The 70,619-nt window shown below is 51.5% G+C and overlaps 1 protein-coding gene and 1 pseudogene across 41 annotated transcripts; both read left to right on the top strand.

Annotated features, from left to right (window-relative positions):
- LOC103632077 (uncharacterized) overlaps positions 1-6,153 on the top strand; it is a 9,083-nt pseudogene extending 2,930 nt beyond the window's left edge.
- Positions 6,154-18,563: 12,410 nt separating this feature from the next.
- On the top strand, positions 18,564-33,450 carry LOC100279210 (Forkhead-associated (FHA) domain-containing protein). 41 transcript variants are annotated; one of them, XM_023300524.2, is made up of 17 exons: positions 18,564-18,671; positions 25,192-25,394; positions 25,492-25,578; positions 25,687-25,926; positions 26,247-26,337; positions 26,426-26,550; positions 26,734-26,815; positions 26,994-27,113; positions 27,501-27,626; positions 28,145-28,228; positions 28,877-29,020; positions 30,058-30,618; positions 30,706-30,763; positions 30,906-31,054; positions 31,349-31,435; positions 31,896-32,024; positions 33,187-33,433. In XM_023300524.2, the coding sequence occupies exons 12-17, from the start codon at positions 30,139-30,141 to the stop codon at positions 33,307-33,309; spliced, it is 1,026 nt and encodes a 341-aa protein (XP_023156292.1). In that variant the 5' UTR covers positions 18,564-18,671; positions 25,192-25,394; positions 25,492-25,578; positions 25,687-25,926; positions 26,247-26,337; positions 26,426-26,550; positions 26,734-26,815; positions 26,994-27,113; positions 27,501-27,626; positions 28,145-28,228; positions 28,877-29,020; positions 30,058-30,138; the 3' UTR covers positions 33,310-33,433. The 41 variants fall into 41 exon arrangements, with proteins under 41 accessions (XP_023156292.1, XP_023156291.1, XP_035816407.1 ...); XM_023300523.2 differs by having other exon boundaries at positions 18,577-18,671; positions 26,426-26,554; positions 26,994-27,131; XM_035960514.1 differs by having other exon boundaries at positions 18,577-18,671; positions 26,084-26,337; positions 26,426-26,554.
- Positions 33,451-70,619: the final 37,169 nt, after the last annotated feature.

Below are 70,619 nucleotides of genomic sequence, written 5' to 3'. Positions count from 1 at the left end.
TTGTTTATCTCATTACCTTGTTTACCCCTGAATCACTTAGGTAGTTTGCTATTGCTTTACATGGATTTGGGATAATTATTTATCATATCTATGTTCCAGTTATTTTGTTATTCTATTTATGTTCATGTCAAGATCATTAATGTTAATTGGAACATAGAGCTTAACTTGAGAAACACGTGCCACCACAAGGGTTTATGGACGCCCTTGGCTGATTAATTAGGAAAGCTAGTGGAGGACTACCTTACCCGAAAGGGGCAAGGGCAGTAGGGGAGTGGTCAGTGTAGGGAGGTCCTTGGTTGATTTTGCTGCAATGGCGGTCAGACAAGAACCCTGCATTGGAGATTCCTATAAACTGTAGCGGGTTTTCTGAAGCTAGTGAAACTTTGTAAAGGCCTCATAGTGTTACCCTGCCTCGCCTCCTCGGTAGAGGTGTATGGGAAGTCGCGATCCCTTGGCAGATGGGTAACATGACTTGTGGGTAAAGGGTACAACCTCTGCAGAGTGTAAAAAAACTGGTATACTAGCCGAGCTCACGGTCATGAGCAGCTCAGGACTCTCTGATGATTAATTTATGGAACCTAAATTCAATTTTGTCATTTGCATATGCATGGGTTTATTATTAATTTTGTTCTATTATTTATTAAGTTTTGGTATTTACTTACATCTAGTAATTGCTAATAAAAGTTTGACCAACATTAAAAGCAATGCTCAGCTTTAACCATTCTCTTTGATAAGCCTTACACTCCATGAGCTCCCACCTTTGATGAGTTCATGTCACATTATTCCCCACGACTTGTTGAGCGATGAACGTATGTGAGCTCACTCTTGCTGTCTCACACCCCCCCACAGGAGAAGAACAGGTGGTTCAGGAGGAGCCACAAGGCGAGGAGTATGATCTGATCTAGGTGGCGTTTATCAGTTGACATTGGCGCCGACGATCCTTAGTTCGTTTTATCTTTATTATTTTATTTTGTAATAAGTCTTCCGCTATGTAATAAATACTCTGATGTTTTGTGACATTTATCTCTATACACTCTGTTATTATATATGTTGTCTTCTTGGCGCATGTATGAGATGCACCTGGCTTTGTTCCTTAAAGCCGGGTGTGACAGAAGTGGTATCAGAGGAAATGTTGACTGTAGGACGAAACCTAGATAGAAATGGACTAAACCCTTCAATACTTACCTTACTCTGATTCATTCTATACTTACCTCATCTTGAATTGATCTCATCTTTTACTTCTCCACTCTGATTACTCTTATCCTTTCTACTCTAAGACAAGATGGATTTCACACCTTGGAATCCTATGACTATGATCTTCTTAAGAGATAGGGAACCTAAGACAAAATTAAAACTATTTTCTTTGTTTAAAAATGTTGTTCGATTGTTCTGATGATAAATGTCTGATTTGCTTCTTTGATTGATTGAAGTATTATATATGGACATCCTAGCATGTACCACCATATGGTAATGTATTAGCTTTAGTAGATAACACACTAATCTACTTAGCTAATAAATCCCCCGCAGTAACATTTCTCGTAATTACTCGCCTTGTCTACAAATCTTCCTTTCTTACCCTATGTTTCTAACCTAGATGAGCTACCCCTATAGTGTTAGAAGAGAGCACTATAGACGTGATCCTTGGTATGTCATGTTAAGAAAGGCAAAGGCAGTATATACACTGTGCTAATGGAACCGTAGAACTCACCAGTTCCAAAGGACAAAGATTTGAAGTTGAAGTTGCATATCAATTAGAGATGCCTAATCATCTTGCGGATGTACATGCTGTATTCCATGTATCTCAGCTGAAGAAGTGCCTCAGGGTACCTGAGGGACAGCTACCAATGGAGGACCTTAGTTTTCAAGGTGATTTGACTTACACGGAGTATCCGATCAAAATTCTTGACACTTTGACTCGAGTTACAAGAATTAAGGTGATAAAGATGTGCAAATTGCAATGGAGTCACCATGGAGAAGATGAAGCAACATGAGAAACAAAAGAAGAGCTTCGCATAGATTTTCCACATCTTTTCCCTAGTCCTTCCGAAATCTCGAGGACGAGATTCCTGTTAAGGGGGGTAGGATTTGTAATATCCAAATTGTTAGGGAGAACAAAAGGAGAAATTGTTTCTTTTATATATGTGTGTGTATCTCCATTTATCATCACATGTGACTGATCATGTTTAAAAATGAGTAAAACTTCACTAAGACACAACTAAACCATTGCATCATATTGGACTTTTGGTTATGCATTTAATTATAAAATTTAGAACCTGAAGTTTGAAAATAGTTTAATTCAAATTTGAAATTTGAACTCAAACTATGCATAAAAAAATAGAGAAAAAATGTTAATAAAGTCATTTTTCCTTCTATAAATAAATAAACGGGAAGGGAATAAATAATAATAACAAATAAATAATATCATACCAAGTAAAAGAAGCATTAGAACTCTATTTGATATTTGAAAGTCTGAGATTCAAACCAACAATTTAAATCCATTTGAACTTTGAAATGGAAAACATAAAAGAAAAAAAAAGAAAAGAGGAAGAAACCTAAATGGGCATGGCTCCTCAATTTAGCCCACTAGCTCTTGCACGCCAAAACCCTAGCCGCCTTACCTCCTCTCTGCCTCAGCCGCTTCTTTGGCCGTCTCCGCGTGTGCCAGCCCCTGGTAGACTGACGTGTGGGCCCGAGTACCCAGTACTCGTCTTCAACCGTCAAGCACGTATGGTGGAGCTTCGTCGTGAGTTTCGGAGCTGCTTGCAGCGCTGACCTGCGGCCGGATGCCAGCAACGAATCCTCGCGCCGCTATCCGTTTACCCAGTCGCTCGGGCGCTCAGGCTCTCTGCCCGCGCGGCATCGCTTTGACCAGGCGCCACGCCGAACTCCATGGAAGCCGCACCTACCGCCGAAGTCGCCGCGGACTGTTAACAACCGAATCCGCGGAATCCTCGCCCCCGCCCGGGATTCATCTTCGTCTGGCGCATGACCTGCTCCTCCTCTGTTTCTCTTGGTGAAATACTATAAAACGGACTCTCGGGGGCACTTCCTGCCCTCCTGGCTACCTACCCAACTCGTGCCATCCCCAAACACCGACGAAATCCGTCCGCCGCAATGGAGCTCGGCCTACGTTAACAATCTGGCGACCGCACGGGGCGTAGAAGCTTCGCCAAACCTCTAGGAATGAGCTCGCAGCATCACCGCGCAGAGATGAGGTTGGGGACTCCAGGAATTTGTCGCCGGAGCTCGTGCGCCGCTGCGTGGCCTCCATGCACCGTGGACCGAGGTCACTGCTACACGTCCCATGGTAACTCGCCCTTCCCTTTGCTCGCCACGATACCCGCGTCATTTAGCGCCTCGCCACGCTAGGATTTGCGTTCAAAATTGTCAGATGCCCTTGCTCCGGCAACCACGCCACCACACGCACTGGGCGGCGCCGCCTCTGTGCGGATCCTGGGGGGAAGGCTTGGCACCGTTGGATCTAAGTGGGCGAGCAGGATTAGAAGTAGCCATACCCCTTGGAAGCTTTAAATCGGAACCGTTGGTTTGGGAATAGACAGATAGATTTGGCTCTGCGTTCCAACCCACGGATTGGCTATGGGCCGTAGGATCCCGATCCAAGGGCTCGCGTTGCAGACTGATCACTTAAGTGCACGTACCTAATCTGGGCCGTTCGGGTCTGATCCGATGGCCCATCATGGCCGATACCCCTTCACTTTGCCAGTTCGCAGAAGAGACCCGAGAAAACTTAAGAATCAACCCGCGGTCCAGTATCACTATTGTCTGAGTCTCAGGCTACTTACCAGGAAGCCCCTGTGTTTTACAGAAAATGACGCCCAATCCAGAGAGAGCTGAAAATAGGAAATTAATATTAGAAATCGATTTTTAATACAAAAATAAATCTAGAAACTTGTTTAATTCATAGAAAATGCATATGAACTCCAAATTGACCAATTCGAATTCCTATAATTCTATAATATTATTGTTTATCACATAGTGTCTCTGTTTTGACATGAAAGTCACATTAAAATTTATTTCTTAATTAATCTGATGCCAAGCACATAAAACCTTAGGAAATTCGTATCTCCTCCGTTTTAACTCCGATTTGATCCATTCAAGTTGCGTTAGTCTCGTAGCTTCACGTAGATTATTTTTACGCAGTGTATTCTTATGTTTGGTGTGATGTTAATTTTATCTATACCATGTTTGTTTGTATTGCTACGACTAGCGCGAGGACACGTGTCATATGAAAAGCAAGTTGGTACCTGGAATCTCAAGTGCCAGGCAAGTTGTGCTCTTGACCACTTTTTACCCAATAATGTTCGTTAATATCATTTATTCATGCATAGGTTAATTTTGATGGGACCCAATAGGTTACCCTAGATTGTTTATCTCATTACCTTGTTTACCCTTGAATCACTTGGGTAGTTTGCTATTGCTTTACATGAATTTGGGATAATTATTTATCATATCTATGTTCCAGTTATTTTGTTATTCTATTTATGTTCATGTCAAGATCATTAATGTTAATTGGAACATAAAGCTTAACTTGAGAAACACGTGCCACCACAAGGGTTTATGGACGCCCTTGGCTGATTAATTAGGAAAACTAGTGGAGGACTACCTTACCCGAAAGGGGCAAGGGCAGTAGGGGAGTGGTCAGTGTAGGGAGGTCCTTGGTTGATTTTGCTGCGATGGCGGTCAGGCAAGAACCCTGCATTGGAGCTTCCTATAAACTGTAGCGGGTTTTCTGAAGCTAGTGGAACTTTGTAAAGGCCTTGTAGTGTTACCCTGCCTCGCCTCCTCGGTAGAGGTGTATGAGAAGTCACGATCCCTTGGCAGATGGGTAACATGACTTGTGGGTAAAGGGTACAACCTCTGTAGAGTGTAAAAAAACTGGTATACTAGCCGAGCTCACGGTCATGAGCAGCTCAGGACTCTCTGATGATTAATTTATGGAACCTAAATTCAATTTTGTCATTTGCATATGCATGGGTTTATTATTAATTTTGTTCTATCATTTATTAAGTTTTGGTATTTACTTACATCTAGTAATTGCTAATAAAAGTTTGACCAACATTAAAAGCAATGCTCAGCTTTAACCATTCTCTTTGATAAGCCTTACACTCCATGAGCTCCCACCTTTGATGAGTTCATGTCACATTATTCCCCACGACTTGTTGAGCGATGAACGTATGTGAGCTCACTCTTGCTGTCTCACACCCCCCCACAGGAGAAGAACAGGTGGTTCAGGAGGAGACACAAGGCGAGGAGTATGATCTGATCTAGGTGGCGTTTATCAGTTGACATTGGCGCCGACGATTCTTAGTTCGTTTTATCTTTATTATTTTATTTTGTAATAAGTCTTCCGCTATGTAATAAATACTCTGATGTTTTGTGACATTTATCTCTATACACTCTGTTATTATATATGTTGTCTTCTTGGCGCATGTATGAGATGCACCTGGCTTTGTTCCTTAAAGCCGGGTGTGACAGTTGACCAGGGTGAACTGCCGTTCTGATTTCATCATCTGGAGGAGTCTGTTCGACGCGTGCTGCAGGCTGTGCAAGTTGTTTAACTGCCAGGAGCTCAAGCTCACAGATAGCCAGTCTGCATTGACCTTGATTGATGCTCAAGTGGTGTTTGAGAAAATGCAGCAAAGTGCTACCTCAGTTAGTGTCCCGCAGGATGCCTTCAACATGTTCTGTAGCAAGACTAGTTCTAGCAAGCAGGTGGCCAGAGCCATCTTCATCAACCCTGAGCATGATCTGTACTCCGAGATCTTCCACCTAGAGCATCTCATCTCAGGGAAGGATGACACAACTAACAACTTGTCTCGTGGCTACTACACTATTGGAAAGGGAATGATGCTGGTAGCTAACAACTTGGGTGACGACCTTCTTGCTCGCCGCAGTGAGATCAAGCAACCATGGCCTCCACCTCAGGAGTTTGCGTGCTTGGGTTTGAACATCATGGTTGTCTCTGTGTTCCTTGCTACCAGTGACCTACATGCAGTGACCTACATATATGCTCAGTCTTTGTTTGGGATCTTGGTGTTGTTGCGAACATCAGCTTGGGGGCAAGCTGCATCTCAAGGAGAGGGAAATGTCAGGTACCCAGCCCATATGGTATTTGCCGGCCCAGTTAGCTAACAATATATAAGGAGCAGCAACAATTGAAGATGGGTATGCAGAAACAATAGAATCGTTCTTCTTCTTCGTCAAGTATCGTAGTTCTCTACTGATGTCTTCGTCTTAGTTCTTGTCGGCGTTTCGAGACCGGGGGTTCCCTTGGGCCGACGAGTGAGTGTCGCCGCGTGCCCCAGCCCAGATGGGTCGAACGCGAGGGCGAGCGCGAAGGGGGGAGAAGCGAGGCGGCCGGAGACCGGCGTGAGAGAGGTGGGAATCCCGCGACCTTCGTGTTCGTCCCGCGCCCAGGTCGGGTGCGCTTGCAATAGGGGGTTACAAGCGTCCACGCGGGTGAGGGAAGCGAGCGGCTCCGAGCGAGCGCCTGTCTCGTCCTCGTCCCCGCGCGACCAACCTCCTCTAAGAGGGCCCTGGTCCTTCCTTTTATAGGCGTAAGGAGAGGATCCAGGTGTACAACGGGGGGTGTAGCAGAGTGCTATGTGTCTAGCGGGGGAGAGCTAGCGCCCTAAGTACATGCCGATGTGGCAGCCGGAGAGATTTTGGCACCCAGCTGGTGTGATGTCGTGGCCGTCGGAGGAGCGATGGAGCCTGGCGGAGGGACAGCTGTCGGAGCGGTTGAGTCCTTGCTGACGTCCTCTTGCTTCCGTAAGGGGGGCTGAGAGCCGCCGTCGTCACAGAGCATGCGGGGCGCCATCATTGCCTATCTGGCGGAGCTAGCCAGATGGGACACCGGTCTTGTTCCCTGTGGCCCGAGTCAGCTCGGGGTAGGGTGATGATGGCGCTTCCTGTTGACGTGGCTGGCCTGCGCCCTAGGTTGGGCGATGTGGAGGCTCCTCCGAAGCCGAGGTCAAGTCTGTCTTCCATGGCCGAGGCCGAGTCCGAGCCCCTGGGTCGGGCGAGGCGGAGGTCGTCGGCAGAGGCCAGGGCGGAGTCCGAGCCCTGGGGTCGGGCGAAGCGGAGTTCGTCGTCTTCTGGGGCTGAGCCCGAGTCCGAGCCCAGGGTCGGGCGGAGCGGAGTTCGCCGTCTTCCGGGACTTAACCCGAGTCCGAGCCCTGGGTCGGGCGGAGCGGAGTTCGCCGTCTTCTGGGACTTAGCCCGAGTCCGAGCCCTGGGTCGGGCGGAGCGGAGTTCGCCGTCTTCCGGGACTTAGCCCGAGTCCGAGCCCTGGGTCGGGCGGAGCGGAGTTCGCCGTCTTCCGGGACTTAGCCCGAGTCCGAGCCCTGGGTCGGGCGGAGCAGAGTTCGCCGTCTTCCGGGACTTAGCCCGAGTCCGAGCCCTGGGTCGAGCGGAGCGGAGCTTCCTATGGTGCCTTTGGCAGGGCCTGACTGCCTGTCAGTCTCACTCTGTCAATTGGTACTGCAGTCGGAGTGGCGCAGGCGGCGCTGTCCTTCTGTCAGGCCGGTCAGTGGAGCGGCGAAGTGACGGCGGTCACTTCGGCTCTGCCGGGGGGCGCGCGTTAGGATAAAGGTGTCAGGCTACCTTTGCATTAAATGCTCCTGCAACTTGGTCAGTCGGTACGACGATTTAGTCAGGGTTGCTTCTTAGCGAAGGAAGGGCCTCGGGCGAGCCGGAAATATGTTCGCCGTTGGAGGGGGGCCTCGGGCGAGACGGAAATCCTCCGGGGTCGGCTGCCCTTGTCCGAGGCTAGGCTCGGGCGAGGCGTGATCGAGTCGCTCGAATGGACTGATCCCTGACTTAATCGCACCCATCAGGCCTTTGTAGCTTTATGCTGATGGGGGTTACCAGCTGAGAATTAGGAGTCTTGAGGGTACCCCTAATTATGGTCCCCGACAGTAGCCCCCGAGCCTCGAAGGGAGTGTTAGCACTCGCTTGGAGGCTTTCGTCGCACTTTTTTGCAAGGGGACCAGCCTTTCTCGGTTGCATTTTGTTCCGGTGGGTGCGCGCGAGCGCACCCGCCGGGTGTAGCCCCCGAGGCCTCGGAGGAGTGGTTTCACTCCTTCGAGGTCTTAATGCCTCGCGTAATGCTTTGGCTGGTCTGGTTGTTCCCTCATGCGAGCTGGCCGTAGCCCGGGTGTACGGTCGGGTCCCAAGTTCTCTGGCTAGTATGTTGACGCTGTCAACGGTTTCGGCCGGGTTTGCGAGAGCAGCCCCCGAGCCTCTGCACAGGGCGAGAGGGCGATCAGGGACAGACTCGGCTTTTTTACATACGCCCCTGCGTCACCATTCCGCAAGGAGGAGGGGGGGGGAAGCGCCATGTTGCCCTCGATGGGCGCCGAACATGGTGTCTCCGGTGAGCTGCAAGCGGGTAATCCGAGTGGACGTCCGTGCCCCGTTCGTTAGGGGTCGGCTAGGGGCCCAGAGGCACGCCCAAAAGTACCTGCGGGTGATCTGCCGGACCCGGTCCCCTGGCGACGGGGTCTGAGGGCTCGATGCCTCCCTCTGATGGGATTCCGTTACAAGATCGCTCCCGCTGGTCTCGAAAATGTCCTAGGGTACCTCGGGAGCGCAGCCCGAGCCTTGGTTATGTATCGAACGTACCCATGGTCATCCCTCGCTCGGCGTCTGAGGCGGCTGTGAACCCTTCGGGGGCCAGCCTTCGAACCCCTGATCAGTAATGGGCGCGGAGCCCGAGTAGCCTGAGGCGGCCGTGGAACCCTTCAGGGGGCTGGCCTTCGAACCTCTGACCAGTAGTGGGTGTAGGGCCCACGCGATCTGAGGCGGCTGTCGAACCCTTCGGGGGGCCAGCCTTCGAACCTCTGATCAGTAGGGAGGCTCGGAGCCTGGTTCCTTCACGGGGAAGGATCCTTTTCGGGGTATCCCCCTTTCCCGGTCCCTGTTGCAAGAGAGAGAGAAAGAGGAAAAAAGGAAAAGGATACGAAATCGAACGACGCGGCGTACCTTTTTTGGCGCGGTTATTACGGCGAAGGCGAAGCGTCGCCCGCTTCTCCTGCCAGAAGCGCCGCCTGTCCCACCGCGGAGTTAATGCGACGGGGCGAGTTGTTGGCGGGGAGGCCGTTGCGCGTGCGCGAGACGTTCGAGGAACGGCTGTTTCGCTTCGCGTTTTTGAATCCCACGTCCGGTCCGGGCGGAACGTTGGAACCGGTCTCGCCTTGGTCTTTATATACCCGGGAGAGGGTCTGGTGACGGTTCTTTGCTCCGCTTCCTGCCTCCCTCTTAGGTTTTCGCAACCCGAGAGACTTAGCCAGAGAAGAGGAAACCGCCCTTCCTGCCCCTTGCGCCGCCATCCCTTCCGCTCGGTGATGGCTGACCGGGTGACCATCATCTCGCCGCGCGATCCATGGCCCTTTTCCACGGTGACGACGAGTGATCTGGAGGATCTGGTCGGCGAGGGTTTGCTTCGCCCTCTCACCGATGAGCAGCGACCGGAATGGATTCCTCCCGTGGGCGGAGCCGCTCCGTCCCCACCGCCGGGGTACATCGTGAGCTTCGTCTCCTTCCACGAGCGGGGATTCGGTGTGCCGGCGGGCCGCTTTATGCGGGCGATCCTGTACCACTATGGGGTGGAGTTGCACAACCTCACCCCAACTCCATCTCGCAGGCCGCCATCTTCGTAGCGGTGTGCGAGGGGTACTTGGGGATCGCCCCCCATTGGGATTTGTGGACCCATCTCTTTTTCGCCGAGCTTTTTGCCTCGCCGACGGGGGAGAGGAAAGTCCGCGCAGCGTTGCGGGCCGGCGGCTGCACCCTCCTGCTGAGGCAGTCGTGGGCGTCGCTGTATATTCCTGCCATCCTCGCGTCCTCGAACAAGGGGTGGCAGCGCCGGTGGTTCTACCTCCAGAATGACGGCGAGTTGCTCCCGCCGTTCTCCCAGCGAGTAGTCACTACTGCCACCGACGCTTGGCGCCACGGGACCCCGCACGAAAGACAGAAGAACCTCGAACCCCTTCTCTAGGCCTTGGAGGCGTTGCGAAAGGGGGGACTCACCGCTGCGGGAGTGATTGCCGCCATCCACCATCGGAGGGTGCTTCCCTTGGCGGAGCGACGGCTGTCGTTTTGGGAGATGACCCCGGAGGCTGACTGGGAGGGCTCGCGGATGTCCCCTGATCCTCTTCCCTTCGACGCCCTCCAATGGCGAGTGTCCGTCGCGTTGGGGAAGCCGGACCCCCACGCCTTCTCCCAGCTTTTGATGCGCCCCGACCGAGGGTGCGTGACTCTGGTGAGTGTCCGCTTCTTCCTTCTTCATACATCGGGTTGCTCCTGGTTCTTACGATCGGGGTTTTTCCCCCCTTCTTCAGGAGGTGGGGTGGCACAAGCCTTCCCTGCCACGGGTCCCGCAGGATGCGGTGGACCGAGCAGCGCGGCGGGTCGCCGCGGAGGAGAAGAAGAAGAAGAAGGACGCGGAGAAGGCCCGGGCCCGCGAGCGGAGGCGGGCTCGAGACGCCTTAGAAAAGCTCCATCGCCGGCAGGAGAGGGAGGGGCTCCCGAGGGAGCCGTCGCCGGAAACGCCCGACGACGACGACGATGATGAAGATGATGACGAGGAGGACGACATGGCCGCCCGCCTTGGCCTCAGCCCCGGCTTGGGGTTTGGCCAGGAGCCGTCAAGCCAGCTCCCGAGCGGGCTGACGCCGTCAGTCCCCGGAGTCGGGGCATCGGGGTCCCGGCCCGAGGGGCGAGGGCAACCCGAGAGGGCACCTGACCCCTCGGCTGGAGGAGCTGAGGTGACCCCGGGGGGCCAGGCCAGGGCGTCTGCTCCCCGAGAGCCGCCGCTCGCGCCGGCAGCGCAGGGAGGCGACCCTCAGGTCACCGTGACAGTGCCTTGGCAATCTGCCCCCCGGGCGTCCAAAGCAAGGGTGGTGCCGAAGTTGCCGGCGAAGCGGACCTCGGCGGCGGTTCCGGGGGCCGGAATCCAAGAGACTTCCCCCCAGGCACGGTGGATCATGGTCCGGAGCGGGTAAGTATCTCGGAATGTCTTCGTCCTGGCTTTCCATTCATATGTCCCGGCCATGATTTTTCTTTTTTCCTCAGCAAGCGAAGCCATGGCCTGACCGACCTGGCACCCCGGAAGGCCCTTAAGACGACGTCGGCCTGTGCGGCCAGCGCTGCTCCGGGCCTTGCCGTTCAGCCGACCCTCTCGCAAGGCGTTCCACCTCAGGGGGCTCGGGCGGCCCCGATCGCCGTGGAGCAGGTTCCCGAGGCTGGCTCTTCTGCCGAGGCGGCCATTGTGATAGGGGAGGCGGCTGACGCTGACGTGGTCCCGAGCCCGCCGGACGTGCCGGCCATGCCGGCGCCTGCCGCTACCGAAGTCGCCGCCGTCCCAGTCGGAGAGCGACCGGTTGCTGCCGACGTCGAGACGGCTGATGCGTCGGCGCTTGGTGCCTCGGAAGAGGGGGCGTGGAGGCGCGATCCGTCCCACCGGGCGGCAGCCTCGTCGCTGTGCGGCAGAGCTCCGAGGGCCGACGCCAGTTGCTCCGGTTCCGGACCGGTGAGGCCTCGGACCCCGTCTTCGTTCTCGACGATGAACGGGAGGACCAGTCCTGGGATGAGCTCCGCGAGTGTGCTGAAGCAACGGTGGGGTCGCTCCGGTCGTCGCTGGAGGTTTTCTGCAGGGACGTCCCCAAAATCCTCTAGGTAACGGTTTCAGGCATACCTTTTCTCTTCTGTGACCAAGGCGTTCTTCGTGACGCCCCGCTTCCTTCCCTCAGGATCTGACGGATCGGAGCGCCGCCAAGTCGTCGTTCATCCGCCGCGAGGTCGACGTCTGGGGCTCGTTGCGATCCCTGAGGACCTCGCTCGCCGGGGCTACTGCGTGCCTTTCTCAGCAGGGTGCCGAGGTAGCGGACCTCCAGTTGCTCTGCACTGACCTGAGAGCCGAGGCGGCAGCGGCGCGCGCGGAGGCGGCCGCGGCGCGCGCAGAAGCGCAACGGCAGCGGTCGGAGTTCGACCGGGTCGTCGAGGAGCGGGACCAATCTCGGGGCCGGGCTGCCGAGGCCGAAAGCCGGGCCGAAACCCTTGCAGCCGACTTAGCCGTAGCCCAGGTCGCGGCCTCGAAGCAGCGTGCCCGAGCCGGAGGTACGCCTTGGCCATCCTTGGTTCTCGTTCCTGTTTGTTCCCTCTGCTTGTGTTTGAGATCTTTCTTCTGGCTGTTCGCAGAGCTCGAGTCCGCCCTTGATGAGTCCGCCAAGGCGCTTGCCGAGGCGCTTGCCGGGGCGGCCGAGCAGAGGGAGGACGACCACGCGGCCATGTCCGAAGCCGTCTCGGACGTTCATCGGATCCTTGGCTTCGGCGACGTCCCCTCAGGAAGCTCCCCTCAAAGTCGCCTTCAAGCCTTGGGTGATCACGTGCGCAGCAGACTCCGCGAGGCGCTACACCATGGCGTCAGGCGGGCCTTCGCCGTGCTCGCTTCCCACTACGTTGTGGACCTGGAGCGGGTTAGTGAGGGGTATTGTCTTCCTGACGAAGACGAAGCTGCCCTGGCAGAAGTCCAGCGGCTCGACGCGGTCGCCGCGGGTCCGAGCGCAGTGCTGGCGACCACCTTTGAGGCGAAGATCCTCCCCCCTGCGCCGTCGCCGGAAGCCGAGATGGACTTTACCGAAGGCGGGGACGGAGCTGAAGGCGCGGCTCCTTCCCGAGGCGACGCCTAACTCCGTTGGAACAGTTTCTGTTGGATGCACGTGTGTCTTTCTGCGGCCGCTGAGGCCCGAACACTTTGTTTCCATTGCATGAAGTCGTACTCCTCTTCCTTTTATTTTGCGTGTCCGGCTTTGCCTGTCAATAACAGGGTGGCTTCCCGAGTAGGGGTCATTTTTCGTGGCGGGTGATGAGTGAGGTGTCCCTAACCCGGAGGCATAGGAATTCCTCGGCTCAGTCGGCCTTGCCACTTACATGCACCCACGTTCGCTCCTTGGGGCCCTGCTTCTGACATAGCCGGGAGAACGCAAAAGCCTTTTTGACCAAAAATTTTGGATGCGGAGAGGTACGCCCAATCTTGAGGGGTTCCCCCCTTTTTAGCCCCCGAGGGAGGGTCGGGCTCTGCCGAGGCGAGTCTGACCCTTCCTTGACGACTGAGACTTTTGTGGGAGCGAGGTATACGAACAGCTTGAAAACATCTTAAGGGTAGAAGCGACGTAGCTGTCGGATGTTTTAAGCGTTGCCGTAGACTTCGCCTTGACCGCCGGCCAGCTTGTACGTTCCGGGCTCCAGAACTTTGGTGATGACAAGCGACCTTTCCTGGGGGTGCGTGTAGCCCCCGGGTGCCCCCAGCAAGGGCTCGGGGTGCTGTGCGATGGTCGCGATCTTCTCCGGGTTGGCTTCGATGCCCCGCTTGGAGATGATGAACCCCAAGACCATGCCCTGGGGCACCCCGAGGACCCACCTTTCGGGGTTGAGCTTGACGCTTTTCGCCTCTTTTATGGACTTCGCCGCCATTAGCTTGTGGATCTCCTCGCCTATCGCTCTGCGCTTCTCCTCGTTGAATCGGCGCAGAGACTATTTGATGGGTCGGGCTCCAGCCCGAATATCCAGCGAGTGCTCCGCGACATCCCTCGGTATGCCGGGCGTGTCCGAGGGACTCCACGCGAAGACGTCGGCGTTTGCGCGGAGAAAGTCGACGAGCACTGCTTCCTATTTGGGGTCGAGCCCGGAGCCGATCCGGATCTGCTTGGAGGCGTTGCCGCTGGGGTTGAGGGGGACGGCCTTAACCGTCTCCACTGGCTCGAAGTTGCCGGCATGACGCTTCACGTTTGGCACCTCTTTGGAGAGGCTTTCCAGGTCAGCGATGAGGGCCTCGGACTCGGCGAGGGCCTCGGCGTACTCCACGCACTCCACGTCGCATTCGAACGCGTGCTTGTACGTGGGGCCGACGGTGATGACCCCGTTGGGGCCCGACATCTTGAGCTTCAGGTAGGTGTAGTTGGGGACGGCCATGAACTTCGCGTAGCATGGCCTTCCCAGTACCGCGTGGTAGGTTCCTCGGAACCCGACCACCTCGAACGTCAGAGTCTCCCTTCGGAAGTTGGAGGGCGTTCCGAAGCAGACGGGAAGGTCGAGTCGTCCGAGGGGCTGGACGCGCTTCCCGGGAATGATCCTGTGGAAGGGCGCAGCGCCTGCTCGGACGGAGGACAGATCGACGCGCAGGAGCCCGAGGGTCTCGGCGTAGATGATGTTGAGGCTGCTGCCTCCGTCCATAAGGACCTTGGTGAGCCTGACGTCGCCGATGACGGGGTCGACGACGAGCGGGTATTTCCCCGGGCTCGACACGTGGTCGGGGTGGTCGGCTTGGTCGAAGGTGATGGGCTTGTCGGACCAGTCTAGGTAGACTGGCGCCGCCACCTTCACCGAGCAGACCTCCCGCCGCTCTTGCTTGCGGTGCCGAGCCGAGGCATTCGCCGCTTGTCCACCGTAGATCATGAAGCAGTCGCGGACCTCGGGGAACTCTCCTGCTTGGTGATCTTCCTTCTTGTCGTCGTCGCGGGCCCTGCCACCCTCTGCGGGTGGCCCGGCCCTGTGGAAGTGGCGCCGAAGCATGACGCACTCCTCAAGGGTGTGCTTGACGGGCCCCTGGTGATAGGGGCACAGCTCCTTGAGCATCTTGTCGAAGAGGTTGGCACCTCTGGGGGGTTTCCGAGGGTTCTTGTACTCGGCGGCGGCGACAAGGTCCGCGTCGGCGGCGTCGCGTTTCGCTTGCGACTTCTTCTTGCCTTTCTTCTTGGCGCCGCGCTGAGTAGACGCCTCGGGAGCATCTTCCGATGGGCGGCCCTGGGGCTGCTCGTCCTTTCGGAAGATAGCCTCGACCGCCTCCTGGCCGGAGGCGAACTTGGTGGCGATGTCCATCAGCTCGCTCGCCCTGGTGGGGGTCTTGCGACCCAACTTGCTCACCAGGTCACGGCAGGTGGTGCCGGCGAGGAACGCGCCAATGACATCCGAGTCGGTGATGTTGGGCAGCTCGGTGCGCTGCTTCGAAAATCGCTGGATGTAGTCCCGGAGAGACTCTCCCGGCTGCTGCCGGCAGCTTCGGAGGTCCCAGGAATTCCCGAGGCGCACGTACGTGCCCTGGAAATTGCCGGCGAAGGCTTGGACCAGGTCGTCCCAGTTGGAGATCTGCCCCGGAGGCAGGTGCTCCAACCAGGCGCGAGCGGTGTCGGAGAGGAACAGGGGGAGGTTGCGGATAATGAGGTTGTCGTCGTCCGTTCCACCCAGTTGGCAGGCCAGACGGTAGTCCGCGAGCCACAGTTCCGGTCTCGTCTCCCCTGAGTACTTTGTGATAGTAGTCGGGGGTCGGAACCGGGTCGGGAACGGTGCCCGTCGGATGGCCCGACTGAAGGCCTGCGGACCGGGTGGCTCGGGCGAGGGACTCCGATCCTCCCCGCTGTCGTAGCGTCCCCCACGCCTGGGGTGATAGCCTCGGCGCACCCTCTCATCGAGGTGGGCCCGACGGTCGCGATGATGGTGCTCGTTGCCGAGGCGGCCCGGGGCCGCAGGCGCGGTGTTGCGCGTGCGCCCGGTGTAGACCGAGGCTTCCCGCATGAATCGGGAAGTCGCGGCATGAGGTTCCGAGGGGTATCCCTGCCTTCGGGAGGCAGAGCTCTCGGCCCGTCGGACCGCAGCGCCTTCCAGGAGATTCTTGAGCTCCCCCTGGATTCGCCGACCCTCGGTGGTTGATGGCTCCGGCATCGCGCGGAGAAGCATCGCTGCTGCAGCCAGGTTCTGACCGACCCCACTGGATGCGGGTGGTGGCCTGACCCCGACGTCATCGGCGACGCGGTGCTGGAAGCCCTGGGGCAGGTGACGTATTTCTCCGGCCGGGGGTTGGCCCGCCCATGCCTGCCCGACGTCCCTGCGGATCGGCTCAAGCGCTCCTGCTCCCTCGTCGAGCCTGGCCTGCACCCCGCGGATTTGCTCGAGCTGTGGGTCATGGCCCCCCACCTGAACGGGGACCACAGCTAGCTCCCGTGGGATGTCAACGCGGGGCACCGGCCTAGGGAGATCACCATCCTCCGGCATGCCGAGATGATTGCCTTCGGAGGGACCCCCTAGATCGACGTGGAAACATTCGCGGCTTGGGCCGCAGTCCTCGTCATCGAGGCTGCGGCTACCGTCGGAACAGTCGGAGAGGCAGTAGTCACATGCGGTCATGAAGTCCCGCATGGCACTAGGGTTGCCAAGTCCAGAGAAATCCCAACAGATGCTGGGGTCGTCGTCTTCCTCGGACCCAGAGGGCCCGTAGGTCGAGACGTCCGTCAACCGGTCCCAAGGCGACCGCATGCGAAACCCCAGAGGGTTTGGACTCGCCTCTACGAGAGCGTCCGCCAAAGCGAGGTCGCTAGGCGGGTTGAGGCTGAATCCAAATGACGTAGGATGGGAATCGGTCGGTACCTTTTGGTCGACGAGCGGCGATGAAGTCACGTCGGGGACTGACTGCACCGTCGTCTCAGGTACGAGGGCGACGTCCTGCAAGCTTTTCGCAAGCGCGCTGGCGTCGTCCACTTGCTCGGGATTGGCGTGTCGCGGGGAGACGGCGCTCGTCTTCGTCTCAGGCGCGAAGTCGATACCCGGTGCGCCCCTCGTTGGGGTGTCGGCGCTGTCGACTCGCTCGACAGCCGACGAGGCGTTGCCTCCTGCTTGGCCTTGGTTGCCCTGCCTTCCCCTCCGTCGACGGGGAAGAAGGCGGGACGAGCTCGAAGATTGTTCTTCCGCCACGCGGGGAAGACGTCGTCGATTCCGCCGCTGGCGGGCGGGCTGTCGGCCGCCATTGTCGTTGTCGCACGGCGGTGGAAGGAGTATCATGTCGTAGCTGCCGTCGAAGGACATGAACTCAAGACTCCCGAAACGGAGCACCGTCCCGGGTTGGAGAGGTTGATGGAGACTGCCCATCTGGAGCTTGACGGGAAGCTGTTCGTCAACACGCAGCAGGCCCCTACCTGGCGCGCCAACTGTCGGCGTTTCGAGACTGGGGGGGTCCCTTGGGCCGACGAGTGAGTGTCGCCGCGTGCCCGAGCCCAGATGGGTCGAGCGCGAGGGCGAGCGCGAAGGGGGGAGAAGCGAGGCAGCCGGAGACCGACGTGAGAGAGGTGAGAATCCTGCGGCCTTCGTGTTTGTCCCGCGCCCAGGTCGGGTGCGCTTGCAGTAGGGGGTTACAAGCGTCCACGCGGGTGAGGGAAGCGAGCGGCTCCGAGCGAGCGCCTGTCTCGTCCTCGTCCCCGCGCGGTCAACCTCCTCTAAGAGGGCCCTGGTCCTTCCTTTTATAGGCGTAAGGAGAGGATCCAGGTGTACAACGGGGGGTGTAGCAGAGTGCTACGTGTCTAGCGGGGGAGAGCTAGCGCCCTAAGTACATGCCGATGTGGCAGCTGGAGAGATTTTGACACCCAGCTGGTGTGATGTCGTGGCCGTCGTAGGAGCGATGGAGCCTGGCGGAGGGACAGCTGTCGGAGCGGTTGAGTCCTTGCTGACGTCCTCTTGCTTCCGTAAGGGGGCTGAGAGCCGCCGTCGTCACAGAGCATGCGGGGCGCCATCATTGCCTATCTGGCGGAGCTAGCCAGATGGGACACCGGTCTTGTTCCCTGCGGCCCGAGTCAGCTCGGGGTAGGGTGATGATGGCGCTTCCTGTTGACGTGGCTGGCCTGCGCCCTAGGTTAGGCGATGTGGAGGCTCCTCCGAAGCCGAGGTCGAGTCTGTCTTCCATGGCCGAGGCCGAGTCCGAGCCCCTGGGTCGGGCGAGGCGGAGGTCGTCGGCAGAGGCTAGGGCGGAGTCCGAGCCCTGGGGTCGGGCGAAGCGGAGTTCGTCGTCTTCTGGGGCTGAGCCCGAGTCCGAGCCCTGGGTCGGGCGGAGCGGAGTTCGCCGTCTTCCGGGACTTAGCCCGAGTCCGAGCCCTGGGTCGGGCGGAGCGGAGTTCGCCGTCTTCCGGGACTTAGCCCGAGTCCGAGCCCTGGGTCGGGCGGAGCGGAGCTTCCTATGGTGCCTTTGGCAGGGCCTGACTGCCTGTCAGTCTCACTCTGTCAAGTGGTACTGCAGTCGGAGTGGCGCAGGCGGCGCTGTCCTTCTGTCAGGCCGGTCAATGGAGCGGCGAAGTGACGGCGGTCACTTCGGCTCTGCCGGGGGGCGCGCGTCAGGATAAAGGTGTCAGGCTACCTTTGCATTAAATGCTTCTGCGACTTGGTCGGTCGGTGCGGTGATTTAGTCAAGGTTGCTTCTTAGCGAAGGCAGGGCCTCGGGCGAGCCGGAAATATGTTCGCCGTTGGAGGGGGGCCTCGGGCGAGACGGAAATCCTCCGGAGTCGGCTGCCCTTGTCCGAGGCTAGGCTCGAGCGAGGCGTGATCGAGTCGCTCGAATGGACTGATCCCTGACTTAATCGCACCCATCAGGCCTTTGCAGCTTTATGCTGATGGGGGTTACCAGCTGAGAATTAGTAGTCTTGAGGGTACCCCTAATTATGGTCCCCGACAGTTCTATACTGCTGTCTTCCTCATCCATTTCTGCTTCCTCTGCTGTAACTACTACTAGTTCTTAGTTGAATCAATACCTATTGTGAGTAGGTCGCTGACTGGTAGCCGCCTCGGGCGTGGCGGGATGGACCGTGGAGGACGACGTCCTCCTCGCCATCGAGGTAATCTAACCCGCCCTGCCTAGACCCGATCATCATCCCTCCCCCCCCTCTCGAAAACCCCGCGAACTACGCAGGAACGCTACGCCCTCACGCGCTGCTCCTGCCGGCGCAGAATTTTGGTCCTGTGTTCCACTAACTTCCCGCCCCGCTCCGGCCGGCGGCCGCCTTCCCTGGGCCGAGCGCCACCGTCCCAGGATAGTCCGCTATCGTCGTCTCCATCGCGTTCGATTCGTGGTTCGTCTGATTTCAGTATTGCTGAATTTTGGGTTCGCATTGCCGCCCCGTCGCTTGTGTGGCTTTGGATTTGATTGCTCGGCGAAAATTTGAGAATACGATCGTCCCCTCCGCCCGCAACACTCATCTAAGTGAAGATTTCCTGTAGATTATTTGGGCTTCTGTTTTACGCGGGGGCACCTGGGTTGCTGAACCGCTGCCTTATACGAGTGTCCTGTTGGTTCGCGTTATTCGCGCTCTGTAATTGATAAATTTGCGTCGTTGCTTGCTGCAGTGCTGCTAAATCCCGGGTCTGATTTATGTTACTCAGTAGCCTAGCTACTGGATTTAGTGTCTTGAGCTTCCGTACAGAGGATTTAAGATCCTTGTTCAACAATGTGGCAAGTTGGCAACATACCTGAATTCATGTTTGTAGAAGTGAACAACGTAGGAACACAACTTTAACACCTGAGGTCGATTCAGTTCACTGAAATGATCAACTTATCCTGTCTGTCCCATTCCTACCACATTTCATGCTATTTTTCCAGCTTGTAACTTTCAGGAACGGGTTAGGCCATTCTCAATGGGAGTTTCATACTCATTAAATACGGTGACACATCATCATACTTGGTGACATGACAATTCATTTAAGAGGGGAGATATAGAGAGTTTTATGGGAGATGGTAGAGTTTCACGAGGATGAAACTCTGCATACACGGTTACCTAGTTTAAATCTGATGTGGCAGCATTGAAAACAGTGCATTGAAACTCATTATTAAGAATGACATGGTTACTTCTGAAACAATTATTCTCCTGTAGTTGCATTTAATAATTAGATACATCAAAAGGTTGAGCAGTTATTGATGTCCCTATTTGATACATTAGAGAAGTGTTTTGGTACTGACATGTTTGATTTAGGGTCTGTTTAGGTCGCATGTGCTAAACTGCTATTGGATGTTAAAGTTTAGCACTTCAGTTTGGGTCTCCAAGTGCTAAAGTTTAGCTAAAAGTGTAGTGCTAAACTTTAGCTAATATGCCTGGGCCTTCGAGGAGTGCGTAAGGGCGAATAGAGGAGCAGCGCAGCCTGGGACAGGGACCTGAGCGCGTATGGTGGAGAAGAGCGAGAGTGAGAAACATGAGCAAGATCACCGTCGACCAGGGTGACCGAGGTAATCGCCGCACAGGGAGATTGTATTTCCTTCGATGTCTAATTACACGCTACTGCTTCCCCTTTATAGATCAGGGTCGGCACCAACTGATAAGAGATAAACATGCTTAACAACTCCCTGGTATTATCTAGCTAACAACTCCCTGCTATTATATAGCAAACAACCCAACTATTATTTAGCTAATCCTTATCTGCTGGAACTTAAGAGTTATCTGCTGGAGCCGAGCTGCTGGCTTCACCGCCCCTGGTCTGGGTCCGGTACTCCCTCTGCTGCCTCCTAGTGTAGGTCTTCCCCACAAATGCATCTGCAACATTTCTCCCCTCCCGGAGAAACAAGTCGTCCGTGACCTGTATAGCTGGATACCGTAGTTGGAAATCCTCTAGCTGAACCTAGGATGCTTCTGCTGCTGGACGACCCACCCAGTGAACTAACACTTCCCACACGCCTCTGTTAAGCCTTGCCTTGGATACCTTCTCAGGTGTAGGTACCTCCCTGCCATGTAACAGATCTGGAAGAGGCACCACCTCATCTGGCAACTGCCCAATAATTTTTTATAGTGACACATGAAAAACATCATGATTTTTGCCTTCGGAGGGAGTTGCAATTTATAAGATACGTCCCCCACTAGCTGTGTAGCCTTGTAGGGCCCAAAGAAACGAGGTCCCAACTTGGATGTAGATGCTGGTGTCACGCCCACGGCTGACCTTTGCTGTAACCGGAGCCACACCCAATCCCCAACCTGGAATTTCACCTCCCGCTGAGTCTGGTCTTGGTACTGCTTCATTGTGACTTGGGCTTGGACCAGTCTCTCCTTGATTTCTGCTAAGAACTCATCCCGATCGTGAAGCTAGTCATCCACCGTAGCTACTCGCGCTTTCCCCGGCTGGTAAGGTAGTAATGGCGGGGGGTCACGCCCATAGACTACCCGGAAGGGTGAACACTTGATGCCAGTTTGATATGAAGAATTATAGCTGTACTCCGCCCATGGCAGCCACTGGAGCCAAGTCTTCGGCCTGTCACCTGCTAAGTAGCGCAGGTACATCAATATCACTCTGTTTGTGACCTCCGATTGACCATCTGTTTGTGGGTGAAATGCGGAACTCATCTGCAGCTTTACTCCTGCCATCCGAAACAGTTCTGTCCAAAAGTTGCTGGTAAATACCACATCTCGGTCACTCACTATCGAACAGGGCATGCCATGTAATCTGACAATATTGTCAAAAAATGCCATGCTACTGAAGCTGCTGAATAAGGGTGACCCAGGGGAATGAAGTGAGCAAATTTGGAGAAACGATCAACCACCGTGAGGATAACCGATTTACCCCCCACCTTTGGAAACCCTTCCCCGAAGTCCATGGAGATATCACTCCATACTTCAGAGGGAACTGGCGGTGGCTGTAATAGCCCAGCAGGGTGAAGATGTTTGGACTTATTTCTTTGGCAGACTGCACAGCCCCGAACAAATTTTTGTACCCGTCTCCTGATATGGGTATTGTGGAATGAGCTCCTCCATCTATGCAAGGTCTTCTCTACTCCCTCATGACTTGCTGCATGGGCAGCTATCAGCAACTGATCCCACACACTTGAATTATCTGTAACGAAGACTCTGCCCCGGCATACCAACAATCCATCTCTTTCAGCCCATCCTTCTCCTGCAGTTCCTGCCGCCAAATGTGTCTTTAGTTCCTGGACTTGTGGATCTATCAATGCTTCCTTCCTGAGTGTATCAAAGACTTCTAGAGTTGGGGTGGACAACAGATTCACTGCTGCTGCTGGTTCTTCATCCCTTCTTGATAAGGCGTCAGCCGTTCCGTTCATCTTCCCTGGCCTATATCCACCTCCATGTCATACCCAAATAGTTTGCTGACCCATGTGTGCTGTGGTATTGTGGATAAGCGCTGGTCCAGTATGTATTGCAAACTGAAGTGATCAGTCCTCACTGTGAACGCTCACCCCCACAAATATGGCCGCCAATTGCGGACTGCTTTGACAAGTCCAATCAGTTCTCTCTCATATGCCGAAAGTTTCTGGTGATGTGGTGCCACAGCTCTACTGAAATATGCCACTGCCCTTGCACCTTGGTGGAGAACTGCCCCAAACCCTGAACCTGACGTGTCGCAGTAAACCACAAATCTTTTGCTGAAATCCGTAATCTGCAGCAAGGGATCAGTCATGAGTGTCTGTTTGAGTGCGAGGAATGCCTCTGTTGATGCTTCAGACCACTGGAATGCTTCCTTCTTCAATAGGGCAGTTAGTGGTGCAACGATGTTGCCACAACTTGCAATGAATTTCCGGTAATATCCTGTGAGCCCTAGTTAGTACTAAGGAGGATATGGCCATCGATAGTACTGGTGTAGGGGTGGTGTATTCTTTCTGTTAGTATGGATCAGTCTGTATATGTGCGGGTTTGGCCGCCATAAGGCCTTGTTCGATTATTTACATTCCATTTGTATTGGAGGGGATTGAGATGTATTGATGTGGATTTTGACTTACTATGGGTTTAAACCGACTCAATCCCACCCAATCCACATGAATTAGTGTTAGAGTGTGTGTTCCTATATCTCTACTACTATTAAGCGTGTAGTGTAGGCGTCCACCACACAGAGTGGTGCACGTTCTGCCGGTCGTATCTGCCATCTACGAGCGGTCGCCCCGCTCACCTTCCATCGACGGGGCCGCCCCACCCACCGCCATCCCTGCTCCCCGCCATCAACGCTCGCCCGGATGTTGCTCGCCCGGATGGTGTGGCACGCCCCTACACCATGCCCCCACCCATCTCTCCCACGCATGCCCGCGCCCGCGAATCTCGCTCGTGCCCCCCTCGCACCCAGCCCTCCGAGATCCTCTCTGGTGCCCCGACCGCTCCGTCCTCGCCAAGGTCGTCACCTACCAGGTCCGCAAGATCTCCTCAGGCATGCCCCAGGGAGTCCTCAACCTATCGTACAAGCTCAGCGAGGTCACCCAGACGGCGGGTGCCAACGGCTACACCCCCACCTAGATCGCCGCGTACCCACCGCCCTCCGGTAAGGCCGGCACATACGCTCCTCTTGTCGCCTACCTGCCTCCAGCAGCCGACCAAGAAGAAGAAGAACTTTGGAATGGGGCTAGGGGCCAGGCTGTTGGGAGGCGCCGTCGGGGGCCTCCTGATCGGGGGAACGACATCAGGAGAAGCCCTCCGAACACGATGGCCAATGCCGCCCGCCTCACGGCCACGGCCGACCTTGCCATGACACCCGCCGGTCGCCGCCGCGCTGCGTCGTCTTCCGCCGTCGTGGCTTCCTCCTCCTCTCTCTCTCTCTCTCCTGGAGACAGCGCTGGCCTTCTAAGAGCTTCCTCTCACGGGCATGGGGACTAGGGTGGCGCTAATGCGATGCAGCGCTGCTGCGGCCGCGCAACGTGACTGCATATTATAATGTGTGTGTGTGTGGGGGGGGGGGAAGTAGCACTGTAGCAGCAGGATTTGTGTCAGTCAGTCGCTGCTGCGGTATTCAGTATTCTTGCTTCTTGTTCTGTTCCTGGCCGCCTCTGGGGGCATTCTTTTGCTTTGGCCGATTCTGCTGTGCTTTTGAAGGACCTGTAATGGAGGGGCCGAGGGGGCAGAGTAGAACCAAAGCAAGCTGCTGAGCCATGCTTGCTTTTTATTGCACTTTGCTTTTTTTGGGTTATGCCATGTTGTTTTCCTGCCTTTCCCTTTCAATCCCTCGCTTCTTCTTGTGAAGAGAACTAGAGAAGGGTAAAATGACAGTGGATTAAAAAAGAGTTTTGGGAGGCATTGTTATCTGATCGCCCTTGTTCTCCCTCAAGTACACTCCTATTGGAATGCGCCGGCCTTCGATTTGTAGAGCAGCGCTCTGTGATGAGTGGTGATGTGATACCGCGCATCCGAGAGACAAGTTCTTTGGTCTTGAATCTGACTTTGTGATTTCTTTTGCTTTATACGCAATCTGATTGTTAGGACGAAATCAAATTATGCATTTTATATCTGAAATGTTGCATGTTATTGTAAATACTCCTATGATATGATACTGGAAGCGTGACATTATATGAATGGCACACAGTTTCCTTTTGTTCAGATTTGCGCCTGCTTTCAAAGTTTCTGAATGCCACAATTTATTTGCGATTGTGCTTCTATTGGTAAGCCATATCCGTTTTGGATGTTATAGAGGCTTCTATATGTTCTCTGCAGGTTCAGTTAGAACTTAGAACCCACAATACACTAGGCTTTTGCAAGCAACCAAAGATATTCTCAGAAAGGAAGGTTTACCAGGATCCGCCTTGCCTTGAATACTTCTTGGCTTATGTCATATTGACCATTTGGGCGATTGAGAAACAGACTAATACAGCCACTGTTGCTCTTGCACTTGCATGCCTCTATATAATAGGCTAAACTAAACAACATTGTACATGATATGGTACTTTTGCACTTGCACTGTGTCTTCTTGATGGGTAGAACCGTAGAATCCTGCCCTATAGTCCAGAACTAGAAGAATTCTAATTTTTCCTTTTAGTAATCCATGTAGATTTGAGCTTTGTTTGGTAAGAAATGCATTTGGATTTTCCACAAATTCCAGTCTTTCACATACCCATCTACTTGCTATCCTGCTACTGGACGAGGTGGCATCGCACGGGCACGAATAGTTTCATATATGCCTATGCATTTTTTACAGACTTTGTGTGAGAATATTATTCTCACTTTCTTTGCTTTCTGTTTTTACTCATATATAGGCAAACTGAAGTGGAATATTTGATGCACACCTCTTTTGCCTCAGATTTAAAAATCCCTATTTTTAATCATTTTGCGAGGAAAACTCTAGATTTAAAATGCTCCAATTCTTGAGAGTTTGCTATGTGGTTAACATAGATACTCGCATATATTTTATAGCTTGAAAGAATTGTGCTCTAGATTTCATGGCTCTTCTTCATAACTGTTACCTGATTTTTATGATTCCTGGCAAATCTATGTATGATTGCTGACTCTACCTCACGATGGGCTGAGGCATTGTGTGAGATTTCATGGAGTTTGGTACGCTACTCATCTTCTGTCCTCAAATCGGTGTCTTTTAAAATAAGTAAATAACAGATAGCATATTATTTATAATGTGTTTTAAAATGTCCCAGCTTATTTCAATGATGCTCAGCGCCAGGCTACCAATGATGCTGGTAGGATTGAAGGGCTTGTGGTTATGAGGATTATCAATGAGCCCACTGCTGCGGCCTTGTCATATGGAATGAACAGCAAGGAGGGCCTTGTCGGTGAAGTGTGTTCGTGCCGGAGAGCGTGGAGTGCGAGGCCTCATGACGCGAAGCAAGTTCGGTCTGCTCGTGCATGTCACCCGTCGCGGTAAGTCCTCACTGATCCTCTCCCACCAGTCCACCAGCATGCTTCTCCTACTCACTGCTCCTCCCTTGCAACCTTGCCGACGACCCTGTTGGCGAAGTGCGCGTGTGCCGGAGAGCGAGGAGGAGTGCAAGGCCTCACGACGCGCTGCCAGGTCCGTGCTGCTCGTGCGCGTCACCCATTGCTGGTAAGTCCTCACTGCTCCTCCCTTCCCAAGTCTTTGCTGCGCGTGTGCATTAGTTGTTTTCGAGTGCATGCTCAACTGGAATGCCTCTGCTCTACTTTGGTTCAACAGTTGAAATCCATCCCACCCCAATGTTTCCAAGTAGAGTAACAGATATCCGATCTCGGAATGAGGATAGTGACTGGGCCATGGGAATTTGATCGAGAAAGAAAGGGAAAGGTAGAGATAGTGGGGACAATCGATTTAATTGTAGCTGGAACATTTCTAAAGGTATTAGTAGGTGACTTGCTGCAGCAAACTTGAACACACAAGCAACAAACATATGCTTCAGGTCCTTGATGCTACCAACAGGTTTGCAATCCTATGTTTACAAATTTCACCTATGCATCTACTCGTCTGACTGTATAATTTTTGTTTTTAGAATTTGTAGCAGCTAAAAATATCATCACTTTGTGCATGGACTGGGCCCATTTTTATATATTTTCAATTCTTTGTTTAATTATTGCAGGTAAACTCTTTTAATACTTTTGTTCACCTAATGGTAGGAACAGATGATATACCACAAATGTTTTCGACCTAACAAAGAGGGCATAGAAAGTAGAAGTTGGTTGCTCCTTTAAAGCATCAGTTTCAAGTAGCCATCAGCTGAAATCTACCATTGCTGAAACAAGGTGAAAAAAATGCAGAATGGACTACTTAGAGATAGCTACACTATCGATGCATCTACATCATTTTGGACTATATGGGACACCATCAGTAATGGTTGATCTTGTCTACTGTGCTTTGGAGTTCCTTTCAACTTTGCTTGGAGCCTTTCATGCCACTGATGGAGTCATATGCCTCTGCCCAGAAATTCAGTTTCTGACTGAACTAAACGGTGGTGGTTTGAATCATCGTGGTTCACTGGTTTTCACAATATTGGGATTCTTGGCAACCATGAGGACATTATGAGATTCTTGGCTACCATGAGGACAAGTTGGTATCCATCTTTTGCATAATCTTTTACTATCTGACGTGCCATTTGGAAAGTGGGGGAAATCTGTGCATCTAAAAATTCAAACATATTTAGCAAATGCATTCTCAAAATATTCACCCAGATGACAATCGCATGCTTTGTACATGGCTAAATTAGCCACTAACTCAGGGTCTTGGTTGCAGATTGTTCAATTACATTTTCTACGTCTATTTCGAAGCGTCGATGGCGGATGTCCGCACACAAAATGCCTTGAAGGGTCTGGAGGTTAGTGCTGTGCCATCTACATACTCTATAGTCTAGGGATGACTCGATATATTTACAATCCTTCTTCTGAAACATAATCAGTATCAAACATCTATTTTAAATAAGTGTTAAGCATGTGTCGAGAGTGTTTGCATCCTTCTCCTAAGTTATTAACCCATGGGTTTATGTGTTTTTACAGGAAGTTGCAAGTTTCCTGCGTGTCCTTGGCTACTATCCGTGCAACACAATAACGATATGAGCTGTTGCGTCACACTGTCTATCTTGGTTGCTCCGCCTTGGAAGACCAGAGTGGGAGATGGTTGCTATTTCTGCTCAAGTTAGCGAGAATAAATACTTTGTTTCGATGGCATATCGGTTGTGGTTCTATTATGACATATATAACATACTGATGTTATTATTACTCACATTATCTATGCTATGTTGAATAATCATGTTTTTAGTTATATTTCTCCTTCAATTCTATTCTTTCGTACTAATTATGTCTTGTAGCGTTAAGCAAGGGCAATATACAAATTGGTTTCAATGATTCATTGCATCATATTACTCCTGTCTTTAAGCAATATAGTTTGGATTCACATTAGCCTTGTAACAAAAGTAATTTCTAAACGTTATTATGATACTCCTAATTGGATTGTTACGCTAGACAATGTGACATACAACTAAGTCATTTGAATTTTGCATGCAGTTGAATAAAAGGTTCCTCTTCCCTTGTTTGGAAGAGATTATGGTCATTATACACTCCCGACTGAATATGAACACTCTTGAAATACATTGCGAAGCTGCAGAGGATCGTCATTAGAATTGCATGAAGGTGCTGATGAGTTCTCTGATGATATATGTAATTTCAAATACATGAACTACAAGAAAGTGTGAATTTAATAAGTGGAGATGCTATAATAATATTACATATTTATAACGTAAATATAATATTAGTATTTTGGTGATATTTTGTCATACGAATTTTACATATTATAGTTATGTATCTATGTTTTATATTAATATTTAATTCCGTCACAATGCACGGGCACTAACTATGGGCACGTATATTTGAGTGCTAGATCATTTCCTATCCAGTTCTGTATCTATGTTTTATATTTCTCGCTCAAAATTGAACCAGTAGTCTTTGCAATTGAGATTTGACCATCGGATTTGGTTTCAGCATGGATGCACTGCCCCACATCATGTGGTTCTAGAGCATATACTGGTCTTGTAGCGCCTAAAAGTTTTAGTAGCATCAAATGTCAAAAATATATCTTCATCTCCAGAAAATATTAGTACATAGGATGAAAATTGTTCAACCTGAAATAATTTATTTCTTCCATCCTTTAGGTTGTATGCGAAACCACTGGATTGAACAATTCGAGAAATCTACAGAGGAAGTCGTGAACAGCTATGCACAAGATTGAGTCTAAGGTCTGTAGACCCTTTACTTCATACAAGGCATGTCATTTCCCCGTAACTTCGATGTAGCTCCTTTAGCCATATAACAATGAAAACCAGCGATCCTGCAATCCTGAAAGGGTGAATTTATGGGAGAAGCATACAACTCCTTTAGCCAATGATTCCAATGAAGCACCACCCTACAAGAATAAGATAGATAAATTAACAGGGTATAAAAATGATACTAATCACATGTAGTAAAAGAAACTTAGCCCCTGTTTGTTTCGGCTTTTCGCAGCTTCTGGCCACCAAAAGCTGCTACGGACTGTCAAACACTCAGCTTTTCAGCCAGCTTCTATAAAATTTGTTTGGGTAAAACCATTCAAAATCAACATAAACATATAATCGGTTGAGTCGTCGCAATAGTAGTAATCCGTCACTTTATAGATCCTGAGCCCCATGGACAACTTTATCTTCCTCCGCACGTAATCCTAATGATACTCAGATTCTCTACACAGCCAGATTCTCCCCACAGCTAGATTCTCGGAAAAGCTGGTCAGAAAAAGCTGAACCAAACAGGCCCTTAATCTTTCCACCGCATCACATATATTTGAGTGCTCCCTCTTTTTTTTATTACAGTCTTTTGATTTCCATTTTATTCAGTGTAAGTGCTCGATGTAGGTATAGGCATCTGATGGAGGACATGTTGTCTCTACTCCCGCATATGAAGGACAACCAGGACAAGGTCGAGTCCAAGCAGAGCAAGGGGAACACGCCGAGCAAGCTGCTTGAGCTCAGGAGTTGCTCCAGCTGCCTTTCTTCGAGGTATAGATATTCTTTACAATATTAAGAAGTTTAAAGCTGTCGAAATGGTATGATCTGTTATAAGAATAACGCTAAAAACATATGTTCTTTCAATTTAAGCGGTATCTTGTGACATGAAGTCTTTTTTGTTTTGCTTGCTTTTATAAGATTTGATTTCACATCCACTTCCTAGTTAACAAACGAGCATGTTTGAGACATTTGTTGGAGTTGCTCTAACACTCATATTTTGTGGAATATTTTGTACGCCGTTGCAATGCACGGGCACATACCTAGTGTATGTTAGTATGTGTAGTTGGGTTGCTGGCCTGAAAGTTGCCTAGAGGGGGGTGAATAGGCGAAACCTGGAAATTATAAACTTTGAACACGCACTTCACCCGGGGTTAGGGTTAGAAACAATTAACAATGAATACAGAGTGCAGAAGATAGCTCTACTTGCTATGAGTTGTTCAATCAATGTGGATAACTTTGGGAGCAAACTCAAAGGGTTGTGAGCAAGTGAACTTTTAGAGAGGGGGAGAGGGAAGAAACAAATCGAATGGTGAAGATCAACAAAAATGAACGCGACGATTTGTTTCCCGAGGTTCGTTCCAATGAACCTACTCCCCATTGAGGAAGCCACAAAGGCCGGGTCTATTTCAACCCTTTCCCTCACTCAATCGGTCACATTTTTATGAAGAACTTCCTGATACATTTTTGATTTTGGAGGATCAGGTCTACACGGTACAGAATTCTCGACATTTTCGGATCAAGTTTTTGTTTTTCATTGGCTTATATGTCGATCCATTGTGTGCTCCCTATGTCAGTAAAAAACTGTTTCGATGTCTCAGTAAATGTGAGGATATAACTTCACTGAATTTATGTGACCTATTAGTTTGTAACCTTCTAACGGGGATTCATGATTACAAAAAGAATAAGTCTAAATTATGTCGGGGATGTATGGACCTACTCTACGTAAGTATAATAGAATATAGCATTTTTTGACTGTTGTGTTCAAATACTGAATGAAGTAAGTGATGTTTTCTATATTTTTTGTCCAGATTCTGGCTGTTGACCATGCGTCGGATGAGGGCGCGATTGTACCAATTGGTTCGCAGCATGATGCACATTTGACCAAACTGATGAATATGGAAAATGACCAACCTTTGTTGCCGGCACCACCAGTTAATCTGGAATCAGCCATCCTTGAGCAAAATGCAAATATGGTGGCTCTCAAGGAAGGCTGTTCTGTGGGAAGTGAGCTGCCACCTGGTCTGCAGGGTAATTTTGGTGGTAACAAAGCAAACACGTGTACTTCAGCACTGCATTCTATTGATGAAGGTGAAGAAATAACTTGTGGTTTCATTAAACATGAGAGGAGTTATGATTTACAGAATTTGACTATGGATAAGTCAATTCAAGTGTCTAATGAAACAAAGTACAAGTTTCTTGCTCATAAGCCCAGAGTAGGCTGTGAAACTGCTATTCAAAACTGTGAGTTGGCTTCTGCATTGCCAGATACAGAATTTCATGGCCCTGTTGCAACCATTTCAACTACGGGTCAATCAGAAGGATCTGACACTGAGATTAATGTTCCAAACTATTCTGACCTAGAAGCACTGGTACATATAGTTATTTTCTTCATTGAGTGTACATAGCTTTACATTCCTTGGTGATTCTGACTTTCTCAAAAAAAAAAAAAAATCCAGATACTTGATCTGGACCTGATTCCATGGGATCAAGAATCTGACTTCATCCAACCAGAAGGTAAATACATATGAACACCTGATATTCCAATGTTCATGTTTGTTAAATATTTTTTTAATTGTCCTGATGTTATCTTTTATGCTCTTAGTGAACCCTAATACTACGTTTTTCTGTTTGTGCTATTGACCTATTGTATGATCAGTTTCAAGGTTTCAGTATCCTGAAAGCAGGAAGGATTTGATAAGATTAGAGAAAGGTGTCTGCTCTTATATGAACCGATCTATCATGTCTAAGGGTGCTTTCGCAATTCTTTATGGCCAACGCACGAAATACTACATAAGAGAGCCCGAGGTAATATTAAGCAATGATATCGTGAATGTTCATTGCATTATACTCCCTAATTTTTTCAAACGCACGTTATTTTAGATTGGCCACATGATAATAGTATGGTTAAAAACTCGACCTGGGGGGGGGTAGGCAGCCTTTGGTATTGCTTTGAACCCGTGTCCCACTCATTAACCATAGATTGAAATTTGCTCACACAGACTGCTATATAGACTATCTAACCAACTTAGCTAGAGATCACATTTTTTATAATAATATCATTACTTTATACTTGTAACCATACTTGACTATCTAATGCAGGTAAGTCTTGGGAGAGAAACAGAAGAAGTACATGTTGATATCGATTTGAGTAAAGAAGGAAAGGCAAACAAAATATCCCGTCGACAGGTACTTGCTTGCCATTTTTATGAGTTAAAAGGTGCAAGACAACCTTGCTTTGATGGAAACATTAATGCAATAACTATAAGGAGGTTCTTATTACGATTTTCAGGAGAAATTTCCCTTTGTGTTAATAAGCTTGGGCTGACTGCTAAGGATTCCATTTTTATTTTCTTGCTTAAGCATGCAGCATGACCTTTACTTAACCATTTCTCTGCTTCTGTACCTGCACTGTCTTTTTTTGTTGACATGGCTATACCCACTTGCCGATTTGGTTTGGCTTGGTGACATGGCTTATAGCCACTTGATGAAATCGTTCTGCTTGGTACTCAGTACTCACAAATCCCAAAGGAACAGGAGGGTGCATACTGCATGCATTCTATTCTGTTCGCTGCCACCAAATTATGATTTACAGTTATTAATGTGCTAGCTTACCTTGTACTTGCAATTCTGTATTTTCGATATGCAGGCAGTTATTAAGATGGACGATGGTGGATCTTTCTACATAAACAATACTGGGAAGTTTTCAATTTTCGTGAATAGCAAAGAAGTACCCTGCAGTAAACGTATAAACTTAATGTCAGACTCATTAATTGAGGTATGGCCTTCCAATCCTTTCTTTGTTCTTACACTAGGAATTCCAAATAACCGCGCTATACTAAATATCCATGCCCTGTTTAATTCTATGTACTGGTTCCTTTTTTTAATCTAACTTCGAACTAGTAGGCTGTAGAGCTATTAATTGTTCATATTTGTATGAAAAATGTGCTTCCATATTGTACCATAAGATTGAAGTAATCAAGCATTCTTAGTCATTCAGATATAGCTGGATGAGAGCATGGTTACTTCACTAGCTACTGTTTCATTTGTGGTTCCTTAGTTCACATCACACATGATATGATATAGGCGCGTAGGAAAACACTAATCAGGAAAGTGAGTTGTAGGTAGAAAGATACAGTAAGCTTTTCTTTTGCAACTCATTGAATATTTGATGCCACTCTGTTGTGAATTAGTCTAGAGTTAAATCAGGATCTGCCATTTGAGATCTCTATTGGTTCATATGTGAAATGAAATGCCACTGGAACCAGAGATAATTTTTTTATTTGGGATTAATAGATAATACTCCATCCATCTCAAAATATAAGCATTTCTAGTTTTGTTCTCAAAATATAACATTTCTAGTTTTGTTTAAGTCAAGCTATTCTAAGTTTGACCAAGTTTATAAAGAAGTTTAGTTACATCTATCACATCAAAGAAGCAAACTATGAAAATATGTCCCAATGAATCTAATGATGTCCATTTGATATCATAAAAATTTATTGTTCTTTTTCTATAAACTTGGTCAAACTTAGGTCATGTTTGGAAGCAACTCAGTTTTTAAGAAACCATTTTTTATTTTTAGTTAGGAGTGACTAGCTTTTTGGTTTTTAAGAAACTGTGAATTCAATTTTTATAAACTGGCATAAACTGGTATTTTTGGAACCACCTCAGTTTCCATAAACCAGTTTCTTAAAAACTGGGTGGTTCCAAACAGGCTCTTAGTATAGTTTGACATAACAAACCCAGAAATTCTTATGTTGGGACGGGAGAAGTAACGTATAGCAATTGGATCTAGGTAATGTAACAATGGTTACTAGTTATGGTTCATTTTGTTAGTTTTAAACTAATGCTTCTACCCTACATATTTCACGGATATAGGGTAAAGGATTCATGTAGCATTTTGACCTCTTGCGAAGTTGTTTTTTTTTTGTTACCGACAGATAAGGAACCTGAAATTCATTTTTCACGTGAACCACGAGGCTGCAAGGCAATACATAGTTCGAAAAAGGAGAGGAAGCTCCCAAGGCGGGATCACGGCGTTTGATTGGAGTCAGAACCCATGAGTAGTTAACGTTATGATCAAGGTTGTTTATAATCTGCGATAGCTACCTCTCTCTTCAAGAAAGTATTGGATAAGCGTAAAGTTATTTATAATTTCCGATAGCTAATATTTCTCTCTTCCAGTTAGCACTGTTATTCCTTTATCTTAGCTCCACTCCACTCCACCCACTATATATATATATATATATATATATATATATATATATATATATATATATATATATATATATATATATATATATATATATATATATATATATATATATATATATATATACGGCGCTGCTAAAATGCACCTGGGTGCATTCTCTATATTGAATGCACCCAGGCGTAAGTCCTGTTTCGCGCGCCTCCCCGCCCTCGCCGCCGCCGCGCGCATCCCTATCCCCGCGCCGCCGCCGTCTCCTCCTTCTTCCTCCGATCCTCTAAACCTATATCCCACCGCCGCCGAGCGCCTCCCTGTCCTCGCGCCGCCGCGCGCCTCTCTGTCTGCGTGCCTCCCTGTCCCCCGCATTAGGTGGGATTGCAAGCCCGCATTATGTGTGATTGCAACTGTTGTATAATTTTACTCAAATATCTGTTAAAAAATGTAAACAAAATGATTGCAACCGATGGTGTGTTGTAATTGCAACTGCTGGTGTAGTGTGGATGCAACTGCTGAGTTGCTCTTATGTGATTGCAAGTACTGAATAACTCTGAGAAATTTTGTTAAAAAATATGATTGCAACTGCTGGTCTGGTGTAATTGCAACTGCTGGTCTGGTGTGATTGCAACTTCTATATAACTATGTCCAAAAATCTGTTAAACAAACAAGATTGCAACTACTGGTCTGGTGTAATTACAACTGTGGGTCTGTTGTGATTGCAACTTCTATATAACTATGTCCAAAAATATGTTAAACAAACAATAATTGCAACTGCTGTCTGGTGTAATTGCAACTTCTGATCTGGTGTGATTGCAACTTCTATATAACTATGTCCAAAAATCTGTTAAACAAACAATGATTGCAACTGCTGCCTGGTGTAATTGCAACTGCTGGTCTGGTGTGATTGTCCAAAAATCTGTTAAACAAAACAATGATTGCAACTGCTGTCTGGTATAATTGCAACTGCAAGTCTGGTGTGATTGCAACTTATGTGAAGAGGTTGAGCCGTTCGCGGAGGAGCCGTTCACGGATAAAGAGGGGCGGGGGCGGGAAAATGAAAAGGTTCTGTCCGGAGCGTGCGGGAGGGACGAAACCGACCTGGGTGGGACGGTTGGCTCGGACCTGGCACATAGGTTCGGCCTGTATTGAATGCACCCAGGTGTAATATATAAATACAGTATATATATATATATATATATATATATATATATATATATATATATATATATATATATATATATATATATATATATATATAAATCCATGTATATCCTTTGTTCTATGCTGATTACGCAAACTACGTTCGGATGCGAGCTGCCATGTGCCATGGTTTTTTACTTGACTTAGACCTTGTTCGGTTAATTCCGTTACCTATGGATTAAATGAGATTGGAAAAAAATTAAGAAAAAATTTGACTTGATTGAGATTTAAACTCATTCAATCCCACTCAATCCACATGGATTGAGAGCTAGCCGAACAAGGTCTTAATTTCTTCCCATGAAATCTTCATTAGGCCTTGTTCTCTTATTTATACACCACTTGGATATAATGGAATTGAAAAAATTAGTAAAGATTTTGACTTGCTATGGATTTAAATCCATCAATCTATTTTAATCCAAATGGATTGATAAAAACGAACAAGCTATTAGGGTTTGGTGACCAGAGAATTAGAGGGAATCTACATGGGAGAAAATCTCTTGCTATTCAATTTTGAATAACTAGGGGTTTTCTTCCCCTCTAATTCTTTGATTACCAATTCAATCCTTTTGGCTGGTTTGGTGACCAGGGATTTGAAGGAGATCCCGGAAAGAGGAACCCCTTCTTACCAAACCAGCTCTTACTGGGAAAAAGTAGCATAGAGTTGGAATACTCAAAGATGACAACCGTAATACTAAATTAACTAATCTTGGGGTCATGTTTCGATCAGAATTTCATTGAAGGTTTCGGTACTAGCTCAAAATCTGAACTCTTTGTTCAAACATCCGTTTATAATAAATATCTTGTTGTCTAGATTTTGTTGCACGATACCAATTTGATTCTATTAGGATATCTTTAACAGTCATCTTTATATTAAAACTTTACGAATAGTTCAGTTTATGTCGGCGTTTCAGACCCGCGAGGATCGTCAACCGACCAGTAAATTTGTTGCTGCGTGTTCCTGCCCAGATGAGTTGATACAAGATGGAACACAAGAGGGAAATGAGGCTTATATTATCTCGCACCGGGGTGCTCGTAGTAGGGGTTACAAGCGTCGCGCGAGGGAGCGAGGGCGAGAACGAGAGAGAGAGAGAGAGAGTCTGCGTGCTGCTAGTCTCGTCTGCCCCGCCTGTCCTTGACGTCCAATGTGCCTTAGGAAGGCCCTGGACATTCCCTTTTATAAATACAAGGAGATGCCCAGCTGTACAATGGGGTGTAGCTATGTGCTAACGTGGCTGGCGGAGAAGCGCCTTGAGCCCTGTACACGAGCTAACGTGGCCATCGGAGAAGTGCCTTGAGCCCTGTAGAAACACAGTTGTCTGTGTGGCATGGATCCCGCTGACGTTGTCTTGCTTCTATAGGAGGTTGAGAGCAATCCAACGTCATGGGCGCACGCGGAGAACCATCATTACCTGTTACCGGAGTAACCTTAGATGGGACACTGGTCTTGTTCCTTCATAGCCTGAGTGAAAGGGAAATGTGCCCTTGGGCCATTTCTAAGTATTTTTGTGATTGAGTGACCAACACAAGTGCTTAAGTGATTAACTATGCCAAATTATGGATAAGGTGCAAATCAATACAAAGGTATGATTCTAGACTTAGTACATTGGTTTTTGTGTACTAACATGCTTGTGCTAGAATCAGAGAAAATTCAATTGGAAAAGCTTGGCTCGAAGCAGCCGAAAGTCTGCTCAGTCTGGGTGCACCGGAGTGTCCGGTGGTGCACCGGACAGTGTCCGGTGCGCCAGGCTGGCATCTGCGAACTAGCTGCTCTCGGGACTTAGACGGCGGCGTACGACAATAAATCACCGGACTGTCCGGTCAGCCAACAGTCGGCCGCGTAATCCGCGCACGACGCGTGGCAGAGCCAACGGTCAGAAGGGGGCACCGGACTGTCCGGTGTGCACCGGACAGTGTCCGGTGCGCCAACGGCTCTGAACCGCCAATGGTCGGCTTCGCCAAATAAGGAAAGAAATCCGCACCGGACAGTGTCCGGTGGTGCACCGGACTGTCCGGTGCGCCATGCGACAGAAGACAAGAATTGCCTTCCAGGAATGCTCCCAACGGCTCCTAGCTGCCTTGGGGCTATAAAAGGGACCCCTAGGCGCATGGAGGACTATACTAAGCATTCTCTAAGCATTCCTAAGCAACAAGACTTCAATTCCGCGCATTCGATTCTTTGTGATAGCAACTAGAGCTCCATTTGAGTAAAGAACTCTTTGAGTTGTGTTGAGAGCTCTTGTTGTGACTTGTGTGCGTATTGTCGCTCTGATTTTGTGTCTTGTGTGCGTTGCTCATCCCTCCCTTACTCTGTGCTTCTTTGTGAACCTCAAAGTGTAAGGGCGAGAGGCTCCAAGTTGTGGAGATTCCTCGCGAGCGGGATAAAGTAAACAAAGCAAAACACCGTGGTATTCAAGTGGGTCTTTGGACCGCTTGAGAGGGGTTGATTGCAACCCTCGTCCGTTGGGACTCCACAACGTGGAGTAGGCAAGTGTTGAACTTGGCCGAACCACGGGATAAACCACTGTGTCTATCTGTGATTGATCTTCTTGTGGTTATCGTGTTTTGCAAGAACTCCTCTCTAGCCACTTGGCGCGATTGTGCTAACTCCTAATCAAGTTTTTGTGGCATTAAGTTTCAAGTTTTACAGGATCACCTATTCACCCCCCCTAGGTGCTCTCAATTGGTATCGGAGCCGTTCTCTTCAAGAAAGGGACTAATTGCCCGAAGAGATGGATCCTAAGGGCAAGGGGATGGTGGTCAATGATAAGGAGAAGGAGTCCTTCATCAATGATCCAAAGGATGACAAGCCTACTGACTCAGGCTCGGGCCACAAAAGAAAAGACGGGAGGAAGAAGAAGACAAGGCGCATCAAGGAGATAGTCTACTACGACAGCGACGAATCTTCCTCTTCCCAAAAGGATGACGACAACGACTACGATAAAAAGAAGACGGTTAATTCAAACTTCTCCTTTGATTATTCTCGTATTCCGCAAAGTTCCAATGCTCATTTGCTTTCCATTCCCCTCGGTAAACCTCCCCACTTTGATGGAGAGGACTACGGATTTTGGAGTCACAAAATGCGTAACCACTTGTTCTCTCTCCATCCAAGTATATGGGAGATAGTAGAAAATGGAATGCACTTTGATAGTACGGATAGTCCCATATTCATTAATGAGCAAATTCACAAAAATGCACAAGCTACTACTGTTCTTCTAGCTTCATTGTGCAGGGATGAATACCATAAGGTGAGTGGCTTGGATAACGCCAAGCAGATTTGGGACACCCTCAAAATCTCACATGAGGGGAACGACGTCACCATGCTCACCAAGATGGAGTTGGTGGAGGGCGAACTTGGGAGATTCACAATGATCAGGGGCGAGGAGCCAACCCAAACGTACAACCGGCTCAAGACCCTCGTCAACAAAATAAGGAGCTATAGAAGCACGCGATGGACGGACCACGACGTCGTCCGCCTAATGCTAAGGTCTTTTACTGTCCTTGATCCACATCTTGTGAACAATATTCGTGAGAATCCTAGGTACACCAAGATGACGCCCGAGGAGATACTTGGAAAGTTCGTAAGGGGGCGGATGATGATCAAGGAGGCTAGATACGTTGATGATGCGTTGAATGGCCCAATCCATGAGCCTCAAACCGTGGCTCTCAAAGCAACGAGGAGCAAGGAGGCGCTACCTAGCAAGGTGGCACAAGTTGAAGCGGCGGGGCTCAATGAGGAAGAGATGGCCCTCATCATCAAGCGTTTCAAGACGGCGCTAAGGGGTCGCAAGGAGCATCCCAACAAGACCAAAACGAAGGGGAAGCGCTCATGCCTCAAATGTGGTAAGATTGGTCATTTTATCGCTAATTGTCCCGATAATGATAGTGATCAGGAACAAGGGAACAAGAGGGAAAAGAAGAAGGCTTACAAGAAGGCTAAGGGCGAGGCACACCTTGGAAAGGAGTGGGACTCGGATTGTTCGTCGTCCGACTCCGACAACGAAGGACTCGCCGCCACCGCCTTCAACAAGTCAGCCCTCTTTCCCAATGAGCATCACACCTACCTCATGGCAAGGGAAAAGAAGGTAAGCACTCAAAATACTAGTACTTATGCTTCCTCAAGTGATGAAGAATCTAGCGATGATGAAATAGACTACTCATGTTTATTCAAGGGCCTAGATAGAACTAAGGTTGATAAGATTAATGAATTAATTGATGCATTGAATGATAAGAATAGGTTATTAGAAAAGCAAGAGGATCTTCTGTATGAAGAACATGATAAGTTTGTTGAGGCACAAAAATCCCTTGCTTTAGAAATTAAAAGGAATGAAATGCTTTCTTGTGAATTGTCTACATGCCATGACTCTATTTCTAGCTTAAAGAGCATAAATGATGATTTGAATGCTAAGTTAGAAATGGCTAATAAATCAACATCTTGTGTAGAACATGTTACAATTTGCAATAGGTGTAAAGATTTTAATGTTGATGCTTGTAGTGAACATCTAGTTTCAATTTCTAATTTGAATGATGAAGTGGCTAGTCTTAATGCCCAACTTAAGACTAACAAGAGTGAATTTGACAAACTAAAATTTGCAAGGGATGCCTACACGATTGGTAGACACCCCTCAATTAAGGATGGTCTTGGCTTCAAGAGGGAAGTCAAGAACTTAACAAGTCATAAGGCTTCCATCTCCGCCAAGGAGAAAGGGAAGGCCCCTATGGCCAGTAGTGCTCAAAAGAACCATGCTTTCATGTATCATGATAGGAGACATTCTAGGAATGTTTATAGAAGTTATGATGCTTTTGATTCTCATGCCATGATTGCTTCTAGTTCCTCTATTATGCATGATAGAAATTTTTCTAGGAAAAATGTTGTTCATCATGTGCCTAGAAGAAATATTGTTCATGTTCCTAGGAAAGTAATGAATGAACCTTCTACAATTTATTATGCTTGCAACACTTCCTTTGCTATTTGTAGAAAGGATAAGAAGGTAATTGCTAGGAAATTAGGGGCCAAATGTAAGGGAGACAAGACTTGCATTTGGGTCCCTAAGACTATTGTAACTAACCTTGTAGGACCCAACATGAGTTGGGTACCTAAGACCCAAGCCTAAATTTGCCTTGCAGGTTTATGCATCCGGGGGCTCAAGCTGGATTATCGACAGCGGATGCACAAACCACATGACTGGGGAAAAGAGGATGTTCTCTTCCTACGTCAAGAACAAAGATTCCCAAGATTCAATCATATTCGGTGATGGAAACCAAGGCAAGGTGAAAGGGTTAGGAAAAATTGCTATTTCATCCGAGCACTCTATTTCTAATGTGTTCTTAGTTGAGTCGCTTGGATATAACTTGTTGTCTGTGAGTCAACTTTGTAATATGGGATATAACTGTTTATTCACAAATGTAGATGTGTCTGTCTTTAGAAGAAGTGATGGTTCATTATCTTTTAAGGGTGTACTAGACTGCAAACTTTATTTAGTTGATTTTTCAAAAGAGGAGGCCGGTCTAGATGCATGCTTAATTGCTAAGACTAGCATGGGCTGGCTGTGGCATCATCGTTTAGCACATGTGGGGATGAAGAACCTTCACAAGCTTCTAAAGGGAGAACACGTGATAGGTCTAACTAATGTAACTTTCGAAAAAGATAGACCTTGTGCAGCTTGTCAAGCAGGTAAACAGGTGGGAAGCTCTCATCATGCCAAAAATGTGATGACAACATCAAGACCCCTGAAGCTACTTCATATGGACCTCTTCGGACCCGTCGCCTATCTAAGCATAGGAGGAAGTAAGTATGGTCTTGTTATAGTTTATGATTTTTCCCGCTTCATTTGGGTATTCTTTTTGCAGAATAAATCTGAAACCCAAGGGACCCTCAAGCGCTTCCTAAGAAGAGCTTAAAACGAGTTTGAGCTCAAAGTGAAGAAGATAAGGAGCGACAATGGGTCCGAGTTCAAGAACCTTCAAGTAGAGGAGTACCTTGAGGAGGAAGGAATCAAGCACGAGTTCTCCGCTCCCTACACACCACAGCAAAATGGCGTGGTAGAGAGGAAGAACAGGAGGCTACTAGACATGGCGAGGACGATGCTTGGTGAATTCAAGACGCCCGAACGGTTTTGGACGGAAGCAGTGAGCACGGCTTGCCATGCCATAAACCGAGTCTACCTTCATTGCCTCCTCAAGAAGACTTCGTATGAGCTTCTAACCGGTAACAAACCCAATGTATCATACTTTCGTGTATTTGGGAGTAAATGATACATTCTAGTGAAGAAAGGTAGAAATTCTAAGTTTGCTCCCAAAGCTGTAGAAGGGTTTTTGTTAGGTTATGACTCAAATACAAAGGCGTATAGGGTCTTCAACAAATCATCGGGTTTGGTTGAAGTCTCTAGCGACGTTGTATTTGATGAGACTAATGGCTCTCCAAGAGAGCAAGTTGTTGATCTTGATGATGTAGATGAAGAAGACGTTCCAACGGCCGCAATGCGCACCATGGCGATTGGAGATGTGAGGCCACTGGAACAAAAGGAGCAAGATCAACCTTCTTCCTCAACAATGGTGCAGCCCCCAACTCAAGAAGATGAACAGGTTCATCAAGAGGAGGCGTGTGATCAAGGGGGAGCACAAGATGTTCATGTGATAGAGGAAGAAGCGCAACCGGCACCTCCAACCCAAGTTCGAGCGACGATTCAAAGGGATCATCCCGTCGACCAGATTTTGGGTGATATAAGCAAGGGAGTAACCACTCGTTCTAGATTAGTTAATTTTTGTGAGCATTACTCTTTTGTCTCTTCTATTGAGCCTTTCAGGGTAGAAGAGGCCTTGCTAGATCCGGACTGGGTGTTGGCCATGCAAGAGGAGCTCAACAACTTCAAGAGAAATGAAGTTTGGACACTGGTGCCTCGTCCCAAGCAAAATGTTGTGGGAACCAAGTGGGTGTTCCGCAACAAACAAGACGAGCACGGGGTAGTGACAAGGAACAAGGCACGACTTGTGGCAAAAGGTTATGCCCAAGTCGCAGGTTTGGACTTTGAGGAGGCTTTTGCTCCTGTGACTAGGCTAGAGTCAATTCGCATATTGATAGCCTATGCACCATTCTTTCAGGTTGTTCCAAATGGATGTGAAGAGCGCTTTCCTCAACGGGCCAATCAAGGAGGAGGTGTACGTGGAGCAACCCCTGGCTTTGAGGATGAATGGTACCCCGACCACGTGTGTAAGCTCTCTAAGGCGCTCTATGGACTTAAGCAAGCCCCAAGAGCATGGTATGAATGCCTTAGAGACTTTTTAATTGCTGATGCTTTCAAGGTTGGGAAAGCCGATCCAACTCTTTTTACTAAGACTTGTGATGGTGATCTTTTTGTGTGCCAAATTTATGTCGATGATGTAATATTTGGTTCTACTAACCAAAAGTCTTGTGAAGAGTTTAGCAGGGTGATGACTCAAAAGTTTGAGATGTCAATGATGGGCGAGTTAAGCTATTTCCTTGGGTTCCAAGTGAAGCAACTCAAGGATGGCACCTTCATCTCCCAAACGAAGTACACGCAAAACTTGATCAAGCGGTTTGGGATGAAGGACGCCAAGCCCGCAAAGACTCCAATGGGAACCGACGGACACACCAACCTCAACAAAGGAGGTAAGTCCGCTGATCAAAAGGCATACCGGTCTATGATAGGGTATTTACTTTATTTATGTGCTAGTAGACCAGATATTATGCTTAGTGTATGCATGTGTGCTAGATTTCAATCCGATCCAAGGGAGTGTCACTTAGTGGCTGTGAAGCGAATTCTTAGATATTTAGTCGCTACGCCTTGCTTCGGGATCTGGTATCCAAAGGGGTCTACCTTTGACTTAATTGGATATTCAGACTCCGACTATGCTGGATGTAAGGTCGATAGGAAGAGTACATCGGGGACGTGCCAATTCTTAGGAAGGTCCCTGGTGTCGTGGAGCTCTAAGAAACAAACTTCCGTTGCCCTATCCACCGTTGAGGCCGAGTATGTTGCCGCAGGATAGTGTTGCGCGCAACTACTTTGGATGAGGCAAACCCTCCGGGACTTTGGCTACAATCTGAGCAAAGTCCCACTCCTATGTGATAATGAGAGTGCTATCCGCATGGCGGATAATCCTGTTGAACACAGCCGCACAAAGCACATAGACATCCGACATCACTTTTTGAGAGACCACCAGCAAAAGGGAGATATCGAAGTGTTTTATGTTAGCACCGAGAACCAGCTAGCCGATATCTTTACCAAGCCTCTAGACGAGTCGACCTTTTGCAAGCTGCGTAGTGAGCTAAATGTCTTAGATTCGCGGAACCTGGATTGATTTATAGCATACATGCGTTTTATACTTTGATCATGTTCCTTTATGAATATTGTTATGTATTTGTGGTGTTCAAGTTGTACAAGCACTCCCCGGACCTCACAAGTCCATTTGCAAGTGATGCACATATTTAGGGGGAGATGAGCTACAACTTGACCCTTTGAGACTAACTGTGTGCTTGAGTTTGATTAATTTAGTCTCAAAGGAGGTTTGAAAGGGAAAAGGTGGACTTGGACCATGCAAGACTTCCACTGCACTCCGATGAAAGAGTAACTGATTCCAAGTTCATCTTTGTACTCTTATTGCCTTTGTTACGCTTAGTTGAAGATTTTGGTGAGGCAATGGGGTTAAAGGGCCAAAATTTATCCCGTTTTGGTGCTTGATGCCAAAGGGGGAGAAAATAAGGCCAAAGCAAGAAATGGATCAGCTACCACTTGAGAATTTTGAAAAAGTAGAGTTAGAGTTTTTGTTTGTCAAAATACTCTTGTTTGTCTCTTATTGTCAAAAGTTGATCTCTTGTGGGGAGAATATTTGATTATGGGAAATAGGAGGAGTTTTTTGAAATCTTTGAATCAATTTGTCTTTGGACAACTCTCTTTATGCCTCAACAAGTGTGTTTGACTTAGAGATAGGAAATTGAGTTTGATTTGCAAAAACAAACCAAGTGGTGGCAAAGAATGATCCAAATATGCCAAATTTGAGACAAAACAAATTTGTGTTTTCATTTACTTTGATGTTGCACTTCTTTTAGTTGCTTTTTGTTGCGTTGGCATAAATCACCAAAAAGGGGGAGATTGAAAGGGAAATGTGCCCTTGGGCCATTTCTAAGTATTTTGGTGATTGAGTGACCAACACAAGTGCTTAAGTGATTAACTATGCCAAATTATGGATAAGGTGCAAATCAATACAAAGGTATGATTCTAGACTTAGTACATTGGTTTTTGTGTACTAACATGCTTGTCTAAGTGCTAGAATCAGAGAAAATTCAATTGGAAAAGCTTGGCTCGAAGCAGCCGAAAGTCTGCTCAGTCTGGGTGCATTGGACTGTCCGGTGGTGCACCGAACAGTGTCCGGTGTGCCAGGCTGGCATCTGCGAACTAGCTGCTCTCGGGACTTCGACGACGGCGTACGGCTATAAATCACCGGACTGTCCGGTGGTGCACCGGACTGTCTGGTGAGCCAACAGTCGGCTGGGCCAACGGTCGGCCGTGTAATCCGCGCACGACGCGTGGCAGAGCCAACTGTCAGAAGGGGGCACCGGACTGTCCGGTGTGCACCGGACAGTGTTCGGTGCGCCAACGGCTCTGAACCTCCAACGGTCGGCTTCGCCAAAGAAGGAAAGAAATCCGCACCGGACAGTGTCCGGTGGTGCACCGGACTGTCCGGTGCGCCAGGCGACAGAAGGCAAGAATTGCCTTCCTGGAATGCTCTCAACGGCTCCTAGCTGCCTTGGGGCTATAAAAGGGACCCCTAGGCGCATGGAGGAGTATACCAAGCATTCTCTAAGCATTCCTAAGCAACAAGACTTCAATTCCGCGCATTCGATTCTTTGTGATAGCAACTAGAGCTCCATTTGAGTAAAGAACTCTTTGAGTTGTGTTGAGAGCTCTTGTTGTGACTTGTGTGCGTATTGTCGCTCTGATTTTGTGTCTTGTGTGCGTTGCTCATCCCTCCCTTACTCTGTGCTTCTTTGTGAACCTCAAAGTGTAAGGGCGAGAGGCTCCAAGTTGTAGAGATTCCTCGCGAGCGGGATAAAGTAAACAAAGCAAAACACCGTGGTATTCAAGTGGGTCTTTGGACCGCTTGAGAGGGGTTGATTGCAACCCTCGTCCGTTGGGACACCACAACGTGGAGTAGGCAAGTGTTGAACTTGGCCGAACCACGGGATAAACCACTGTGTCTATCTGTGATTGATCTTCTTGTGGTTATCGTGTTTTGCAAGAACTCCTCTCTAGCCACTTGGCGCGATTGTGCTAACTCCTAATCAAGTTTTTGTGGCATGAAGTTTCAAGTTTTACAGGATCACCTATTCACCCCCTCTAGGTGCTCTCACTGAGGCGGCTAGCTAGGAGTTGGGTAATGATGTATCCCCTGTAGCGTAGTTGGTCCGAGGCCCAGGTCAGGCGAGGCGGAGACTTCTCCTGAGGCCGAGGCTGGGCTCGGGCGAGGCTGTGACTCCTCCCGAGGCCGAGGCTGAGGCTGAGGCCGAGGCCTGGGGTCGGGTGAGGCGGAGATCTTCTCCCGAGGCCGAGGCTGAGGCCGAGGCCTGAGGTCGGGCGAGGCGGAGCTCCCTGTTGCCCGAGGCCGAACTCGTGGGAGATCGTGACTCAGTTTTACCCTGGTGGTTGGCACAGTCGCCGGAGCGGGGTGAACAACGCTGTTTTCCTATCAGATCGGTCAGTAAAGGGGCGAAGTGACTGCGGTCACTTCGACCTTGCCGACTGAGGCACGCGTGTCAGGATAAGGTGTCAGGCGATCCCCGCATTAACTGCGCATGCGATACGGTCGGCTGGTAAGGCGATTTGGCCAAGGTCGCTGCACGACAAAGTCTGCCCGAGCTGGGCCTCGGGCGAGCCGAGGGTGCATCAATTGACTGAGGGGACCCTCGAGCGAGGCGTGAATCCGTCCGGGACTACTGTTCCCACCCGAGGCTGGGCTCGGATGATGTCGCGTCCTTTGGTAGACGAGGCCCTAACTTGAACCGCGCTTTATCAGCTATTTACGGTTTGTTCTGAAGATGTTTCCCAGCCGGATTAAGGAGCATTGGGGGTACCCCTAATTACGGTACCCGACAGTAGCCCCCGAGCCTCAAAGGGAGTGCGGGCACTCGCTTGTAGGTTCTGCCAGATTTTTGCAAGGGGACCTAGCCCTTCTCGGTTATATTTTGCTCCAGTGGGTGCGCGCGAGCGCACCCGCAGGGTGTAGCCCCCGAGGCCTCGGAGGAGTGGTTTGACTCCTCTGAGGTCTTAATTTTTTGCGATGCCTCGGTCGGTCTTGTTGTTCCCTCATGTGGCCTGGCCGTAGCCCGGGTGCATGGTCAGGCTTCGAGTTTTCACGCTGGTTTGTTGACGTGGTCAACAGTTCGGCCGTAGCCTGGTGCGAGAGCGGCCCCGAGCCTCTGCACGGAGCGAGAGGACGATCAAGGACCGTCTCGACTTTTATTGTACGCCCCTTCGTCGCCTTTCCACAAGGAGGAAGGGGGGAAAGCGCCATGTTACCCTCGGAGGGCACCGAACATGGTGTTTCCGGTGAGTTGCTAGCGGGTGATCCGAGTGGACGCCCGAGCCCCGTTCGATGAGGGTCGGCTAGTGGCCCAGGGGCGCGCTCCAAAAGTACCTGCAGGTGATTTGCCGGACCCGGACCCATTCGATAGGGTCTGAGGGCTCAATGCCTCCCTCCGGTGGGATTCCGTTACAAAATCGTTCCCGCTGGTCTCGGAAATGTCCTAGGGTACCTCGGGAGCGTAGCCCGAGCCTCGGCCATGTAACGGACGTACCCAGGGTCATCCCTGACTCTGCGTGCTCTGGGGCGGCTGTCGAACCCTTCCGAGGGGCCAGCCTTCGAACCCCTGATCAGTAAAGGGCACGGAGCCCAAGTGCTCTGGGGCGGTTGCCGAACCCCAGAGGGCGCAACCTTCGAACCCTTGATCAGTAGGAGGGCTCGGGGCCCGTTTCCTTCGCTGGGAAGGATCCTTTTTCGAAATATCCCCTTTCCCGGTCCCTGTGGCAAGAGAGAGAGAGAGAGGGAAAGAAAAAGGACATGAATTTAAATAAGGTGGCGCACCTTTTTTGACGCGGTCATCATGACGGAGGCGAAACGGCGCCCGCTTCTCCTGCCGGAGGTGTCGCTTGCCCTGCCAAGGAGTTAATGCGACGAGACGGGCGATTCGCGAGGCGTCTGTTGCGCGTGCGCGAGCCGTTCGAGGAACGGAACACGGGTGTGTCGTCTTTACTCCGTGGGAGAGGGCTCCCCTGCCGTTTCAGGAGACGGTGCGAGCCTATAGGTGATTGGACCGCTGCTTCCGCCCGTCTGCTGCTGCAATTACTGCTGGCCCATCTCTGGTCATATCAACCATCGTGCCTATCCCCGCGGCTGACTGACCCGTGACCGTTGCACTCAATTGGCACTGTTGGGTCACGCGCAGGGCTGTCTCGAGTCGCGGCACTGGTTCTGCAGTCGAGAAGACGCGGCATTGGCGCGACTAGCGGTGCAGTTTCCTTGCACGTAGTAACCGTTGCGCCGGTTAAATGACATGTGGGCCCGGGCCTCCATGCTGGACCGCCAGATGTGACGAAGCCGAAAGGTCGCACAACCGTGGTGCGGTTGCATGCTTCCTGTGTGGCGGTCCGCCCTTTTGACCGCTGGTTTCAGCGAGGATGGGGGAGTGCTTATAACCGTGGGGCGGTTACATGCTCCGTGTGCGGCGATTTGGCTTCTTCCGTTTTGGGTCAGCTCGCATGACGTGTGGGACCCAGCCCCGCGTCGGAGGGTGAGAACCCTGGTACACGTCGGTGGAGACTTTGCCCATGATGCTTGGGGGTGCGAGTGAGGAGATCTGCCTTTAAAAAGGGGTCGATCCCCCGGGCAGTAGCCATGCCTTCACACTTCTCGCATTCATCGTGCCCTTCCATCTCCCGAGCCCTCAGATGGGGTGCACCTGCGTTGCCTTCTTTTTGCTGCTGTTTGAGGAGCACGACCCCGTGGGGGTTGGCGCTCTTTAGTCACCGCTCGGCTTCAAGGATTTTCATCATGCAGCCCGGCTGCAGTCCCTCACCAATTGTCATCCGTAGGGATGATCACCAGCCTTGTGGTGGGGAGAAGCAAGCCGGGCTGCGGCCTCTGCCCCGCCCTCAGCTTCAAGGATGTTCATCATCCATGCTAGGGAGGAGGGCGCGCCGAGTTGGGTCCTGCCTCCGCGTGGGCCGGTGGCCCGCTTCTTCCTCCAACATTCGGGGGAGAAGGGCATTCTCTAGCCCTACGGAGGAGGCGTCCTCCAGCCATGCGGGGGAAGGCGAACTGCTGCTACCTAGCCAGGGTGCAGCCGTCCGTCCTCCATCCGGGCGACGGTTGTGCCGTGCGCAGGTGGCTGCTGTCGCCGGTGTTGAAGTGGTGGCCGCCACTGGTGAGGCTTCCCACCGCAGCGGTGGTTGCTTCCGCCGGCGAGACCGTTAGTGCCACCTGCGCTCCGGACCTCCGGCTCTTTGGCTTCAATGGCTAGTTCTCGTCCCCCGTGAGGGGACGTGAACGAGGGCCTTTCAGCAGTAGCGTTTGCCCTGAGGCCATCACTGCTACTGTCTAGCCGCCCGAGACGGAGGTCGTTGTCGCGCTGCTGGTGCAGTGGTCGCCGGTGAGCCACCTGGAGTCCGTTATCCCGCAGACCTTCCGGTGTGGAGGTTGTTCATTCCTGCGAGAATGGACCCGGAGCCCGGTTTGTAATGGTACCCTCTTGAGAGCAAGATGTAATAGCTTTAAGTACTAAGACATCTGTCGTAGGTCGGGACAGCCGCCGAGGGTGCTGCCGACGTCTGAGTCTAGGTACCATTGTTGCCCCAAGTACGTGTGTTTGTTCTTTGTGGCTGCTGAGGCCTGAACATTTGGGGTATAAAGTCGTGTTTCTTTCCTCTTGTTTTGAGCATTAGGACTTGTTTGTTGGTAGCAGAATCACTTATCCGAGCGTGAGCTACCTTTCGCGGAAGGTGACGAGTGAGGTATCCGTATCCCGGAGGCGTAGGAGTCCCTCGGCTCGGTCGGCCTTGCCGTTCAAGGCCTCTCTCGCTCGTCATTAGGACTCCACTATCGACGCAGTCGAAAGGCACGAAAGCCGTTTTGGCGGAAAACTTTTCCGAGGAAAGTTTTGACGTAGAGGGGGCTTCCCCTTTCTAGACCCGAGGCGACCGCTCGGGCCAGGACCATTGCGGAGGGTGTGGCCGTGGTCGTCGGGTCTGCCCGAGCCATGGCCTCACAGCAGCGTGCCCGGGCCGAGGGTATGTTTTGCTCGCTCTGTGACTTTGTTTTTGTCTCCATTCTTCTTCTTGCGTCTGAAAAACTTTGTCCTGCCGTCTGCAGGGTTCGAGACGGCTCTTAACGAGGCCGTCAAGAACTGCAAGGCGCTTGCCGAGGCGGCTGAGCAGAAGGTGGCCGAGCGTGTAGCCATGTCCAAGGCTATCTCGACTTTCTGCCAGGCCTTTGGCCTCGACGGCGTCCCCTCAGGTAGCTCCCCCAGAGTCATCTGCAGGCCTTGAGCGGCCATGTGCGCAACAGACTCCGCGGGGCGCTGCACCATGGTGTTAGGCGGGCCTTCGCCGTGCTCGCTTCCCACTACGACGTGGATCTGGAGCGGGTCAGCGAGGGGTACTGCTTACCCGACGATGAGGAGGCTGCCTTAGCCGAGGTCCAGAGGCTTGACGCGGCTGTCGAGGGCCCGAGTGCGGTGCTGGCTTCCTCCTTTGAGGTGGAGGTCCTTCCGCCCGTGTCGCCGTCTAGGGCCGTGCCAGATTCTACCGAGGGTGGAACGACGCCGAGGGTGCCGCTCCTCCCCCTGCCACTGTCTGAGCCTGCAAGAACAGTTTGCTTTGAAGTATGCGTATGTTTTTATGGCCGCTGAGGCCTAAACATTTTAACGTCGGATTATAAAGCTGCGTTTTGTTTCCTCTCGTTTTGTGTGTTAAGACTTGTTCGGTAGCAGAATCCCTTGTCCGAGCATGAGTCACTTTTCGCGGAAGGTGATGAGTGAGGTATCTGTATCCCGGAGGCGTAGGAGTCCCTTGGCTCGGTCGGCCTTGCCGCTTACGTGGTCCCTCGTCATTTTTAGGATTCTGTTATCGACGCAGTCGAAACGGCACGAAAGTCGTTCTGGTAGAAAAGTTTCTGAGCGTTAGGACTTGTTCGGTAGCAGAATCGCTTATCCGAGCGTGAGCTACTTTTCGTGGAAGGTGACGAGTGAGGTATCCGTATCCCGGAGGCGTAGGAGTCCCTCGGCTCGGTCGGCCTTGCCGTTCAAGGTCTCTCTCGCTCGTCTTTAGGATTCTGTTATCGACGCAGTCGAAAAGCACGAAAGACGTTCTAGCAAAAGACTTTTCCGAGGAAAATTTTGACGCAGAGGGGGTTCCCCACTTCTAGCTCCCGAGAGAGGGTCGGGCTTTGCCGAGGCAAGGCTGACCCTTCCTTGATGGTTAGATATTATTTATGCATGTAAAGAAAGCGAGATACATGAACGACTTGAAACATTTTAAGGGTAAAAGCGACGTAGCTGTTGGATGTTCCAAGCGTTGTTGTAGACCTCGCCTTGATCGTTGGCCAGCTTGTATGTCCTGGGCTTCAAAATCTTGGCGATGATGAAGGGCCCTTCCCAAGGAGGAGTAAGCTTGTGGCACCCTCGGGTGTCTTATCCCAGCCGAAGTACCAAGTCTCCCACTTGGAAGCCTCGGGGCTGAACCCTTCGGGCGTGGTAGCGTCGCAGAGACTGCTGATACAGCGCCGAGTGTAGTAAGGCCACGTCCCGAGCCTCTTCCAGCTGGTCCAACGAGTCTTCTTGGTTGGTCTGGTTGCTTTGGTCGTCGTAAGCCTTTGTCCTCGGGGAACCGTATTCTAAGTCCATGGGTAGGATGGCCTCGGCCCCATAGACTAGAAAGAACGGCAAGAAACCCGTGGCCCGGCTCGGCGTCGTCCTCAGACTCCAAACCACCGAGGGTAGTTCCTTTATCCACCGCTTGCCAAACTTGTTGAGGTCGTTGTAGATCCTCGGCTTCAGTCCCTACAAAATCATACCGTTGGCGCGCTCCACCTGCCCATTTGTCATTGGGTGAGCTACGGCGGCCCAGTCCACACGGATGTGGTGGTCTTCGCAGAAGTCCAGGAACTTCTTCCCAGTGAACTGCGTGTCATTGTCGGTGATGATGGAGTTCAGGACCCCAAAGCGATGGATAATATTTGTGTTGAACGCCACCGCCTGTTCGGACCTGATGCTGGTTAAGGGTCGGACCTCGATCCACTTGGAGAATTTGTCGATGGCGACCAGCAGGTGCTTGAAGCCCCCGGGTGCCTTCTGCAAGGGACCGACGAGGTCCAGACCCCATATAGCAAATGGTCAAGTGATGGGTATTGTTTGCAGGGTCTGAGCGGGCAGGTGCGTCTGTCTCGCGTAGAATTGACACCCTCTGCAGGAGCGTACAATCCTAGTGGCGTCGGCCACTGCGATCGGCCAGTAGAAACCTTGTCGGAAAGCGTTTCCGATGAGGGTCCGATGTGCTGCATGGTGGCCGCAAGCCCCCGAGTGTATTTCTTGTAACAGCTCTTGTCCTTGGGCGACGGATATGCATCGTTGGAGAATGCCTGAGGGGCTGCGGTGGTACAACTCATTTTCATCACCCAGTAAAACGAACGACTTGGCACGCCGAGCCAGTCGCCGAGCTTCGGCCTTGTCGAGGGGCAGCTCTTCTCGGAGGAGATATTGCAGGTACAGGGTCTGCCATTTTTGGTTTGGTGCAACCCCATTCCGCTCTCCCTCGATGCGCAAGGCTTCACCCTCGGCGGCCAAGGGTACCCCGGGCTGGGCCGAGGTCTCGTCGGGCTCGGGCGCGTCGTCGAGTTTCACGGATGGTTGATATATGTCCCTGGAGAAGACGTCCGGGGAACCGTCGTTCGCCCCGAGGCTATTTTAGCCAGCTCATCCGCAGTCTCGTTGTACCGCCGAGCAACATGGTTGAGTTCCAGCCCGTGGAACTTATCCTCCAAGTGCCGAACTTCGTCGCAATAGGCCTCCATTTTTCGATCGCGGCAGTGGGAGTTCCTCATGACTTGGTCAATGACAAGCTGCGAGTCGCCCCGAGCGTCGAGGCGCCAAACCCCTAGCTCGACGGCGATGCGTAACCCGTTAACCAAAGCCTCGTACTCGGCCATGTTGTTTGACGCCGGAAAATGGAGGCGTAGCACGTAGCGCACATGTTTCCCGAGGGGTGAGATGAAGAGCAAGCCAGCACCTGCTCCTGTTTTCATCAGTGACCCATCGAAGTACATGGTCCAAAGTTCGGCCTAGATTGGAGCTGTCGGCAACTGGGTGTCGACCCATTCAGCCAGGAAGTCCGCCAAGACTTGGGACTTTATGGCCTTCCGAGGAGCGAATGAAATCATTTCACCCATGAGTTCCACTGCCCATTTTGCTATCCTACCCGAGGCCTCTCGGCACTGGATGATCTCTCCCAAGGGGAAGGATGACACCACAGTCACCGGATGAGACTCGAAGTAGTGTCGCAATTTTCGTCGTGTCAGAATTACTGCGTACATTAGATTCTGGATTTGTGGGTAGCGGATCTTGGTCTCGGATAGCACTTCAATGATGAAGTAGACCGGCCTCTGGACGAGCAGTGCATGCCCTTCCTCCTGTCTCTCGACTACGATCGTGGCGCTGACCACCTGAGTGGTTGCGGCTACGTAGATCAAGAGGGCTTCTCCCGCAGCGGGGGGCACCAAGATGGGCGCGTTAGTAAGGAGTGCCTTTAAATTTCCGATGGCTTCCTCGGCCTTAGGGGTCCAAGTGAAGCGCTCGGCCTTCCTTAAGAGGCGGTACAAGGGTAATCCTTTCTTGCCAAGGCGCGAGATTAAGCGGCTCAGAGCCACAAGGCATCCCATGACCCTTTGTACTCCTTTTAAATCTTTGATGGGTCCCATGTTGGTGATGGTTGCGATTTTCTTCGGGTTGGCCTCGATGCCTCTTTCGGAGACGATGAACCCCAGGAGCATGCCTCGGGGGACTTTGAAGACACACTTCTCGGGATTGAGCTTTACGCCTTTTGCACGCAGGCACCCGAAAGTCACTTCGAGGTCGGAGAGGAGGTCAGAGGCTTTTCTTGTCTTGACAACGATGTCATCGACGTAAGCCTCGACCGTTCTGCCGATGTGCTCCCCGAACACATGGTTCATGCACCTTTGGTAGGTTGCACCTGCATTCCTCAAGCTAAATGGCATAGTAATATAACAATACATGCCAAAGGGTGTGATGAAAGAAGTCGCGAGCTGGTCGGATTCTTTCATCTTGATTTGGTGATAACCTGAATAGGCGTCGAGGAATGACAGGGTTTCGCACCTAGCAGTGGAGTCCACAATTTGATCGATGCGAGGCAGAGGGTAGGGAACCTTTGGACATGCTTTATTTAAACTAGTGTAGTCTATGCACATCCTCCATTTCCCACCTTTTTTCTTCACAAGCACATGGTTAGCTAACCATTCGGGATGGAATACCTTTTTGATGAACCCTGTAGCCATCAGCTTGTGGACCTCCTCGCCTATGGCCCTGCGCTTATCTTCATCAAAGCGGCGCAGGTGCTGCTTCACGGGTCGGGCACCGGCTCAGATATCCAGTGAGTGCTCGGCGACATCCCTCGGTATGCCTGGCATGTCCGAGGGACTCCACGCAAAAATTTCGACATTTGCACGGAGAAAGTCGACGAGCACTGCTTCCTATTTGGGGTCGAGCTCGGAGCCGATGCTGACTTGCTTGCAGGCGTCGTTGCTGGGGTCGAGAGAGACAGACTTAACCGCCTCGGCCAGTTCGAAGTTGCCGGTGTGGCGCTTTGCATCAGGTGCCTCTTTGGAGAGGCAATCTAGGTCGGCGATGAGGGCCTCGGATTCGGCGATGGCCTTAGCGTACTCCACACATTCCACGTCGCACTCGTAAGCGTGGCGGCACGTGGATCCGACGTTGATGATTCCCTTGGGGCCCGACATCTTGAGCTTGAGGTACGTGTAGTTGGGGACGGCCATGAACTTGGCGTAGCACGGTTTTCCCAGCACTGCGTGATAGGTTCCTCGGAACCCGACCACCTCGAACGTGAGGGTTTCCCTACGGAAGTTGGAGGGAGTTCCGAAGCAAATGGGCAAATCAAGTTGCCCAAGGGGCAGGACGCGCTTACCGGGGACGATCTCGTGAAAGGGTGCTGCACCGGCCCGGATCATGGACAGATCTATCCCCAAGAGCCCTAGGGTCTCGGCGTAGATGATGTTGAGGCTGCTGCCTCCGTCCATGAGGACCTTGGTGAGCCTAGCGTTGCCGATGACGGGGTCGACAACGAGCGGGTACCTTCCTGGGCTTGGCACATAGTCGGGGTGGTCGCCTTGGTCGAAGGTGATGGGCTTGTCGGACCAGTCCAGGTAGACTGGCGCCGCTACCTTTACCGAGCAGACCTCACGGCGCTCCTGTTTGCGGTGCCGAGCCGAGGCGTTCGCCGCTTGCCCACCGTAGATCATGAAGCAGTCGCGGACCTTCGGGAACTCCTCTTCCTTGTCGCCCCCCTTCTTGTTGTTGCCTTGGTCCTTGCCACCTTCTGCCGAGGGTACCGCCTTGATGAAGTAACGCTGGAGCATGTCGCACTCCTCAAGGGTGTGCTTGACAGGGCCCCTGTGATAGGGGCACGACTCCTTGAGCATCTTGTCAAACGTGTTGACTCCTCCGGGAGGCTTCCGAGGATTCCTATGCTCGGCAGCAGCGACGAGATCTGCGTCAACGGCGTCACGCTTTGCTTGCGCCTTCTTCTTGGCCTTCTTTTTCGAGCCACACTGGACGGACGCCTCGAGGGCGTCTTCCTTCTGTCTTCCTTGAGGCTGCTTGTCCTTTCGGAAGATGGCTTCGACCGCCTCCTGACTAGAAGCAAACTTGGTGGCGATGTCCATCAATTCGCTCGCCTTGGTGGGAGTCTTGCGCCCCAGTTTGCTCACCAGGTCCCGGCACGTGGTGCCGGCGAGGAATGCCTCGATGACGTCCGAGTCGGTGATGTTGGGCAGCTCGGTGCGCTGCTTTGAAAACCGCCGGATGTACTCTCACAGGGATTCCCCTGTTTGCTGGCGGCAGCTTCGGAGATCCCATGAGTTCCCAGGGCGCACGTACGTACCTTGGAAGTTTCACGTGAAGGCCTTGACCAGGTCGTCCCAATCGGAGATCTGCGCAGGAGGCAGATGCTCCAGCCACGCCCGGGCAGCGTCGGAGAGGAAAAGGGGGAGGTTGTGGATGATGAGGTTGTCGTCATTTGTCCCTCCCAACTGGCATGCCAGTCGGTAATCCGCAAGCCACAACTCCGGCCTTGTCTCCCCTGAGTACTTGGTGATGGTAGTTGGGGCTCGGAACCGGGCTGGGAACGGCGCCCGTCGTATGGCCCGGCTGAAGACCCTCGGTCCTGGCGGTTCGGGCGAGGGGCTCCGGTCCTCCTCACTGTCGTAGCGTCCTCTGCGCCTGGGGTGGTAGCCTCGGCGCACCTTCTCTTCGAGGCGGGCTCGACGGTCGCGGCGGTGGTGTTCGTCGCCGAGGCGATCCGGGGCTGCATGCGTCCCGTCCCGTGTGCGCCCGGTGCGGACCGAGGCCTCCCGCATGAGTCGGGAGGACGTTGCACGATGCTCCGAGGGGCACCCTTGCCTTCGGGAGGCAGAGCTCTCGGCTCGTCGGACCGCTGCGTTTTCCAGGAGACCCTTGAGTTCACCCTGGATACGCCGCCCCTCGGTGGTGGATGGCTCTGGCATTTCTCGGAGTAGCATCGCTGCTGCAGCTAGATTCTAGCCGACCCCGCAGAAGGCCGGGGGCATCCCTGCCCTGGCATCGTCAATGACACGGCGCTGGACGTCTTGGGCCTGATGAGGCGCTCCTCCGGAAAGTGCTCGGCCTGCCCACTCCTGCTCGATGTTTTGTCGGAGCTGCATAAGCCGCCTCGATTCTTCGTCGAGCTTGGCCTGCATCTCGCGAAATTGCTCGAGCTGTGTGTCCTGACCCCCCGCAGGGACTGGGACCACAGCTAGCTCCCGCGGGATGTCAACGCGAGACACAGGCACAGGGGCGTTGTCATCTTGCGGCATGACGAGGTGGTTGTCTTCGCCGTGATCCCCCTGATCGATGTGGAAACACTCGCAACTGGGGTCGCAACCCTCGTCGCCGAGGCTGAGGCCATCGTCAGAGCAGCCGGAGAGGCAGTAGTCACATGCGGACATGAAGTCTTGCATGGCACTGGGATCACTGAGTCCGGAGAAATCCCAATCGAAGTCGGAGTCGTCGTCTTCCTCGGAACCCGCGGGTCTGGAGGTTGATACGGCCGTCAGTCGGTCCCAAGATGACCACATATGATACCCTGGAAGGTCAGGGTATGCCCTTGCGAAGGCGCTCACCGAAGTGGGGTCACTTGGTGGATCGAAGCTGAATCTAAAAGGGATAGGGTGGAAAACGGACGGCACCTCTTGGTCGATGGACGGTGGCGAAGTCGCGTCGGGGACGAAATGCACCATTTTTTCGGGTACGAGGCTAACGCCCAGCAAGTCCTTTGCGAGGGTGCTGGCATCATCAGTCCGCTTGGGGTTGGCGCGTTGCGGGGAAGCGACACCCGTCGTTGTCTCAGGTGCGAGGACAACACCCGACATGGCCCCCGCAGGGGTGCCGGCGTCGTCGACTCGCTCTGGCCCGACAGCCGACGAGGTGCCGCCTCCTGCATGGCCGCGGTTGCCCTGTCTCCTCCTCCTCCGGTGAGGAAGGTGGCGGGGCAAACCCGAGTGTTCCTCTTCTGCCATGGTGGGAAGTCGTCGTCGAGTTTGTCGCTGCCGAGTGAGCCGACGACCATTGTTGCTGTCGCGCTGCGGGGGGAGGAGTACCATGTCGTAGCTGCCGTCAAGGGACATGAACTCGAGACTCCCGAAGCGGAGCAGCGTCCTCGGCTGAAGAGGCTGCTGGAGGCTACCCATCTAGAACTCAACAGGAAAGTGTTCGTTAACACGCAGCGAGCCCCTACCTGGCGCACCAACTGTCGGCGTTTCGGACCCACGAGGACCGTCAACCGACCAGTAAATTTGTTGCTGCGTGTCCCTGCCCAGATGGGTTGATGCAAGATGGAACACAAGAGGGAAATGAGGCTTATGTTATCTCGCACCGGAGTGCTCGTAGTAGGGGTTACAAGCGTCGCGCGAGGGAGCGAGGGCGAGACGAGAGAGAGAGAGTCTCTGCGTGCTGCCTGTCTCGTCTGCCCCGCCTGTCCTCGACGTCCAACGTGCCTTAGGAAGGCCCTAGACATCCCCTTTTATAGATACAAGGAGATGCCCAGCTATACAATGGGGTGTAGCTATGTGATAACGTGGCTGGCGGAGAAGCGCCTTGAGCCCTGTACACGAGCTAACGTGGCCGTCGGAGAAGTGCCTTGAGCCCTGTCGAAGCACAACTGTCGGTGTGGCATGGATCCTGCTGACGTTGTCTTGCTTCCGTAGGAGGTTGAGAGCAATCCGACATCATGGGCGCACGCGGGGAACCATCATTACCTGTTACCAGAGTAACCTTAGATGGGACACCGGTCTTGTTCCTTCATAGCCTGAGGCGACTAGCTAGGAGTAGGGTAATGATGTATCCCCTATAGCGTAGTCGGTCCGAGGCCCAGACAGGCGAGGCGGAGACTTCTCCTGAGGCCGAGGCTGGGCTCGGGCGAGGCTGTGACTCCTCCTCGAGGCCGAGGCCTGGGGTCGGGCAAGGCGGAGATCTTCTCCCGAGGCTGAGGCTTGAGGTCGGGCGAGGCAGAGCTCCCTGTTGTGCCCGAGGCCGAACTCGTGGGAGATCGTGACTCAATTTTACCCTGGTGGTTGGCACAGTCGCCGGAGCGAGGTGAACAGTGCTGTTTTCCTGTCAGATCGGTCAGTAAAGGGGCGAAGTGACTGCGGTCACTTCGACCTTGTCGACTGAGGCACGCGTGTCAGGATAAGGTTTTCAGGCGATCCCCGCATTAACTACGCATGCGATACGGTCGGCTAGTAAGGCGATTTGGCCAAGGTCGCTGCACGACAAAGTCTGCCCGAGCTAGGCCTCGGGCGAGCCGAGGGTGCGTCTGCTGACTGAGGGGACCCTCGGGCGAGGCGTGAATCCGTCCGGGACTACTGTTCCCGCCCGAGGTTGGGCTCGGATGAGGTCGCATCCTTTGGTAGACGAGGCCCTGACTTGAATCACGCTTTATCAGCTGTTTACGGTTTGTTCTGAAGATGTTTCCCAGCCGGATTAAGGAGCATTGGGGGTACCTCTAATTACGGTACCCGAGAATTTATAATACAATAAAACACTGTTTTGATTGACCATACAAGTGAACTACTGCTGGAGAAGGTCTTTTTTAGAGTCAAGTCTGTTTTGTCTCCTAAACTTGTTTCTAAATTTGAAGTGCTCCCCTAAACTTGAATACGAATACCAGACAACGTATACCTCTTATATCTCAAAACCAAATAAAACTACTGAAAGGATCAAGATGTGTAAGATAAGATGAATTTGACATCTTTAATTATTTTACATGAATTAAATCATAATCTTAAGCCCAATATTCATCCCAAGTGTCCATATCCATATGACAAAGAGTTGTACATCATAATTTTCAATATCTCTACTACTTGTTAAGGCTACAAGGGTATCCTGCCATTCCATGTTCTGGCACCATTCCCTGTTCTGCCATTCTCATTTCCTCCTCCCCGCAAAGCCTGTCACCATTCCCTATTCTGCCATTCTCATTTTCTCCTCCCCGCAAAGCTTATTCCCATGTTCTGCTACCATTCCTTGTTTTGTCATTTCCATTCCTTGTTCTGCCTTTTCCATTCCACCCTCCCTGCAAAGCCCATTCCCATTCCCATTCTCATTCCCCCGTACAGCCCACGTCTAGTTAACATTAAAAAAGCACACATGACCCAAGCGGATTCGAACCCACGACCCCTCAGGCAAATGCAAACAGTAGCTACCACTACATCACATGTGTCTTTATGTCTACATCTATGACAGGAAAAACATCTACTACATCTCTCCACAAGTATCACCGAGATTCTTGAATTATATTTTTGGATGGAGGTAGCATTTAAAGAAGAGCTTTGCATGCAAATTCTTTTGTTTGAATAATGTTTTCAACTTAAATTCCTTTTTTTGCATGCGTGGCATTTATTCTCCGTAATATTTTTTCCATGGATCTGACTTATGAGTCATTTTCATAAACCAACGCCAAAGATTAATCCATGTTTCTTACTTGGAAAACCCGAACAAACACCACTAGCAGGAGGCGCTCGCATTGGCGTCGCTCATCGACGACGAGAAGAAGCTTAGCGACTACCAGTTCAACCTCTGGAAGCAGTCCTACATGGCCGCATGCGCTGCTGTGTACGACAAGCGGCACAGCCGCCGCTTGGACACGGTCCAGAACGGCTGCACCGCGCTGTCCTTCATCAAGCAGGGGGACCTCATGGTCGTCACCAACGTCAGCGACTCTCGGGTTGTTCTGAGCACCACATCCAACGACGGCGCTATCACGCCGTCCAGCTTATCGTCCACCTGAAGCCAACCTGCCACGTAAGTCGCTACTGATCGGCCATAAATTCTTGTGGGCTCGGACGACGACCGTTGCTGACGTTGTGTGAGTGTCCTCGAACATGATGTATGTAGAGGAGTAGCGCATCCGGTGGTGCAACGGCCAGGTGTACTACCTCGCTGATGAGCTTGGGGTGCACTTCGTCTGGCAGACCAGCCAAGAGTCATCGGTACTTGCCATGTCACGCACATTCGATGACTACTATATCAAAGACTGTGGCATCATATCGGCACCGGAGGTGACGCAGAGGAGGACCGACAACAATGAATAGTTCATCATCCTCGCCACCGTCAGAGTAGCTTTTGTGCCGGCCAGCCTTTAATTCTCTTCGCAAACACACACACTTTCCTTTTTATTTAAGCAAGCGTGTATGGTGGTGCGTGCCTGATGATTGACAATGTACGAGGGAACTTCTTCTAGCAGGTGTGGGACATGCTCTCCAATGATGAGACCATACAAATTGTGGCATATATCGAAGTCTGCATGATACTGATGGTTGCAATGTAGTGGTGAAACAACTAGATTAAAATAACAAAATTTATGTATGGCTAGGATCACAAATGGATTATGAACCCTTTTCTCATAACAGTATAACACACATTTTGTATATAAGTTATCGTGGTATTATATGTTCTCGTTGTAATGCATAGGCACTCATCTAGTTATACTAATATGGCAATTCAAAGGATATAAATACTTGAATAGAATTGCTTAAAAATAAATGTGTGGTAAAGTAAGGATTAAAGACTTCTTGATTGCCAAGGTCTCGGAGAGTCGGCATTCCTCACTAATTCTCATTGGAGCACCCACAAAAGGGTGCCACTTGTCCTTGGTCCATGTAAGGACCAATTGCTCTCTACGAGCTGGTTTTTCGTCGCTTCAGTATAGCAAACCACTCACAACCATATACAACTTCTAGTTGGCTTACCCCCAAGCTCTCCGAGTGATCACCACATTCTCAATAGTCATCGAACAACGTCACACCCAGATTTAAGGACAAATCTAGATGTATCTCACATGTGTGCCAGGATCAAGTCTCACACATATGATGACCTAATGTACAGAAATCAATGTCACATATTTATTACTTAATACAATTTCTGTACAAAGTAACTAAATAAATTACACCATATGATGACAACGATCCTCCGCAACCATAGTTGACTGGGAGACGACAACCTAGATCTCTCCGAACTCATCTTCATCATTATCCTCCGTCGGCACCTTTTCTTAACCTGGTGTGTGTTGGAACTTGCACTCAGCAGCAAGAAGGCCAACTGGGGTGAACAGTGGTGATGACAGGGTTACGTGCTCGGGGGCAATAGCTCTGTTAATCTCGCCTCTCACGGGCACTGTGCGGGGGTATTTATAGGTATCCAAGTGCCCAGCGCCTTGTGCTAAGGACGCATGTGCCCTCAGACACCTAGTTTATCCCCGGAATATTCCCATAAAGCAGGGTTACAAGCTGTAATTACAAGTATGCCTTTACAAATTAGGCCCGTGACACAAAGGCGGCCACGCAGGGCCCGTTACAATGGGCCAGATCACACGTGGGCCTCGGGACTGAATGAAGCCGAGCCGCGGGAAGGCGTTGCCGTAGGCCTTCGTCAAAGTGCCGAATCGAGCGAAGGGTGTCCCTGCCCGCTTTGTCTCTGTCAGACCAGCGACTGTGGCGGAGGCCTAGAGCGAAGGGTGGCGTCTTTGCCTTCGCCCCAACATTTGCCCTCCGAGGGACCAGTTCGACAGAGTCACCTGGTGCCGAAGACGTCGCTAGATGGCGGAGACGCTGCCCTCGCTCGAAGTGGTTCCGCGGGGGTTTTTGATGTGACCGTTGATGGACGGCGTACTGTTGGATTGCGGGTTTCCCGAAGCGTCGCGCTCTGTCGGATTGCGGGTTTCTCGAAGAGCCGCGCCCTGCCTATAAAAGGGGGCGGGGGTCGGCGCTGTTTGAACTCTGCCTTCCGCGCTCCGTATAAACCCTAGCCGCCCGCCGTCTTGCTGTTCCTCTTCTTCCGCTGCTTCTTTTGCTCGCCGGAGTTCTGGCTCGAGTGAAGCAAACCGCCCGCCGCCTCGTCTGAGGAGACGTTGAGTAACGTGATGGTGGAGGAGTTGCGCGCCAGCGACTCTGTTGATTTCGGTGTGTCACGGATGACGTCAGCCCGCGTTGAAGATATGCAGCGGTTGGGCTACTTTGGCGGCGGAGTTGCTCGTGCTCCGGGGACGGAGGAAGTCCCCGAGCCAGAGGGTGAATTGGTCGTCTTCGAGGCGTTCTTCTCCGCCGGTCTCCGCTTGCCTGCGCACCGGTTTGTTGGCGAAGTCCTGCGTAGATTCAACGTTCAAATACATCAGCTGACACCGAATGCTATGGTGGCGCTGGCGAAGTATGTCTGGGCGACGACTTCGTACGACGGACAGCCGTCGGTTGAAGTTTTTGCGAAGAATTATTGTTTGCATTGGCAGAAGAGGGTGGTGGGGGACGGAGTTGCCCAGTTCGGGTCATGCACATTCACGCCGAAGACCGGCAAGACCACAATGCCAGTAGTGGAGTTGGTTCCGTGCGCCCACAACAAGTGGGGCAATTGGAATGAATTTTGGTTCTACATTGCTGAGGGTACTGTCGAAGGCCATGAGGGACTCCCCGTGTCTGAGATGTGCTCTCATTATTACTCCGCGTATCCGCCTTTTGAAGTGGCAGAAGGGGATACAGACGAAGGGGCCCTTCGGTGCGCCGCCGGTCATAGCAGTGGGCGTGATTTAGTTGAAGAGTTCGTGGCTTACGGGGTCTGGCCCTTGGCGCACGGCTGGGCGCTGGGCGAAGTGTGCCCTCGCCAGATGCCCTTTCACGGAGGAAGGGTGGTGCGAAGTCCTGCCTTCGCACTGAATTTGCGAAACCGTGACCCGACCGCCTTTGTGCGTGATGCGGAGGACTTGGCGGTACGGCTCGTGGGACGTTACGTGCCGAGGACGGAAGGCCAGCGCAGCTTTGATATCCGCGGGGCAAATGACCGTTTGAACAGGGTCTTCGAACTAAATCAACTGCCGTACGACGGCTACCCTGGTCAAGACGAAGCGGACCGCCGTGGGAAGAAACCGGCGGTGGAGACTGGAGGCGACCCTGCGCTGGCGGCCGCCCCCTCCTCAAAAAAGAGAAAATTAGGTACTGCGATGGGAGGACTTGGGGTGTCTGATAGTTTTGCTAGAGCGTTAATGAGGACGTGTGCGGCCCCGGGGGAAAGGATGTCTTCGCCCGAGCTCCGGGAGTCTTCGGCTCGGATGCTGAGGGTTACCGGGGGTTGTTGGCCTAGAAACGTTCCTATCCCCTGCGCGGCTGAGGAGGACTGTTTTACATCTCGTATGGTTCATCGGTGGAGAGTTTTTCCTTACGGGCGAAATATCGGTGCTGTTGTGTGGGCAGAGATGGACAAGGATCGCCAAGGGGCGGCGCAAAAACGCCAGGCGACTGTTAGGGTGCACGAAGCTCGGCCGAAGAGGCAGTGGGGAACTGCGAAGGCTGCGGCCTCCGGCGGAGGCAAGCCGCCGCTGGCGGCGAAGGCGGGCGCCTCTGCACCTAGCAAGGCGCCGGAGGCGACGGCGGGCGCCGGGGGCTCCAAGCTGACGAAGGTGGTGCCGCCGGCCAGCGGAGTGACGGAGGCTTCGAAGGTGGCCCGAACGTTGCCGCCGCCGGGCAAACGCGTTGCCGACTTCGGCACCGAGATTAATGTGGACGATTATCTTGGGGGTAAGTCTTTATATATATATATATATATATATATATATAAATATATTTTATTTTTTTTTTTATTTTTTTTAATTCGCTGATGCATTGCAGGGTCGGACGAGGGCCAACTTGCCATGGTTGCGCCTGTCCGGCGATCGCGACGGCTGCGCTAGCGCCGAAGGCAAGGGGCGAGACCCTTGGCGCCGGAGGCGAGGTGTCGGCCCTCGCGATGGTTAGGGACGAGGCGGGCGTGGCGACCCGCCGGCTGAAGGGAGTGACGGAGGCGCTAAGTCAGGCGACGGAGGCGCTGAGTCAGGTCCGCTGAGCCATGCCCTCTCCACCCCCCCTTTCTTTTTTTTCTTTATTAAGGCCACAGCCTTACATGTGCACTGCAGGTGGCTGACTTCACCAGCCGTACTGCGTCGGGGGCCCTTATGGCAGCCTTGTCTGCCGAAGTCGAGAGACTTCGGACGCAACATGCTGATGCTGTCCGTGAAAAATCGGCCTCCGACAGCAAGTGCCGCAAATTGGCGGACAGGGTGGCCGCCCTGGAGAAGGAGAAGGCTGACCTCCGGCGCCAGCTGGCGGGGGAGAGGAGGGAGGCCAACGAAGCCATCGCCAAAGAGCAGGCTGCGCAGGCGGAGGCCAGGCTGGCGCGGGCGGAGGGCAATATTGCCAAGGAGCTCGCCGGAGAGCTGCAGGGGCGGCTTACTGCCCTGGAGAGCCGCGCGGAGGGGGCCGAGGCCGCGATGCGAGCGGAGGCCGAACGGACGCGCACGCAGCTCATGGCTGCATATCGCGAGCTGGGTGCGCAAACCGGGGACTTCGAGGTGCCGGAGCGAGAGGCCGGGCTTCGCTGTCTGGAGTGGGTGCAGGAGGAACTGCAGGAGCTCCCCACTGTCTTGGAGGGGTTAATGTCGTTCACCTCCCTGGTCACCTGCGAGGCGGCGATGAACGCACTCTCTCGCGAAGGGTGCCGGCACTTTGAGGCCCTCGACCAGGCAGATGAAGATTTTGGGCGAGATATCTTCGCGGTCGAAGACCCCGTGGTGAAGGAATCCGCCGGGGCCCTTTATGACCGGATGTGGGGTTTGTACGGTCGTGAGGTGGTCAGGGAGCGGGCCGAGGCTGCGAGGGCTCAGGTAACGTTGTCGTTTGTTCGGCGTTTGCTGGATGTGGTCTGTGCGTGTGTTTGCTGAATTTTTGTGTGTTTTGTCTTAGGTGGAGCGCGGCGAGCGGGTGGACGACTTCGGGGCGTTGAACAGCGTGCTGCCTGACCCGGAGACGACCCCTGCGGAGGCCGCGACCGGAGTCGCCCTGGGACCGACGCCGGAGACTGCGGAAGACGCACCAGGCGCCCCCGCATCTGCTGCGGCCGGCGAAGACCTGCCCCCAAAGGTGGCCGAAGGCGCGCCTGATGCCCCCGCTGCTGCTGTGCTGAGCGCTGAAGATCCCGCGGCGGTGGTGGCGGAAGCGGCGGCGGAGGCCTCGGCGGAGGCTCCCGCAGCGGCAGGGCCTTCGCAGGTGGCGTAGTGGGTGTTTAGGGTAGGGGAATTTTTGGATGTTGTACTGAATTTTGGTTGCTGCGTAGGTTCAAGGTTTTGGGCCTGCGCACGCAACCGCTACTACTGAGTTTTTGGCGGCTTCGACCGCGGAAGGTGGAAATGAATATGGTGGGTCTGTATCTGAGTTTTTTGATTTTACTGACTCTGGGAGCTCGGTTGAGTGGACTGAGGAGTCGTCGGAGGAGGACTTGGATTATTTTGCGGCCTTGGACGTGGCTGCGGCGGAGGCTTCGCCACACGCCGCGGACGCGTCAGACGTGCCGGGTCCTAGCACCGGGCGCCGACGACGAAGGGCGGTTGCAAAGCGTAGGGTTGGCGCGGAGGAAGGGGCTCGGCTTCGCGTGAGTAGGGTTGGTCGGCAGGAACTGTTGTCTTTGCCGGCCGCCGCTAGCACAGGGGAAGGGGAACTGTGAAGTCTTTTTGCGGGTGAGGAGCTTAAGATAATGTTATTTAATTATAGGGAGATGAGAATTATTCCTAAGGTGGAGCCGATGTAAAGTGTGGTGCCCTCGCTTGTATATGTGTAAAGGGTTGTAAGATGAAGTTGTGTGCCCTCGCGTGCCTGTGCCTGCGAGGGCGCTGTGTACTTCGTGTGGCATGGTTGGCTAGGCTGTCGCTTCTGCTTTTGTTGTACTAGTTTGACTGCGCCCTTAGGCGGCTTCTGCGCGGAGTCTTCGCGATAGACATCGGAATTTTTCGCACTTGTTGTGCTAAGTCCGGCTGCACCCTTAGGCGACTTCTGCGCGGATAGTCTTCGCGATAGACATCGGAATTTTTCGCACTTGTTGTGCTAAGTCCGGCTGCACCCTTAGGCGACTTCTGCGCGGATAGTATTCGCGATAGACATCGGAATTTTTCGCACTTGTTGTGCTAAGTCCGGCTGCACCCTTAGGCGACTTCTGCGCGGATAGTCTTCGCGATAGACATCGGAATTTTTCGCACTTGTTGTGCTAAGTCCGGCTGCACCCTTAGGCGACTTCTGCGCGGATAGTCTTCGCGATAGACATCAGAATTTTTCGCACTTGTTGTGCTAAGTCCGGCTGCACCCTTAGGCGACTTCTGCGCGGATAGTCTTCGCGATAGACATCGGAATTTTTCGCACTTGTTGTGCTAAGTCCGGCTGCACCCTTAGGCGACTTCTGCGCGGATAGTCTTCGCGATAGACATCGGAATTTTTCGCACTTGTTGTGCTAAGTCCGGCTGAACCCTTAGGCGACTTCTGCGCGGATAGTCTTCGCGATAGACATCGCACTTGTTGTGCTAAGTCCGGCTGCACCCTTAGGCGACTTCTGCGCGGATTAGTCGCACGCGAGGGTGGCTAGCGCTTAGCCTCGCGGTGACTTCGAATTGGTCGAATGCCGAAGACCGTTGTCGCGGTCTTTTTTCGACACATGTTTTTGCGGGGGATTTTTCTCACATATATTACATGGCTCCGCCTCGTTAAAAACCTCACCCCCCGGGAGGAAAAGAGTGCGGGCCGGTACAAGATTGTTTGCAGTGAATTACAAGGGCGAACTCAGCCCTAAATGGATTAAACAAAAAATTTGCGAAGGTTGTCGATGTTCCAGGAGTGCTCCAGGTCCTCGCCATTTGGCGTTGTGAGCCTGTAAGCGCTGGGGGAAGCTTTTGTTTTGACTATGAAGGGGCCCTCCCACTTGGGCTCCAACTTGCCCTTGGACTCCGTCCGAGCTGTTCGGATGAGTACGAGGTCCCCCTCGCTGAACTCCCTTGGGATGACTGCGCGGTCGCGCCATGCTTTGGTCTGGGCTTGGTATTTGTTTAGGGCCTGTAGGGCGAAGACCCGGTCTCCGTCAATGAGATCATTTGAGGTTGGCTCGTCCACGTCAGGGACGGCTGACGGAACTGTACGCGGGGACCCATGCTTTATTTCTTGCGGGGTCATTGCCTCCGATCCGTATAGATTGCCTCCGATCCGTCAGGAATTTGTCCCTGAGACTTCTCCACGAATCAATGGACAGCGGAGGCAATCTGGTGAACCAGGTGAGTGCTGGGCCCTCTAGGGCGATGATGAAAGACTTCGCCATTGTGGCGTCGTCCCCTCCGGCGGATGCAACGGCGACCTGATAACTCATTATGTATTGCGCCGGGTCGGTGCTGCCGTTGTACTTGGGATACGCCCCTGCTCGAAAGTTGGCTGGCCAAGGCGTCACTTGCAGGTGTGGCGCCAGGGGACTTCGCTCGTCGAGGTAGTTGATCCCTTGGAATGGCGCGCCGTGCTGGAAGGCGTAGTCATGGTGGGGGAAACGCGGGTTCTCCGGCTGCGCCCGGTGTTGCAGGGGTGGGCCATGTTGCAGGCCGAGGTGGCCTTCGCGCGTGTCTTCCGGTTGCGCGCGCTGTTGGAGGGGTGGCTCTTGCTGTAGACCGAGGTGGCCTTCGCGCTGCATCAGCGCGATCTCGCGCTCGAGGTCTTGGGCCTTCTGCTCCTCGTCGCGTATCATTTGCCGCACCTTGGCTAGTGCGGACACACGCTGGCGCTTGGCTTCCAGTATCTCTTTCTGCCTCTGGAGGTTGCGGTTCTTGAGGCGCAGGGCGCGCAGCTGTAGCTGTTCTTCTGTTGAGACGCCGAGGACCTCGCCGTCCTCGGTGAGATCCGTGCCCTCCAGTGGGGCGAAGCCTGGGGGCGGCTGCGATTGTCCTTCGGGCCCGCAGGTGCGGAAGGTATCGTCTTCGCTGGTGCGGGGAATATTGTCGTCGGTGGGCTCTTGGTGGGTGGATTGGGTGAGGGCGAGGGCCTTGCCCTTCCTTGCGGCAAGTAGTGCTGCCTTCGCAGCCTCGTCAGCCTTCGAGTTAGCTCTCTTGGGTGCCATCGCGGGTGGTTTGGTCGTAGCACGAACGGTGGGCGCCAAATGTTGGAACTTGCACTCAGCAGCAAGAAGGCCAACTGGGGTGAACAGTGGTGATGACAGGGTTACGTGCTCGGGGGCAATAGCTCTGTTAATCTCGCCTCTCACGGGCACTGTGCGGGGGTATTTATAGGTATCCAAGTGCCCAGCGCCTTGTGCTAAGGACGCATGTGCCCTCAGACACCTAGTTTATCCCCAGAATATTCCCATAAAGCAGGGTTACAAGCTGTAATTACAAGTATGCCTTTACAAATTAGGCCCGTGACACAAAGGCGGCCACGCAGGGCCCGTTACAATGGGCCAGATCACACGTGGGCCTCGGGACTGAATGAAGCCGAGCCGCGGGAAGGCGTTGCCGTAGGCCTTCGTCAAAGTGCCGAATCGAGCGAAGGGTGTCCCTGCCCGCTTTGTCTCTGTCAGACCAGCGACTGTGGCGGAGGCCTAGAGCGAAGGGTGGCGTCTTTGCCTTCGCCCCAACAGTATGATTATAGCAAGGGTGAGCTCCCATACAGTCATCGCTTAGAAAGTGTGGGAAAAAGTGTAGTGTAAGGCTTACCAAGGATAATGGTTAAGACTAAACATTGCTTTTAATCATGTTGGTTAAAATTTTATTAGCAATTACTAAGTATAAGTAAATACCAACCCAATAAAATACTTGATCAATATTGAAATATCCCACAATGCATGCATGACAGGTTTAAATTTAATTCCATCATTTAATCATGCAAGAGTCCCAAGCCGGTCATGACCATGAGCACGACTGATATATCAGTTTTACACTCTGTAGAGGTTGCACATATTTACTCACAAGTCGTGATACACATCTACCACGGGGTCATGAATCTCATACACCTCTATAAAGGAGACGAGACAGGGTAGCACTACGAGGTCTTCCCAAAGTTCAACTAGTTTAAGAAAACCCACTACGGTTTCTAGAAGAAGGGAGCATAGGAATTCCTCGTTCGAAAAGCTCTCATAAACATTTCGACCCGAGAACCTACCTATACTCTGCAGCGATGCACTCCCCTCTTGTCCCTTTTGGGTAAGGTAATATCTCCTTAGCTTTCCTATTTAATTAGCCAAGGGCATCCCATTCCACCCATGTGGTAGCACTGTTGTCTCAGGTTAAGCTCTATGTTCCAATTAACAAAATGATGTTATCATGTATCATAAATAATTCATAAAAAGCAACGGCAGTAATTATGCATGATCATGATTCATATATAATATAAATCTCAAAACCAGGTAGAGCAATAGCAAGAGTACCCAATAATTTATTTATATGCAAGGTGTGAGGTGAACAAACTAGACAACCTATTAGGTCCCATCAGATTAACCTAACAGCGCAAGCATTTGGTTAGAACATAAATATTATTAGATCAAAGAAAGTGATCAAGGACACAACTTGCCTTATACTAGCAAATCCAACTGCTCAGGTGCTTCCCCAAAAGTTGGGCTTCAGATTCCTCGTGACCTCGCTTCTAATCGCAGCAAAACATACATATAGACAAACAAGGAATAAAAATAAGATTACACTAAAGATGGAAACAAACCACACAATAATATTCTACGCGTCGCTATGAGATCGTAGGTTCGAGAACCACTAAAATTGGTGTTAAAACGAATAAGTTAGGAATTTTCTACATTTCTAGGATTATTCTTATACTATAAATCATTTTCTTATATTAATTTATATATTTCATTAAACCAAGGACTGCGGGTTCAGGTTCTAAAAATTACAGGGGTTTCTATGCAAAATTTTAGGACATGTTAGCAATTAGTTTTGAATACAGATGAACTGCGGGTCGAATAAACGAAAAGACAGGGGCTCTTTTGCACTTTTCCCTAGCCGAAGGGGTATGGGCATGGGCTATCAACGACTATCGAAAGATCCCGAACTGGTACCTTATCACATTCGCATGATCTCAGATCAATGGACATGATTCAAAGTGTGAACCGGTAAGTTCCCCTCTAATTCCTGGCCCTCCAATCGGATCAAATGATCACCACGCCATCGCCCCTCACCTGACGCCGGACGACGGCACAGTCCTCGACGGCGCCATCGTCGGTGATACCTCACCTGGCCCTCCGGTATCTAACACCCGCTCCGATAGCTGCTACACGTTGTTCGACATATGGCAAAGCAGATGGGATACTCCTAACTGGTGATCGTGTATCGTAAACCTCCGCCCATGGTTGCCCGCAGATTTGAGGCGGGTGAAATGCTCTGACAAACAATTTCGGCCACTCCACACCCAATCACACGACTCCTCTCTCCCTGACGAACACCGGGGACCTACTCTCGGGCTTCGAACGACGTCGAGGATGGAGAGCAGTGACACGTTTGGGTCGGGGCATGACCAGATGCTGGTGAGCCGAGCCCACCAGTTAGTGCGGTGTGTCGAGCGTGGCATGTGCGCGGTGTGTGATTAGCGAGAGGGTGCCACATGTCAGCACTAGCTAGCCTGGCTGCGCGATGAATGACTGAGGTGAATGGGCCTCGTGGGGCCGAGAGCAAGTGTGGGTGGCACTGAGACGGGGAAAAAGAAATCGGCCTGGTTAGGGTCTCTCCATTTTCTTTTTTTCTTTTATTTCTGTTCTCCCAGTTTCAAACTAGATTCAAATTCAAATATGAGTTTTAGCCTTAACTTCAAGTTTAATGCACAAGCAAGAAACTCCAGCATGAAATTCAAAATCATATTTTTAGAAGAATATGCTTCAATAGTAAATCACATACTAGAATAAATTCCAATATTATTCTACAAAAGAACAAATGACTTCCTAACCCTTTTTAAAACATATTTCTAGGGTTTACAAATAATCTAAGTGATGTAGATCACTAAGAGTAATAGCCACAAACTCTTAACTAACTCTACCAAGCTCAATTAGAGTTCATAGGCTGCAGAATAACTAATCTCTATGTGCTAATAAGGCAACTAATCTAGTTGTCGGCGTTCCGAGACCGGGGGGTCCCTGAGCCGACGAGTGAATGTCGCCGCGTGCCCCAGCCCAGATGGGTCGAGCGCGAGGGCGAGCGCGAAGGGGGGAAGTGAGGCGGCCGGAGACAGGTGTGAGAGAGGTGGGAATCCCGCGGCCTTCGTGTTCGTCCCGCGCCCAGGTCGGGTGCGCTTGCAGTAGGGGGTTACAAGCGTCCACGTGGGAGAGGG

This window comes from Zea mays, chromosome 7 (genome assembly GCF_902167145.1).
Source record: "Zea mays cultivar B73 chromosome 7, Zm-B73-REFERENCE-NAM-5.0, whole genome shotgun sequence".
Lineage (NCBI taxonomy): Eukaryota > Viridiplantae > Streptophyta > Magnoliopsida > Poales > Poaceae > Zea > Zea mays.
The sequence above is the reverse complement of the archived record's forward strand: the minus strand, read 5'-3'. Positions and strand labels throughout refer to the sequence as shown.

Coding starts and splice junctions, on each gene's coding strand:
- LOC100279210 (XM_023300507.1), top strand. CDS start 30,139: ATGAATATGGAAAATGACCAACCTTTGTTGCCGGCACCACCAGTTAAT. Junction 30,619..30,705: donor ATTCTGACCTAGAAGCACTG/GTACATATAGTT, acceptor AAAAAAATCCAG/ATACTTGATCTGGACCTGAT. Junction 30,764..30,905: donor TGACTTCATCCAACCAGAAG/GTAAATACATAT, acceptor TTGTATGATCAG/TTTCAAGGTTTCAGTATCCT.